The sequence below is a fragment of the Amborella trichopoda genome, chromosome 11 (genome assembly GCF_054954075.1).
Source record: "Amborella trichopoda isolate Santa Cruz 75 chromosome 11, AtrichopodaSantaCruz75HAP2 v2.0, whole genome shotgun sequence".
NCBI lineage: Eukaryota > Viridiplantae > Streptophyta > Magnoliopsida > Amborellales > Amborellaceae > Amborella > Amborella trichopoda.
Window position 1 is genome coordinate 23,899,479 of NC_142346.1, and position 65,047 is coordinate 23,964,525.

A 65,047-nucleotide genomic window follows, 5' to 3' on the forward strand; every position below is an offset into this window, starting at 1 on the left:
TCCTAGGTTCATATCAGAGAAAGTAGGAGATGCAGGGACCTTGGGCTCTTAGTTTGAGGACCCTAAAGTTTCTACCCTATAGTAAAGTCTTTGGACCTATTCGAGGGTAGTTCTAATACCTTCCAGAATAATATTATTATGTTCTTTTTCATAATCAGTTTGGGCAACTGAGGAATATGAATCCCTAGCTGGTATCTTAGGGGGCACATCTACTAGATTAATCCTTGTCCGTCTTAAGGGGTTAAAATGTATTTCTTTCTCCATTAGAATATTCAATTATTTGGTCTACCTCATTATTTTCAAGAGGCTGAGGAACTTCCTCCTAGAGGTTCCACAATTCAGGTAGTCTAATCTCATTCCAAGAGATAGTTCTGAGAACTATCAGATTGGATTTCTCAATATTTGTCTAGAAAAAGACTGTATGTCCCTTTTCATCTATCTTTTTTTTATTAGGACAGACAGTTATCATAGCTTTATAACAAATCCTATATACAATAACTAGATTATGTGAACCAGTTTCCATATTAAATCCTTGGGTTTTAAGACTTAAGGTCAAAACCTTCAGGATATTTTTATCAATTAGTGAGACTGAAAAATTAGGGAAGCAGTTAAAATATATTGGCCTGTCACTTAAGATGGACTCAATGATTCCTAATAAGGAATCTACAAATCTTTTGTGCCTGCAATCTTTTAGATATAAGAAGGTTGAATTGTTCAGTCTCGTTATTATTAATGGTTTGATACCCACTGGTATTAAATGAATATAGTTATGTTTTTTCTTTATATGTTCGTTTAGCATATGTTTTGATAATAACTCAAACCTATTATTAGACTCATTAACGGGTATTGTTTTTTTCCATAGTTTTTATGACATAATGGGTCTTAAAACTAAAAGTACCTTTAAGATATACCTTGGAAAATAATTTCACAGCAAATTATTTGTTCGTGCTTATTGTGTATATACCTTTAAGATATATATATATATATATATATATATATATATATATATATATATAGAGAGAGAGAGAGAGAGAGAGAGAGAGAGGAAAAGTCTTCCCAATGCCTATAGATGAAAATGAATAGTGATTTCACCTACTATCATCGCCGTCCAAATTTCATCACGCGGTCATGATTGTCTTGTAGCTTTTTTATTTTTTATTTTTTATTCTATAAATCAGAATAATCTGAAATTTATAGAGTATATACATCTTACTGATGCGCATCTAATAAAAATATAAAAAAATTTATTCGTGAAAAATAAATTGACCAAAATACCCTTAAAATATTTTAGGGGTATTTTGGTCAATTTTTTTCATGTAAAATATTTTTTTTATATTTTTCAAAGATTCCCTTATTTTGTATGAATACACACTCCAAATTTTAGTTCATTTTGATTTGTAAAAAAAATAAAAAACGAAACACCACCAGACAATCGTGACAGTACAATGAAGTTTGGACGGTAATGGGGGTAGACGAAATCCCTGTTCATTTTCGCCTATATATATATATATATATATATATATATATATATATATATATATATATATATATATATATATATATATATATATATATATATATATATATATATATATATATATATATATATATATATATATATATATATATATATATATATATATATATATATATATATATATAATGAGACCATTTACCTGTCAGACATGGAGGTCACAATTACTTATAACCAATGGTTTAAAAAACGGATCGATGCCTCGGATCGGGCACCTCAAAAACCCATCCAGATCGGTGAATAGGCGATCTGGATTGAGAATCAGCTGAATCGATCCGATTACGCTTTAAAACAAATCCAAAAAAAATACGAAAATTCATTATAAATGTTATTTTTTAAGAATCCAATAAGAAATACGGGTATTACACTATTAAATTTCATTTTTAATCAATTTGTGAATAATTAAAATGCTTTTTCCCTGTATGAACCTATGTTAACCATTAAATTTGCATCACATAAAGCAAAAAACATAGAATTACCATGGATAAAGTATGTAATCATAGATAGACTACAATAATAATGGATTAAATCGATAAAAAAAGGCCACTAAAATTTCGAATTGACGAAAAACCCTGATCCACTAAAAAAAAAAAAAAACAAATTATTACAACCTAACTAACTATAATCCAAAATTATTACAACCTATCTAACTATAATATTATATATTGCAACGAAAATTGTTGGTTTATATTTTATTAAATAAATAATAACAAACTTAAAATATTTTATAATATCATTTAATTTAAAATGTATTATTGACAACTGTAAGAAAAATAATACATTGAAAGATTTATAATGCAAATAAATAAATAAAGAAATATATAAATTATTTCAAATGCGCATCAATTTTCGAAATAACACTTCAAATTTTCAAAAAAATAATTTTTTAGAATTCTAGAATAAATTTAATGGAAGAGATTGTTAGAGACTGAGAAATATTTCAAATATGTATGAATCATATCTTAAAATTAGTATTCCGAAATTTATGTTAAAGCTTACCATATTATAAAAATAAAAATTATAATTAGATTAGTTATTCCTAGTTTGTATTAAAAAATATTTGTTGTATTAAGAAATATCTTTTATTTTTTTGACAAAAATACTTGTTGTATTTGTTTTTTACGAGAAAATATGATATTTATTGTATTACTTTTTTATTTTTTTTGACAAGAAAAAAAAAAAGATGTTATATTACCTTTTTTTTTTTTTTTTTTACTTGTTTTATTAATTATTTTTTTTTTACTTGTTTTATTATTATTATTATTTTTTTCATGATATTTTTTTCTTCATTTTAGTTTTTTTTTTAAGACAAAAGTAAAAACCTACCTTCTTTTTATTTGTTTTTTTCATGACTATCTTCTTTTTATTTGTTTTTTTATGATATTATTATTTTATTTTATTTTTTATGAAGACAAAAAGTAAATTTTACACAATAGTGTCCCAAATCTGATTCGAACTTGGGACGTCATGCATAAGAAACGCCGCAGCCCTTCGCACGCTTCTGAAGAGTTCTCTACAATAATTACCTATATTGAATGAATTTGCAACATAATATCGCTTAGTGCAAGTCCCACATCAAAGGATTGGAGAAATTTTACATGGAATAAATACCTTTACAAAAGCCTCAACGCCATCACGAAAAAGAGAAGGGTACGCTTGCGGTTACATTTTTTAACAAAATTACTAAAATATCCTCAGGACTCCCCCCTATGACATCACTAAGCGGCTACAATCGCATGATGCTTTATGATGTAATCAGCATCTAGAATCACGTTATGATGTATGACATCACACGTTATGATGTATGACATCACTAAGTGGCTACAATCGTGATTTATGATGTAGTCAGCATCTGGAATCGCATTATGATGTGATCAGCATCTGGAATCACGGTTTGATGTAATCAACATCTGGAATTGCAGCTTATGACGTAATCGAAGCGATTCACGATTCAAAATTGTCGATTTTTTTCTAGGATCGGGTGATTCCTGGTTTTGCAGAAAAATCGACTCACCCGATTTTGCAGAAGAATCAAAATCAGCATCTAGAATCGTGGTTTATGACGTAATCAGAGCGATTCACTATTCAAAATTGTCAATTCTTTTTTAGGATTAGGCGATTCCCGGTTTTGCAGAAGAATCGACTCGCTTGATTTTACAGAAGAATCGACACGGGTGGACGATTTCCACGTCGACTCGGGCCAAGTCCGTTACGCCTTGTCGATTTTTCAAACCCTGCTTACAACCATTCCATGATGTGTCACAAAACCCCTTAATCGACCCTACCAGAGCCATTCCCAACCCTATTGCCATCGTAAAATTTTCTAACGAGTACCAGAGCGCTTGAAAAGTCAGTTTTGCCTCCTTGTGCTGTACCTCATCCATTTTCATCGTACCATTCCCGTCATTGTCTACCGACGCCCTTTAAACCAAAAAAGACAAATCGCGTACACAAAGTCAAAGGCCATCTAAACACAAAAAGTGAGAAACCCCGCAACATTGAATGTGCTCTCCCTTTTTTAAAACCGAAAATCAATCACGTGCAAACGCTACTGGAGAACAGAGACCAAAAAAATTGAAGACTATTTTTCTTTCTTTAAAATATGGGGATTGTCGTAGCAGCTAAGGTAGTAATGCTTAGCCAGTAGAGAGGAGAGAGAAATTAAAAGAATAATTTCTATATTATCGACAATGATTTCTATAATTTCCCTGGTAGTTTCAATAAGGTTCATCCATAGCAAAATTAATGGCCTCTAGAATCGCACGATTCTCATTAATTTTTATAGCTAATCATTATTTCCAGTAATAGGGATGGGCCTGATGTTTTTTTTTAAGTAATTTCGTGGAGAAGATGGGCCCTATCTTTTTTTTTCAAATAGTTTAGGAGTTAGCTTTCTTTGCAGTGCTCATGTTTATTTTTATGAAGAGTCTCAGGTTTTTTTTAATAGACTTGGTGTCCATTAATTGATATGAACATACCTGTTTTTTTATAGATAAATTATATATGATACTAATAGAATTAAATCATAGATACCTAAATGATACACAGACTTACCATAAAATACAGGAAACAATATCCTACCTTTCTCATATTTATTGATTACAATATACACCTTCTATATTCACCGGATATACAATATATATTTTTCTTTCACAATTTTAAGTCTTTTTTTTTTTAAGTGTTAATAAACAAAGCAACCGTCATTTTTTTTGAAGTGTCGAAATGCCAAAAGCGTGAAGGAGCCGCCCAAAGACGGCTAGAATATCCACCACGACAGTCAATAGTTGATGTAAAGGGGAGGCTAATTATATACCATAACTACTCTATCATTTTTTCTTTTTCTTTTTTTTTAATACGAATGAACTCGGGAGAGTAACTCAGACTCACTCAAAAAAATTCGCCTCAGCCAAGGTCCCAGTACTTTAGCGGAGTTTTGCTTCAGAACATTGGGAGGGTGAAAGCTGCAAATGTAGATTTACTCATCTCATTAAATTCTATATTAAATCTTTTACTTATACAATTGTATATAGTGAGACCATTTACCTTTTATACCAGGAGATCACAATTACTTGTAACCACTCGATGTGAAATCTGATAGCTTGGATGTGTCACAAAATTCGAGAAAATTTCTTTTGAACTTTGTGCGTGGTGAATGCAATAAATGTAGCGACTCAATTTCATATCTAATGGTCAAGATTAATTGTGACCACCTTATACCAAAGATAATTAGTTTCATTGTATACTTTTTCTTTACTTATTTAGTATATTAAATATCTGGATAGTTATCTACCAGTGTACTAAACACCAACGAATGAGTGGGGTGCCCATTGTGCTCTATGGATCCCAATTTTAGTCCCATCAACTCCTTCTAGTCTAGCATTTATTTGGAGGGTTCCATAAAGAATAATAGTCGGGAGCCAAGTCGGAATTTTTTTTTTTAACATTGTTATCTAATCAAGCCCTGATTAAAATAAAAAAGGTGTAAACCAAAATTTAAAACCTTGTTATCTGATCAATCCCTTATCAAAATTAAAATAACGGTGATATCCTAATATAATTATGTGAAAGTATAGAATGTGACCATTTACCTTTTGTAGAAGATGGTCACATTAATCTTGACCATTAGATGTGAAATTGGATGGTTATAATTATTCCATTGACCAAGCTCAAACTTCAAAAGATATTTTCTTGAACTTTGCAATACATCCAAGCTATCAAATTTCACATCGGATGGTCGTGAGTAATTGTGACCACCTTGTATCAAGATAAATGGTCTCATTGTATACAATCCCTATAATTATATAACACTACATGGATAATATCCCATTAACAACAATTGTCACTTGGGCACTATCATAAGTCTTCATATTTTCACATAGTCAGTCGGGCCCTCAGGATACTTCTAGCCCAAGCCTTAGTTTTTTAGGGCCAGGCCAGGCTTACTAGAAAAACTACCTAGCCAGTGTTGTGGCCAAGCTATCTATGCTTCCCCTACAACATAAAACTTATATACTTATGCTTATCCAACCGTCCATTCTGAATGGAGGGCTAAGATTGCCTGAATCACAATGTCACGTTTTTATATTATTTTATTTTTAATTTGTTTCTATAGACTATTTTGACACCAAATTTTGGATATCCAATCCTCTATTAAACTTGCACTAGCAAAAAATATTAAAAAAATATTTCCAATAAAATAAAATAACCAAAATATCACTGAAAGTTTTAAAGGGTATTTTGGTTATTATTTTTATTGAAAAATTATTTTAAATATTTTTATAGGTGCACCCCAATGAGAAGATGGCATATGCCAAATTGCATATTCATACAATTTGTATAAAAAAAACTAAAAATAAAATACTTTAAAGCATTGAATCTAAGATCAAATGGTGAGTAACTCTCTAGATCAATTTGGACGGTTGGATGATATGGGAAGCATAGATCTTCTATGCAGTAGGGAAAGTATAGAAACCTTTCCCCAGTGCTGTTCCCATATATTTGCGTTTCCACTATTATATTGGAAGTCCGATTCTTACGAGTATCTCAAAAGTCGGCATACTTTATATTACTTTTACATTGCAACACACATGAGAATACTTCAAAAAGGAAGCCATACTTTTCCTTCTTAGGTTACGTATTCCTCTCTCAAACTCATTGACCCAAAAAAGTGGATAGAATTTTCCTTTTTCTAATGGGCTGAATATCTTACCCTTTCCTCTTCTTGTATGGTATATGCCAAACAAACAAACAGGATGGTGATTATGCACCAAAGTTAGTTATTTTGGGGCCCATGAAAAAGTCCACAGGAGAAAGAGCATACCACTATGTTTATGTATATAAGTACGGTACGACATTAGTTTGTTAGTCTACTTTGGCCCCATAAAAACCACCAAACACGGAATAAGACCAAAAGAGATGGAAAAATTAAAAAGAAAACCACCAAACACGGAGGGATTGTATATGAATCCAAGCTAACCTACACCAAAAAGAAAAAGAGGAGATTATATATAATGCCAAAATATATTCTATTCTTTAGGGAGTAGAATGCTCGTTTACTCCCTCGAGTAAAATCCCGACTAGAATTAATTTTAGGACTCCAAAATTTGGGGATGTAACCTCTTCAACCTATGGATTAACCCCAGTGAAAGAAATTATCTAATTGTACGCTCTATGCACTTGAAAGAAATAGTGTCTTGAGATTGAATAGAGACCATCGAATATTTAGATGGTACGATCTAAGTGTTAGAAAACTCAAGTTTGAAATTTTATTTGTGAGAATAACCATCCATTAATTCTTAAGTAGAGACTATCGAATTTTTAGATGGTGCAATCTAAAGGTTAGAGAACTCAAGTATAAGTGGTTTGCAAAAATTAAAGTTGAAAAATCCCCCAACTAAGTCTTCTTACCGTGAGAGTAGAAGTAAACTATACTCCCGAAAGAGGGAGAATAGCTTAGGTGCTCACAGGTCATTATACCACCCTGTCAAACCCTACATTTTAGAAGGTTATTAATGATAGCGAGCCACCAGGAAGGTCACTTGTGACTTTGTCAATATTGTTACTAATTTTCATCTCCATGTTATCGAGCTTTACTCTTACTATTCTAACGTTTCATGGTTAATTATAGCATTCTAAACTCATAATTCCATTACCGTGCACACGTCCCTAACGTTATTGTGTGGTCTTCACCACTCTAAACTTGTGGCTTTCTAAACTTCCACTTTTCTCTTATATTTCAAGCTAAATACTAGTTTTTGGATGGTTTGGCATTGAAATTCAAACTTTGAAAGTGGTATTTTAAAAAGTAAAGGTTGAGAAAATGACTAATATGAGGAATGAGCATTTTCGGTAATTACAAATACAAATATATATATTTTTTAAAAAAAATAAGGTGATCACACCTCACATCCACCGTTCATATTCTTCTAAAGACCATTAGTGACAACTTTTTCTCCAAAGTTTATTTGTTAGGAGTATTAAGGATGGAACTCAAGATGTCATATCATCACATCTACCACCTGATCTTTTATGCCTTGTAACGACTAGTAGAAGCATGAATGATCAAAGCACTCTAAGAGTACACAAAAACCGTACTCTTGCGGAGTACAGTATCTAGGCCACTTAATATATGCACTAAATGGGGTGTCAAATTTGGAGACCCAAAGTTAATATATCTTTGTAACAATTTGCCTTTTAGAATTCATGTCCAAAGTGCTTTCAAATTTGCCAATAATTTAGACCTTAACATTTAACCAATTATAAACTTCAAATTTTGTAATAAAAGTGTGAAAACATTGGTCTAAATTTCATACTCTCAAATCCTCATCTCCAAAGCATTTTTGACGACGAAAATCTTCATAATGAATCTAAACTCAATTTTCAGCACAGACAATAAATTTTGAAAATTAAAAAATGGCACAATTCTTATTGATCTATAAACATATATTTTTAAAGTGAAATAAACGGCGTACATAATTTATTACACTATACACTTATTTTTTTTTTTCTACAAACATGATGTTCAAGTTGAGATGGTAAAAGTATTTCTAATTGTAAGTTTTAAAGGCTTTAGTTATTTTGATAGGCTTCAAACCATTTTCCATATTTTTAATAGCATTGATTACTAGTTTTTGGATCTGATATTCGAGCAGAGGCCTTGATATGAAAAGGACTATTCTGCCCTCACTGTAAACGGTTATAGTTGAGGACGTGGCGGTAATATGGGAAGTAGGAAGTAGCAGTAGTGCTAGGGTGAAAGTGGTAAAAAGACAGGGGCAATTTCTTTAAATAGAAAATGTCATTGGAAATTGCAAGACGTGCAGGTTCTGTCGCGTAGACCACGACCCTTGAACGAAGCAGCAAATATTTCATCGTTCAAACGTCGTGGGCGTTCAACCCACTCTCCTCCCGACTTCACTTTGTCTCTAACCACCCTACCTCACTTTCTCTCTCTAACGAACCTGCCTTGTTTTCTCTCTCCTCTCGATACTCTATCTCTATTGCTTCGATAACTGGTTATGATGAAATGTAGAGAGAGAGAGAGAGAGAGGGGTGAGATGAGATGAGATGAGATGAGTTCTCGCTCTAGGTCTTCAATGGATGGCGACCAAAGAGAGAAGTTACGAAATCGGCTGCGCACTTTCTCTCTCCTCAAAATCTGCATGTTCAGATTCCCCTGCCCACGAGGTCTGCATCCCTGCACTCCTCTTTTCTATTTCAGGCACTATCATATCATTTATCTTTTGCCTCTTTCACGAGCATTGTTCATGTCCTAGAGAGAAACACAGTAGAGAGAGAAAGAGGAGATGGGCTGCAGTGCTTCCAAGGTAGATGATTTGCAGGTGGTGACGCTTTGTAGAGAGAGAAAGGAGTTGGTTAGATCCGCTGTTGATCATAGATACGCCATGGCCGCTGCTCACTTGTCTTATATTGGGTCTCTTACGAGCATGGGGGCGGCTCTCCATCGCTTTGCTGATCAGGAAACGTTTTCTCTCTCTTCCCCTCCCTCTTCTCCCCTTCTCACTCTACCCTCAGAGGGTAAGAGAAAGAGTGATTCTCAACCCAACAACTCCTCGTCCACCTCCATTTCTCACTCTGCGAATTCCCCCCATCCTTCTCACCTTCATCTCTCCTCCTCCCCTTCTGAATCCGAAGTTGAGAAACCGACCCCCAAAACCCACGACTCCCCTCCCTCTCCTTCCAAAACGAGCCAACATGGTTCTCTGGCTTCGAGCCCTGTGTACAACTACAGTAGTTCTCCGGTTTGGAGCCCTGTGTACAACTACATGAGGTCTGGTACTGCTATCCCCTCCATTGTATTTGATGAAAGGGCTCGATCGCCTGATCAGGTTCGATGGGGCGATCCTTCCTCTGGTTATTCGAATGCGAGCTTCTTTGGGGCCCCTGAAATTGAAAGGGTTCCTTCACCGCCATCACCTCCAAGGACTTCAGCTTGGGACTTTTTTAATCCTTTCCAATCATCTTCAGATGACCTGTACCCCTACTATTCTCAAAGAGGTGGCTTTGGGGTCGGTTCAGAGAGCAGCTTGGATTCAAAGGAAGTGAGAGAAAAAGAGGGGATTCCTGATTTGGAAGATGAAGCTGAGCAGTCCTCTTATGAGAGAGAAACACGAGATCCAGACGAGAAGTTTGAGGACGCAGAAGATAGGGAGTTGGGTTGGGATGATTCAGAGGCAGCAACAGCGAAGAGCCAGAGCCATATGGTTGACAAACCTGAACTGGGAGAGGGGGAAAGAGGCAGCAGCAAAAGTCGGCATGGAAGCAAGGAAGTGGAGAATTCGATGGACGAGGTGGTTTCGACTGAGCATGGGGAGGTTTCACAAAAGAATAGTGTGGCCACATTGTCGGTCGGGGCCAAACGAGATATGGAGGAGGTTGTGAAAGAGATCAAAGTTCAGTTTGAGAGTGCATCTGATTCTGGTAAGGAGGTCTCTATGTTGCTCGAGGCTGGCAAGCAGCGTTATCTCCCTAGAAGTACCATACTTAAAGGTATAGTGCTGTTGATTCTTGGAAGATTTCAAATAGTATTATTTTTGTCATTGTGGTATTACTTTAAAAGTTAATTACCTTGGTACTGATTGTTGAATAATTGTTTTAGTACAATTGGACTTCTCCTCTTTTCCCTTTTTTGGTCATTGATCGATTTTAGTGACTCGAGAAATGAGTTCTTGGCTCTGGAATCTGAATAATTGGACAACATTTTGTGAGAATGTTGGTCATTCAGAAGTGATCCTCACTATATTTGCTTATGGTCTTCTATAATTGGTACTCGTCCTTATTGTAGTTGTAGAGTTCACTCTTATAGTTGCTTATGTTTTGCCACTATGTTTTGTTATTAGTGAGACTGTAGTTTATATTATCAAAAGACAATGCAGTTCATTCTGAGTAAACTATGGTTTTTTTTTTTTGGATTCATTGAGGGATATGTGCGGACCACCAAGTATTTTGTGCTCCTTGTTTTTTCCCAATCCATCATTCTTGAAATTCCCAAACTCAAACCTCAAGAATCGCTGAAACCATATTGATATGAACTTCATTCCATTCACTTTTTATATTGGAACTTACATTGCTTGATTCAGTTATTTCTGCCAGGATTTTGAATGCTGCATTTTTTCCCATGTTGCCATCTTCCCGTCCTCCTTCTAAACGTTCAACATTTGTATATTCAAGAGCAAAGAAAATGGATAACATGATCCATGGAGATTTAAGGGAAGAGTTTGGAATGATATCTATTAACTTGTCATTCACATTGGAAAAGCTATATGCATGGGAAAAGAAGCTCTATGAGGAAGTTAAGGTATGTGTCTGGAATTTGGATGATTGACTTGATTCAGATGCTATTTGAGTTGTCAGGATTTTTGCATTGTTAATTTCTCTTCAGGTTTGTTCTTATACTGTGATTGTGGGGAACCAGATGTGCGTCATGGGTTTTTATAATGTTTCTGGAAAATGATTGAATTAAATTTTATTTTCGGACTTTTTGTGGACCCATTGTAACATGAAATATTGGTGTGAAAGAAATTTGTTTATTTGAAGAAACAATAACTGCCAAATATCAAAGAAAACAAAGAAAAAAAGAGAGGCAATTATATTTGCAAAACATCTCTTCTTTTCTCTTATGTAATACATGGACAGTCTCTTTTGGGGCAATTACAGCTGCAGACTTGAACCTCTTCTCCAAGGAACCCTAATATATATATTTTATTCCATCTTCTCCTCCTTGTTTTCATTAGTTCTTCATTGAGCATATCATGTTTACTCTTGCATCTGTTGCTCAGCCTTTTATGTCTCATTTTCTATCAGCTTTATTGGGGCTGTCTAGGTTGGAGATACCATCTACTTGCTAGACCTAGTTTGACATTTCTTCTAACATTAGTCCTTGTATTATATCCTTGCGGAAAGGCAATTGAGGTTATGGAAACTAGGAGTTCAGGAACATATGCTCCTTATGGATACTCTTTTGTAGTATTTTTCTCACTAGAAACTAATGCAATAAGCTTCTGAAGGACATAAATTTTCACCTGGATGTCTATTTGAGAGATTCAAAGCTTAAATTGAAGATTTTTCCAAGATCTACGACCCTTATGTCAATGGTTTATTTTGTGATTCAGTCATTTTGGGCTTCAAATTAAAATTGATAGCCTATTGGAAAAAAAACAATGGCGAATTTTATTTCCTAAGTGCATAAGGTTTCCTTCTTTCCAACACTGAGTCCTAGTAAACTTAAGGAAGCCTTGGCAATCTTCTAGAAAAATTAGTCTTTTATAATATTGTGGACTCCATAGATTAGAAAGTTTTGTAAATTTCAGTAAGTTGTTTCTTTCCTTGTTTTGCAAATTAAGTTAATTTCCTAATTTTGTGGGCTTTTTTTTTCTTCTCTTTTAGAATGTGCTTCCTAGTTTTGTTTTAGAGTTTAAAAAATTGTTTCCATGTTTTATGTCTAGTTTCCTAAAACTAGAAAGAGTCATTTAATTTTGGAAGAATCTAGAAGTTTAGGAAGTCTGGGAAAGTGGAGTTAGATTGAGTCTCTTGTCATGGAAAACTGTAATAGTAAGATTGATTTGACCTCTATAAATACCCATTTAGGCCATCACTGAATCAATTCAAGCAAGACATAATGCTTCAGACGGCCACATTAAAGTGGTGGTGCCCATGGGCTCACTGCATGTGTCCCCTATGTGGGCTAGCATGATGCACTCACATAGGTGGCACATCACCCCCATATGGGGGCCCATCACGCAATGTGATGCACCTGCATATGGTAGAGCTTGCTCATGGGTGGAATAATGCCCACGAGCAAGGGTAATTTGTTAATTTTCCCCTGGGAAAGTGGGGGAAGAATTTCAAGAGTTATGTAACGCATTCAAAGTCCCTTAAAACCAGAAATTATGCTTCTAAGGGGATTAAAATGAAGAAATTAAGAAGCATTTTCTCTTTGTTGATTTTGAAGATTTCAATTTAATTTGTGGATTCTTTGGGCAAAAGTTCAAGTTGATTTTGTTCATGTGGTAAAATAGGAGGAGATGCATATAAATAATGTATGCGAGTTATTTGATTGAGTATAGTTATCTTTTTCATTTTCTATGTCTCGATCTTTTGATATTTGGATGTTATATATTAGTAAAGAACTTTTAAACTTGGCAATTGGCATTTTTGGTTCTAGCTATATGCTATAGTGTACTTAGTTGCTTTATCCTATTTTATATCTTAAGTGCTTGGTTGGTAGTTTGGCATAATACATATTATAATTTTTTGTTAATTTAACAAATGTGGTGAATTACTTTATTTGACATGTTAATTGCATTAGAGAATAGATACATCTGTTACTCTTTATCTAGCTACTAGCAGTTTAGACAATGGATATTTTAAAGACAAATATTAAATTAAAATGCCTAATATTACATAAAACACATATTCGCTATAGTCTTTTTATTTTTGTATTTTTGTGATTTTTTAAAATTACTAACTGTGTTGGAAGTGAATGTGCCTGCATCAAGACTACATCAAGGTGCATAATGCATCTGACTTCCTAAGCGCATCGAATCTGCACCTTGCATTTGATAACCTTGGTTCAATAGTGTGAGTGGTCGCTTTTAAAGGAGACATTCCTCACCTCTTTTTGTAGAGATAGTGATTTTACAATGAAATTCTACGATCGGTGAGTCTTCTCCTAGGTTTTAGAGCCCCCCTTTTTTTTTTTGGGTAAGATACACTCCAAAATCCTAACTTGTGGTTTGTAGATTCTCTCCATGTGAGCTTGGCCCCCTCTTTTTTTTTATGACACTTCCTCATTCAAGATTTCTTCAGCCCAAATTCGTGAGGAGAGGGATATGAGAGACATGTGAGGGAGAAGAGAGTGATGTGAGGTTCTCAACACACCCCTCAGACACTTCTTAAACCACTTACATATTATTAAAAAATATGAAAGGGCAAAACTGCCCATACAAAATATGAAAGGACACTTAGGTCCTAGAACTTAGTTAGAAGGACTTTTAACATCCTATATCAATTTTGGCATTAGATCAACTCACTACTTGGGTGTTTGCTTTGTTTTTTGTCATGTCAACCCAAATGGGTCGTACATATGGATCTCGCTCACCTAGAATCATCATGAGTTTTTTTGGTAGTTCAGCTTTACTTGCAATTACATTATCAAATTAACAACATTGAGTAATTTTCAATGTATTGGTTGGAGAAAGAGCTGCTACAAATCGGCCCATAACCAATCCCAGTTGAAAAGGAAGCCAGAGATGAGCTTCAAAAGAACACATTGTTGACTCTTCTTTTCCCACCAATGGTATGAGCATGGTTACTCAGATCACTCATTCTAGGTGGTGCTGCTCCTGTGTCCCATTCCAGTGCTTTGCGACTCTAATTGATCTCAATTTTTTAAGTTTTGGAACTCGATCCCCACTATTAAGGATTAAGATCCTAACCTTTTTATGATTACAATGTTTAGTTTCTACAAAAACTAAATAGTGTAGTCTTAAAATAGTTGTTTAATTTATAATTGTTGGAAATGCTTGTGATTTCAGTAATTGTTTCAAGAATCGATATCACGTAATCACGGTTGGCCAGATGATTCCATAGTCGGAATCACCTCCGTACAATGCTTATCACATGAAGCGGTTTTCCTACGATTTGGGAATTGTGCTTTGATCCAACAGGAATCAAGATTCCTCCCTTGTTGGAATTATGGTCACATCAACTTGGAATCGAGATTCCAAACTTAAGGGAACCACACACCAAGTTACTTGGAACCTGGCCTAGAATAAAGAAATGAGTTCCAAAAGGCAAAAGATTTAAGGTTTTAGATTATCTTTAAGCAAGGATTCCTTGATATTGGACTCCATATTTTGAGTATGCTTAACCAGTGTTCCTCCACTGTTGGAATCGATGTCTCTGACAGCCCTCTCCTAACATTGGAGTCGATGTATTGAATGCATACACAACTTTCCACAAGTATTGAAAACAAGTTCGAGTACCCTTAACTAAGTACTTTTCTAGAGTTTTTTATTCAAACAAGTTCGAGTACCCTTAAGTAAGTACTTTTCTAGACTTTTTTTTTCAAACAAGTTCGAGTACCCTTAACTAAGTACTTTTCTAGAGTTTTTAGATAGAATAAAAAAAAAAAATTACTTCATCTGTTGTTGTAACTTTAAAAATTTACAAATTTTTGAAACTTAGGAAAGTTGTAGACTAGAGTTTGTTGCCACCCATAGATTTTCTTGATTTCCTTCAGATATTTATTATTTTTAAATTTTAAATAACAAAATTTTTAATGTTTAAAATACTCCAAGCATTCCATAGAATCCCAACAAGCTTTTTATAAAGACCGAATTTTGCCTCAACACCTGCAAATTCCTCAGAGTTGACTTCTTTTTTTGTTTTTTTTTTTTTGCGGGGGGGGGGGTGGGGGGAATGATTCAACAAGCTTACGATGTATCTTTTCACTTGTGTACCTGTTTGCGGTGATTCAAAGCATAAACTGAAGATTCCTTCAAGATCTACCACACTTATCTCTATGGGATTTTTGCAATTCTGATGTTTTGGACCTCAAAATGTGGTTGAAAGCCTGCTGGAAAAATTAATGATGAAATTTATTTTCCTTAAGAGTGTTAGGTTTTGTTCTTTCCATTATTGTATCCTAGAAACCCTAAGCAACCAATGTTATCTTCTATAGAGATAAACTCTTTGGAAGATTGTGGCTTCACAAATTAGAAACTTGAATCTTTAAAATTTCACTTAGTTGTTTCTTTCCTTCTTTTGCAAGTTAAGTCGCTTTTCTATTTTTATATAAGATTCTAAAAAGATATTTTTCATGTTTTGTAAGAATTCAGTTTCCTAAAACTACAAAGGAAAATAGGAAATAGTTATCTAATTTAACCTACAAGATTAGTACATTAAGGAAAGTAGAATAACTTGAGTCCCAAGCTAAGTCAACTAAAAGAGGGATTCAGACCTCTGTAAATACCCATATAGGATTTAATTTGAATAATAGAACTTGGGTTTCAATTGTGGCAAGGTCCATCCTTTAGAAGAGAGATTTCCCAACGTCTTTTTTCTTTCGTTTTTTTCGGGTAGCGAGAGTGATTCTACTGCTCTAACCTTGGCTTAGGAGAATCTCTCCCTAAAGGTTATATAAGGGCCTTGTCTTCTTTTGGTGGAGAGATTCCCCAAAGCCCTAGCATGTGATTTGGAAGTTCTCTATATGCAAATTTGGGCCCCTTCTTTCTCTCTTTCATGGCATTTTCCCATTCAAGATTATCTCAACTAAATTCAACCCTTATTTCTAGCCCATGAAATTGACCCTTCCTGAGCCGTAATAGCATAGCTCACTGCGTTCTCAAATCCATCACATATATCCCTAAACCCCATATACCTATATTAGCTTTACTCTCATCTCATTCCCTTTAAATACATCAGTTAGTCTTGTTGGACTTCCAATTTTCCAGCAACTTCAACCTCCTTAACCTCTAAACCCAACCTTAATCCTTTTCCTATATATATCTATCCTTGCCTACCACTTCACTTCCAGTCGTACCCTATTTATACCTTAAATTGCCCTCCAATCTAATTAAAACTAGGTGGCCTTACTATCTAAAACCCTGTTATCCCATATTTTCTTAAGCGTATGTCTCATGTAAAACTCGTGTCCCCCTTGTTCTATAGCAGAAACGAATGCGTTGCACTCGGTTCTACGTACATCTTGTTACTCCAACTCATGCTATCACAGATGCTTCTTGCAACTAATATGATATATTTTCCTCATCTCCATTATTCCTTATGAAGGAACATTTCTATTTTATTTTAAGGTAGCCATGTGTTTCCTTGTTCTTCAGAGTCGAGAAGTTTTGGAAGCTGTACCAAAAAAAGTCCTGATCAAGCACACCTGGTTGTGCAAGTGGAAATTGTCTTCAACTGCCATTTGGGTATAGTGACCTCTAGCAGTCCACCCCTTAAATAGCAGTCCAAACGTGGACAGCCCCTTAAATAGTACCCCATACAAGGTCAACATGATGTAATGTTGGAAACTGGACATCCCTTTCAACACTCAGTACCTTGGATGGCTGATTTATATGAAGATGTGTTGTCTTTTTGAAAATATTTCTTTTAAAATATGTAAAACCAAGTATTCACTATTAGAAGCAACAAACATGCATATAACTTGCAATCACAAGAATTTTTTGGAGATGTGCTATAATGGCTATCTAAAGAGCACATATGATTCATAAGTAATGTCAGCAATGCTTATTATGGCTGGTAAAAATTATGTTTTCTATGCTAAGCTTCCCCTAGTATGTCACAAATCATATGGTGTAATTGAACTTTGGAAAATGCTATCATGTGAGTCATTCAAGGTCTCAATTTTTCCCTCAACAATGAGGGTATCATGTGTTTACAATATGCTGATGGCTCCCTTATATTTTGTGCTAATATAGAGCAAGCAGAGAGTTTGGGATTCATTTTGCGATTGTTTGAGGCGATCCCAGGCCAGAAAGTTAACCTTAGTAAGAATTTATTGATGGGGATCATCTATGAAGTTGGGTAGCAAAATAATCACAACCAGGAAAGTGCTTAGATTTTGTCCATCCTTTCGACAGGCCAATGAAAAGTGAAAACGAACTTAGTTGATTAGAAAGAAAAGGGCAAAATGACACTAGTGCTTAATGCGCTTGCATTGGACGCAAAAGCACGCAAAAAAACATAAAAGTCCTGACAAGTGCTTGGACAACTAAGTATGGCATTACTATTTTTCCACTTTAGGAACATCGAATTGCCTCATCCAAAAATTGATTTCTAAAAGTACTGGGTATCAAAAGAAAACATTATTTTATTGAAACTTTTATTCTTTTATATTTTATCACTTTGCCCTCAAACATTCAGTCCCTCAGTTAATAAACAAAAATTAAAAATATATCCAAAAAAGGGATATTCTAGTGAAGTTTATGTTGAAACTTTTTGGTTTTGTTCATCCAAGGTTAGTATGAATAGTAAAACTGTGACAATAGTATGCTTGACTTGCAAAAATAACAGGCACTAATGTGTCATTCCCCCTCCCCCCAGAGCATTAAATGAGAAAGAAATAAAACCAGAGGGCAATTGAAAGAAGATTAGCCCTTTGGAAAGTCTTTTGTTCTCTTGAATGGTTTTTCATATTAAGTCATCCTTACATAACATCCTGGAGGACAATGTTTGAATTTACATCATGGTGTGTTCCTAAAAGAATAAAAAATGATGGAAAGAAACTTTATATTGCAAATGAATGTATGGTTGGTTTAATCTTGTCAGCTGGGAATAAACTTCATATTACGAAACTCTTTGGGCCATGTTGTAACTAGTAATATGGCTGTCACAATTTTCTGTAATATGGTTGTAACTAGTAATATGGCTGTCACAATTTTCTGTGAGGTCCTCTTGCTCTAAAGATGTTTTCAATCTGGAGTCTTTGGTGATTATGGAGACCCTAAGCATTATTAAAATACATATCCATTTATAGCGCTGCATATTTGATCCGCAGTCCCCTCCCTTTCCCTCCAATTTTCCCTCACTTCTCTGGTGTAGGTTTCTGTTCTGCACCTTATGCAATTTTAAGTTTATATTTCATCTTAAAAGATATAGTATTCGAAAAGAGAACATATTATCAAAGGCTGGTGTACCTAGTTTAATTGGTATTGTGAAATCCCACATACGTAAATTGTATTGAATTCTCTAATAGCACTTGGAAATAGTTCAAATCCTAAATATCTGAATAAGTGGTACATAGAGTTCTCAGCCCTATTGGGACCATGGTTTTTAATGCAAGAATCCTAGAATGATTTATAAGGAGCTCTCAGAAACTTGTGTTCTGTAAATTGCCCTATTTATAAATACCCTTTAGTTTGACAGGAACCTTTTGAGGAGTAATAAGATGCCAAATAAATTATGTGATTGTATACAATGAGACCACTTACTTTTGGTATAAAAAGTTCACATCACCATAGGCTGTCAGATTTGAAATCAGACGGTTGGGGAGTCGCATTCCTCCACTCAAAGTCCAAGAAAATATTTCTTTGACTTCAAATCTGAGGAACCATACAAACCAACCATCTGATTTCAAATCTGACTGCTCGGGATGTTGTTACTGTTTTATCTGAAAAGTAAAATAGTCTCATTGAATACTTGTCCATAATTAGTATACTTCAAAGATACTCATGCACAATCTTTCGAATGCATGTTTAAGAATCTTGTTGATTCTTTTCCTAATATCATTTCTTTGTATCCCTGAGCAAACATGATTTAGCTGAACATGTGATGTAGGACCAGGGGGTGGCTACGTGAGTCTAACCCTCGAGGTGGGTGAAAGGGTTGGGAGAAGAATTGGGAGTTTAAATCCAATTACATTGGGGACTGTGAGGTCTAAATGGGGTAGGATAAAGCTCAGGTAATGAGAAGGGTTTGGTATGAGTGGGGCAATAGTTAGTTTTAGGTTTAGAGTGTATTATGGGCGTTGAAGATGTTGGAAAATTGCAAGTCCAGAAAGGATGATTGATGGCTTTGAAGGGAATTATCCAAGATTGACATGGAATTTTGTTTGCCAGGCTTTGCTATTTATGTGATGGGTTTCAGAAGGTGGTGGCCAAAGTTGTCAAGGCTCGGGAAGGATCGGTATGATAGGGGGTGTCTAAGGTGACCAATGTGGTTTTAGGGTATCTTTGAAGGAAAATATGCCACATTAACTTATTGGGGAGATTTAAGCTTTGTAGAATCACCCTCTTTAAAGGAGTTGAGGAATCTCTCCTCAAGGTGAAAGAATTACATAAGAATCACACCTTCAAGGATTGCTTCATGCCACCAAAAGAAAGAACTCCATGTTTATTACTAATCTCAATTTCAGATGAATTGGCTGTGGACCTACATATCTGTTTATGGAGAATTCCAATTTGCCCTGTACTTGGACTAATAAAAACATAGAAAACAAACTCCTCAAGACTCTACGAAACTATCCAACTCAAAGGTTTCTAATGCAACTAGGATTGAAAGTTGTACTTTCTAGACATCCAATAACTTCAGAAAACTAAATCTGGAAACTGCATTACAATAATTACTCAATAATGAAAACGAAACATAAATCTTTAAGGGAAACAAAAGTTTACTGGTTTTTCTAACAAGCAGCATTTTACAATGATATGGAGTACAATGATATAGAGTGTCGAACAAAATTAGGTAAAAATAATAGCAATAGCAGTTGCAGATTTATGAGAGATCTATGATTCGAGCTTTGGACATCTCTAAACTGACATTTGGGTGAAAATTTATGCCTCCACAAAATGGTTTGCATCAACATGACCATGAATACAATATGATCTGTTCGTGCATCACTCATTTTAGTTGGTGTTTCTTGTACTTAGGGCTGCCAACAGGTCCAGCCCGAAGCCTGGTAATGCTCAGGACCGGCCCAGAAATGTCCCAGAAAGGCCGCCACATCCCAACCAATCTATTGTTAGGCCCTGTCCGAAGCCCGGAAAGGACCTTATTGGACTGGGCCTGAGCCTGGCCCTCCCCATTAAGAAGCCTCTCTTTTTTTTTTTTTTGTGGTAAGCAAAAAAAAAAAATGCTAAAATATTTTTTACAGACTTTTCTTGGGTTTTAAAGAGAGAAAGAGATTGGGTTTCTAGAGAGAGATGAAAGAGATTGGATTTCTAGAGAGAGAAAGAGAGATTGGGGAGGGAAAGATGGATTGGGTTTCTAGAGAGAATGAGTTTTTTTAAAAAGAAAGAGAGATTGGGTTTCTAGAGAGAATGGATTCTTAGAGAGAGAGAGATATTTGGTTTCAAGAGAGGTTGGTTTTTAGAGAAAGGAGATATTGGGTTTTTAGAGAATGAGTTTTTAGAGAGAGAGAGATTGGGTTCCTAGAGAGATTGGGTTTCTAGAGAATAGATTTTTAAAGATAGAAAGAAAGATTGGGTTTTATTGGGTTTTTAGAGAGAAAAAGAGATTGGGTTTCTAGAGTGATAACAATGTTCAAAAAGGGATAGGCGATTTGGGCTCTGGGCCGCCTGGGCCTAGGCGGGAGCTCAGACCCAAAGGCCGCCTGTGTTGTCTGTTTTTGAAAGTTGGATCGCCCACACCTCCCCTCATTTTATTGTATATACTATCTAATAATAATTATGAATTAATATTATTTTTTTGGTTTACCAATAAATTAATCATTATTACAAGGAAAAAAACATTTTTGATAAATTAATAATTACGAATTAATACTATTTTTTTGGTTTACCAATAAATTAATCACTATCCCATGCAAAAAGCATTTTTTTATAAACTAATAATTACGAATTAATACTATCTTTTCGTTTACCAATAAATTAATAATTATTGTTGCATGCAAAAAGCAATTTGGATAAATTAATAATTACAAATTAATACTATTTTTTAGTTTATCAATAAATTAATAATTACTGTAACATGCAAAAAGCATTGTCGATAAATTAATAATTTTGATATTATATATAATATAGAATATTTATATTATATTTTAATAGCATATATAATAATATATATTTATGTAATGTATATATATTATATAAATATATATATTACATAAATATATATTATATATAATATATAATATATAACACAAAATAATATATAATATAATGTATTTTCTATTTATTTTACTAATGTATATTTGTATTATATATTATATATAATGTAATATTTATTATAATATTAAATATTACATCATATATTAGAATAAAAATAAATATATAATGTATAACATAGTATAAACAACATAATATAAGATATAATATAATGCATACATTATATTATATCTATTTTATTAATGTATATTTGTTATTATATATAACATATAATATAATATTTATTATATACTACAATAATATTATATATTATATTAGTATTATGGATAATATTGTAATATTATATTATACTGATATTTTTTGGTTTACCAATACATTAATCACTATCATATGCAAAAAGCATTTTCGATAAACTAATAATTACGAATTAATATTGTCTTTTGGTTTACTAATAAATTAATAACTAATGTTGCATGCAAAAAACCATTTTCGATAAATTAATGATTACGAATTAATACTATTTTTTTGGTTTATCAATAAATTAATAATTACTATCACATGCAAAAAGCATTTTCGATAAATTAATAATTACGAATTAATACTAGTTTTGTTAGTTTACCAGTAGATTAATCACTATCACATGCATAAAGTATTTTCGATAAACTAATAATTACGAATTAATACTATTTTTTAGTTTATCAATAAATTAATACTTACTTTTTACATGCAAAAAGTATTTTCAATAAATTAATAATTACAAATGAATGCTATTATTTGGTTTACCAATAAATTAATAATTACTATTACATGCAAAAAGCATTTTTGTTAAACTAATAATTGCGAATTATTATTATTTTTTGGTTTATCAATAAATTGATAATTACTGTCACATACAAAAAGTATCTTCGATAAATTAATAATTACCAATTAACTGATAATTACAAATTAATAATTATAAATTAATAAGTTAACTAATACAAATTAATAATTATGAATTAAAGAACGGGTTTTAGAGAGATAGATTGGGTTTCCCGATAGAGAGAATTGGTTTTTAGAAAGAGAGATTCAGTTTTTAGAGAGAGAGAGATTGGGTTTCTAGAGATAAAAAGAGAGATTGGGTTTTTTGAGAGAGAAAGAGATATTGGGTTTCTAGAGAGAGATTGTTTTTTTAGGGAGGAAAATAAATATTGGGTTTCTTGACAAAGAGAGAGTGGGTTTTAAATTTTCTAATTTTGTTTTTGTATGCCTAAATTTTATTTTGTTGTGGGTTACTACAAATACGAAAAGTTTGAAGAGTGACGATTTAAAAAAAATAAAATAAAAAGACATGCTAAATGGGCCGGGTCTTATTGGGCCAGGCAGGCCTACTGGGCAAAATTTTCAGGCTTTTCCAGGCCGCCCTGCCATGCCCGATAAGCAGTAATGTTCATAGCGGCCTGGCTCGGTCCATTAACAGCCCTACTTGTACTATTTTAGGTAGAAGATGTTTTAACCTCATTTGTTTAGTTTATATTTTTTTTTCCGTTGAGCTAGCAGGGCTTTGTGGAACCCCACACATTATGATAATTTGTGGGAAATTTTAAGAGAGGCAATGTGCTAGCCTTTGGATAGTACAATAACTACATAATTCTGTCTTTGATGTCATGTACATTGGGACCTCACTTCAATTCACTCTTTGTCACTCCGTGTATATGGCAATTTCACTAAATATACTCTTCTCATGCAAGGTCAATTGGGAATTTTATTTTTCATCTTCCATATATGTGTTCTCTTTCATTATGTGTTTGAGGCTATGCTTTTGGGGTACCATTTCGGATCTTCCATGTTATCTAATTTAGTGTTTCTCAAATGATAAACTAGTGGTCTTGCTCTGCCCTCTGGTTTCTTTTATGCCATTTAGCCCAAATTAGAGTGGGAAGGGAAGCACTCAAAAGCTTAGTTAGAAACTTGTTGAGCTTCGTTTTTAACCAATTTGTTAAAATGCATTGAATGTTTGAATCGGGTATGACTTTGTTGTTGAACCTCCATATGATTGCTTGCCAAATCCCACCTACAAAGGCATATGTGATGAAGAGATTATTGTGGTCTTTGGTATCTCTTTCCATAAAAATCATCTATTGCACCTATATATGCCGCCCATTTTTTAACTCTATTAGCTGTTGGTAGTTTTATTAGGAAAGCTGCCCATGTAAACCACTATAGTTTGGGATGTATTGGCTTTTCCATATTGTCTTTAGTGTTTTGTTTTTTATCCCACTCTCTTGAATAAGTTCGTAGTTCTCCATAATAATAAGGTACCCATGTAAATCTGTCTTCCTCACTTCACTGATAGGAGGCTTTTGCTAGAATTGGCCTCCAAGGTTGTGATAGTTTTGCACTTGTGGGAGGGGGGAGTTTCCATGTTTCCCGTCCTAAAATTGGGAGATAGGGATCTCCCACTGCTCAAATCCCTATAATTTCTTCCCCAAGTATTTTATATATGGCCTTTCTTGAGCCACGAATCAAACTGACAGTCAATTTTTGTTCCATCTCCTATGATCCATTGACTGTTTCTGTTCATTGGTGGGATTTTTTCATATATTGCCTTCTAAGGCCCAGATTCACTCCCAACTATTCTAGCATTTCATATGGGACTTCTCTAAAGATTTTTCTTTCTCAATTGGGTTCACAACCCTATATGGATTGACTTCTTAGCAATAATATCCATGTTTGGTTAATAAGGTCATAGTAATGTCCCTAATCCTTTTTTGGCCAAGTCCATCTTAGATTTTTGGTTTGCAAAAGGTGTTCCATTTAAAAAAGTTTTGATTATTGCTCCATGGATGTTTCTTTGGAGTCTGTCTAATGTTTTTAAATATGGTGGTGGTTAGTTTGTAACGAGAACCAATGGTTTTGGATTAAACTAAGGAATGAAGCTAGCAGGCTGAGTCTCCAGGGGTGTACCCTTGAGTTTGGATATGGTTTTCTCGATTATGGGTTAGTAAAGTTTGAGGGTTTGTTTACTTTGAAATGGTGGCACACTTAGATATGTAGAGGGTAATTCCACAACTTAACATTTTTTTTTTTTCCTAAAATTGATGAGTTGAAGAAGTATATCTCTCTCTCTCTCTCTCTCTCTCTCTCTCTCTCTCTCTCTCTCTCTCCCCGACGCAAGATTGGAACTGGTATACACACTGCTTTTGAGAGTGGCATGATTTTATGTTGGTCTTACCAAAGATGAGAAGGTCAATGGCACATGGTAAGTGGGAGGGGGTGGTCCCAAATTTAGGAATCTTAGGCGGTTTTAATGTCCAAATTTCCACTTATTTTATTAGCTTAATAAAAACATTCTATGGCTATAGTCTATAGAAACATTATGCTGAGAGGGGTTCACCTTGTCTAAGCCCATTCACCCTTAAAATAACCAAAAGAGGTGCCTTTGAGGAGGATGGAGTACTTGGGCATTGTCTTATGCATTTTATCCAATTAATCAAAATTTATCCAAATCTGTATCTTCTAAGCTCGTTTAGAAGAAATTTCCTATTGACTTTATTGAATCGCTTGTGGAAATATATGGAGCTTTCTTTTCTTTCTTACCATATTATGAATAAGTTCATGAGCCGTTAAGGCTTGTCCAAAAATGGTCCTATCTTGTAGAAAAGCACCATGGTTAGACTTAATGATACGGTTCAATACTGATTCAAGTCTATTAGATTTTGCTAATGACCTTATAGTTCATTAAAAGGAAACAAATACCATTCAATGTCTCATATTTTTTAGAAGTCTAAATGCCGGCCAAGTGGGTTGGTGGAGCAGTTAACTGTGTTTTCCTTGGTCTCATGATGTGTGTGCTTTTTTGGATAAATCTCATGCTTCTTATTATTCACCTTCATCATACTTATCTGTCTTTCCTGAAATTGTGCTTCTTGAGAAGATTTTTTCTGAATCTTTGAAAACATTTCCCATTAGACTTCAACTCAAAAATCCTCCTGCAGATTTGGACAGGACTGTTGTAAACTCTGGTGGGCCTCTCTCTATAACTTATCTGTTGTGGTTACTAATGAACTCAGGTACTGTATCGGTCTGTCTGTTTTGGATGTGATGCGTCCTTTATCTTTTATTCTGCTCTTGACCTAACTGCCTTTAGTTCATGAGCATTTTATGTACAAGGAATTTGTGAATCATGGACGTCGACGACAAGGAAATTGATGAGTTTGAATGAAATGACATATGGGTCTTGCTCCCCTTTCGCAAGGGAAGACTCTGATTAGGTGTAAATAGATTTACAAGGTTGATGATGAGTTCCCTGTACCCTATTTTGTCAGTGACATCAAAGTTGTAGCCACAATGTGAGGAAGTCATGCAAGAAGAAATTGACGAGTTTGAATGAAATAACACATGGGTCTTGCTCCCCTTGTGCAAGGGAAGCCTCTGATTAGGTGTAAATAGATTTGCAAGGTTGATGATCCGTTGCACGTATGAGTTTTAAAAAACTCTTCAAAAGAAAAATAAAGGTTGATGATGAGTTCCCTGTTCTCTGCAGCCACAATGTGAGGTGAAAGTGATGTGGTTAAGGTTTCAGCATGATTTACTATTATGGAGTCTAACTTGGCCACCCTAACAAACAAACCCATGTTCACCATGGCCTATGCGATACTCCTATCCTGGCTCTCAGTCTTGCAACATTTGTAAGAAAGGGGCCCAATCTTCTCTTCCCATCCCCCTTTACCACCGCCATCTTTGCACTCTCACCTTGTCATCCATTTGCAATGTAAGCAAATAGCCAAATGCATTCTTGAATAACTAGAAGCAAATATATATATATATATATATATATATTCTGGAAACTGGTGTTCTGTCACATGAACTTAAATGTTTCACATGCTTCGATTTTATTGGAAATTGACCCGACTTTCAGATAGATTCTGGAAGTTGGTGTCTGTCACTTGAATTTCATCGTTGTCGTCATCATCATCATCATCATCCAGGCCTTATCCCAATGATTTTGGGATCGGCTATCATGACAAGGTGTGGCAAAGTTTTATGCTGGCTGCCTACCTAACGCAACCCACATCTTTTACCCGAGCTTGGGATGGGTTAAGCCAAAAGGAAAGAGAAAGTTTAAGGTCCTTACCCTTATTAGACCAAAGAGCAAGAACGCATATATGGATTCTATTATTAAAACTGGTGTTTGTCACTTGAATTTAAATGTTTCAAATGCTTTGATTTTATTGGAAATCGGCTCAACTTTCAGCTGAATGCATTAGATTCACAAATGATTGCTTGGAAATAGCCCAAAATATTCCATATATGCTGACAGATTTATTTTTCATCAAATAGAAAAAGAGCAGTACACCCCAAGAAAAACTCACTCAACAAGTCTCAATAAAACTTGAAAATAGGCGCACCTCCAGGAAAATGATGTAACTCACGGCCAAATAGTAGTAACACTCTCGAATCTCTTCTGTCTTAAACAATCTTGTAGATTTTCTTTCTTATCTGTAGGTTGGTCTCGCTTTGAGCTCTCCACTTATTTGGTACCACATCAAGAAGACCAAAAGTAAGGTTTCTATGGAACGCTAGATGAAAAGCTCATCGAGCGCCAACTTTCAAAGTCATTTGTCCCATAGTTTTTAATGTACGACATTATTAGAACTTTGTAAAAATGTTTTCCTTTAGACATGAACTATTATTAGCTTGCTTAATTTATTAGAAGCTTGCAACTGTCACTAGTGGGATCGATAAAGACCTACTTTGGATGGTGATGAGAAAACCATCTCATGATTAAAAAAAATATATAATTCTTTTTAAAACATCTAGTATATGTTTCCTGGACATTTATGCACCCTTAGAAATATTTTATTTAAGACTACTTTGAGATCTTGTACTTTTATTCAATTGTGAGACATTTATGCACCTTTAGAAATATTTTAATTGAGACTACTTTGAGATCTTGTACTTTCATTCAATTGTTTTACTTATTCAGAAGTACAAATACTCGCTAATTATTTCTGTTAAGACCTACTTTGGGTGGCGATGGAAAACCACCCATGATTAAAAATAATTGAAAATCACTTTTAAAACCATTAGTTTATACTTCCTGGAAAACTTTTGCACCGTTAGATATATTTTAATCTAATGAACTTTTGAGTTTCTAAAAAATCCCAGGTGAATTTAGAAATTTTTCTTGAAAAATTTCTCAATATCTAACTTAAGAGTTATCACGGGGCAAAAAAATGAAGAAGAAGAAGAAAAAAAACTCGAGACGTATTCCTAAATTTCAAACATAATTGTTTCAGAATTTTTTTTCCACAATCCTTTGGTTGTTTTCCTCTGTTTTAACCTGCAAGAATAAATATTTCTGGCTTGAGCTATTCACTGTGAGTAATTAGATAACAAATATACCTGTTGAGCCTATGACTCCAATTCACAGGCCTACAGCAGCCAACGAGATTATAGTGATGAATGAAATTATATTGAACGGAATTGCTCAGACTTTACATGCACCAAAAAGAGAATTTCTGATGAAAAGAGATAGATGCACTTTGATCTTGTAACAAATTTCATCATTCACTCTTGTGGGACATTCATTGTAGATGGTTCAGCTCCACTCTCTCATCGATTCCTTGGGCAATCTTTCTGTCTCTTGTTGCCCTGTTTTTTGTATCAATTTAATGGTCCTTTTATGTGTTTCTTGTTCCTATCTTCAAATGATACTTTATATGGTAACTTCTTAATTTGTCTGTTTGCTATATTAACGAAATTTCCTTTGTGTTGTTGTCCCGTCCTTTGGAAACTGATACTTTACATTTGCTAATCTTCATATTAGAATGCTCATTGCTTCAAATGCTCTTCTTAACAATTCTTAATGCAATTAGATCATTTATGATCTCTTCATACGATTACTTATGGTTGGGTTAACTGAGTGAATCCTTCACTAGAGATTGAATTGAGCAACTGGATTTCTGTTTATTATGCTTCTTACACACCTTTAAAATGAATGATAAGTCTGCATCTCCTAGGTGCAAATTTTGACTTCTTTGAGACAAATTGCCAAGGCCATCTAACTTTATATTTGTAATTTATTCTCTCTCTTCTTAGGAAGCCTTTCTCTGCCTAAAGCATTGTCACATCTGTTTTGTACAGTTGCTTGCTCACTCACATACATATATGCATACACACATGCAACATAAACATGACCACGTATACACTATTAGTTACATGTGTTTATTTGTGTTGATTTAGATGTACTTATGTGTATCTATACAAATGAATATATGCTTTTTATGTAAGCGTGTATAGACAGTTACATTTTATATTGCTATTAGGAAAGTGTGTATGGAAAGTTGATTTAGATATGCTATGGGTTACATTCTATGTGCAGTTTGCATGCATATTTGAGCTTGTGCCGTTATTTGTGTCCAAAGGTGTTTGTGTAAGGTTTGAGAGAGAGAGAGAGAGAGAGAGAGAGAGAGAGAGAGAGAGAGTTTCTAGTAGTAGTGTTTTTCATTCTTGGCTTTCCATTCTTTCCCCTTTAGGTTTTCAAAATATCATTGCTTCGTTTTGTAATCGAATAATCATAGAAAAGTAGTAATTATGAATTTCAGGATGAGGAGAAGATGCGGATAATTTATGAAAAGAAGTGCAAGCGTCTGAAGGTTTTGGATGACAAAGGAGCAGAACAAGATAAGGTTGATACCGTTCAAACTTCGATAAAAAAGTTATCCATGAAACTAGACATAGCTATTAAAGCTATTGACACTATATCAAATAAGATACATAAGTTAAGAGATGAGGAGTTGCAGCCCCAACTTACTGAATTAATTCAAGGGTATGGCTTTTGTCCAATTGGAATACATAGTAATTATGGGTATTATTTCTCAAACTATCCTTTTCATTACATTATGAGAAATTTCTTTGATCAATTCATTCAAGGATTCAGGGTTTCTTACTTTATTCCCCACCTGTTCAATCTCATATCAATAACGATAGTCTTATTTTGCTTTCGTTAGTAATCTCGTGTGGCTTGCTTGTAGTTCTGACATTAGCAGTGCATAAATCTTAAACTTGCCATGAATCAACCATTTGTGCCATATATTTTCATCCAGTAAAATATCTGATCTAATATGCACACATGTATGTGTGTGTGCCTATGTGTGTCCGGCATTTGCGTGTGCATGTGTGCGCATATGCCTACACATGCACATGTATGTACATGTATTCCCACGTATTATTATTTTGTTACAAACCAAAAGACTTATTGAAAACATTTGATACACTTCATTATATTGGTAATTTTGGAGTTGCATTGTTTGTGAAAATTTTGATCCAACTGGGCTAGCCACCTGTTTTTGTTGAGACCATGTCTCTTATAATTATCTTAATGAATCTTGGTTGTGTAAGCTTTTGTAGTTATAAGTAAGGTACATATGAGATTTGTAAATGAATCTCAATCTACATTGAATTTCCAAAATCGAAATTTTTTTTTTATGGATAGTTATTTATTTCCTACTCATGGAAGAAAAGACTTGTGGAAGAAGAGATTTCTTTGAATCGAGAACCTCCCTGGTGACTGCTATGTTAGGCCTTGTCAAAAGTGTTTCCTATGGATAAAGTTAAACTCATCATCATTTAAAGATTTCTCATATCTGGAGTTGACCTCCCTCAATGGTTGGTTTTCACTACACCTCTCACTGAAAATAAAAGATTACCATAACTTTTAATAAACTTTGTTTAGTATCCGTATAAGCCATTGTGTGGTAATCTGTGTGGCAATTAGCATTGTATTGGCCTTTGCTACTAGAGTACTTCCCCAAAGAAAAAGTTATTGACTGCTCTTTGTAGTACTAGTTGTTAAGTTTCATCAAAGTTGATAATCAAGAACCCCGTAGAAGGTGGCTGTGACTTCACCGCAAGCTACGACTTGGACTCAGAGCCAGGAATCATGTCCAGCAATGATATTCATGTGTCAATCTTCTAATCATCTTCAATTTCTTTTCTTGAAATCACCCTTGTTGTGTCAACCAGTTCCTTCTTGTGTTATATAGACACGAACATCAGTATCAATGTCTTGTTTATGTCAGGTGTCTAGTACTTTGGCTGGAAACCGAGTAGGGTTCAACATGTTTGTACTAAAAATATCACCCTTATTGTGTCAATCAGTTCCTTGTTGTTTTGTATTGACACCAACATGTGTATCAATGTCTAGTTTATGTCAGGTGTCTAATAATTTGGCTGGCAACCTATTATGGCTCAACATGTTTGTACAAAAAGTGCATCTCTCTCTCTCTCCCTCTCTCTCTCGCTCTATATATATATATATATATATATATATATATGCCAACTATTTGAATCAGCTACACGAATCATTTTCCTCCATTCTGCTTGCTTAAGGGCAATACCCTTAGTCAGACCATAAATCACCATATATCTAATCACTATTTCCATCCATATCCTTTTGGGCCTTCCCCTTGCCTTTTTAGAACCTGCCGCTTGAACCAAACCATCCTTCCTAACAGATGCTGTAATAGGTTATACTATACATGCCCAGCTACCCAAGTCTATATTCCCTCATCTCATCGCCTATTGGAACCACCCCTAATTTCCTTTGTATGTATTTATTCCGAATTCTATACTATCTTGTCTTGTCACTCATCCATCTGTACTCTTCCTATAAATATGTTGTTTCTTGACTGCTCAACCTTCAGCCCCATAAAGCATGGCTGCTATTACAGCCGTCCTATAAAACTTGGCATGCGGAAATCACATAAAACTCCAGATACACATCTCTACTTCGTCCACCGAGCACTAATTCTCTGCACGACAATCATCCTCAATCTCTTATTCTCTTGAATTATTAATGCAAGATATACAATCTCTTTTAGGTATTTCTTGGCCCTCAATCTTAACTACTTCTTCGTTTCTATTCGTCTTATTGGTAAACTTGCATTCTATATATTCTATCTTAGTCTGGCTAATTTTAGAACCTTTAGATTCTAGAACATCCCTTCAAAGTTCTAACTTTGCATTAACTTTGTCTCTAGTATCATCAATCAAAACTATGTCATCTACAAACAACATACACCATTGTAACTCATACTATAGATTCCTAGTTAACTCATCCATAACCAAAACAAAGATATGGGCTTTTTATCGAGCAATGATTCCTCACCAGTAATCACTCTTAAGCTCTCATTGGTTCTCTTCACCTGAAATTGGTAGATATTTTATCTTCTCGTTACATCTAAATGGAATAAATTCTTTAAATTGGTAGATATTTAGCATTTAGCACACACTCCATAAGTATAACCATAATCCATAAGTCGGTTCATACTCCATATCCAAATAAAACTTAAAATTTTCCAGCCAACCAAATTATCAAACCAAGTTATTAAATAGTATCACACCAGTACCACCATGAGGAAGAAAACAAAATTGAATTATGAAACTATGACAGTAATACTCGAAGACTTAAAAGAATCTTCAATAGTTCAATAATCAATACACAATACTTCAATCAAAGTTCAAACTTCAAAGGTTAATAATTAATTAATTATTCAACAATCAACATTCATCAATCATCATTCACTCATCATCAAAAAATCCCCTAATTTTGGCCCCTAAAAACAAAAAAAAAAGGACAAAAATGCCCTCACCGAATGGTTTTTCCGCCCTTGGGCAGGGCGCAGGTCCTAGGCAGCCACCTAGGGCTGGGCACTGGGTGCTCGCCTACGCTGGTTCTGTACCGCCTAGGCGGCTGCCGAGGGATCGACTGCCCAGATTGGCCACCTAGGCCTTGGCGACGCGCCCAGGCCTTCTGGACCACCTAGGTGCCTGCCTAGGCGTTGGGCGGTCCGCTTTTTGAATCACTGAGACTAAGGAAAGCAATTCCTTTTATTCCTTCCTTCTACCAAAAGCACTCACTTTGCTAGGTGCCAGTAAGCAAAACACTCGTTTTAGAGTGTTTTGCATAACATAAAACACAAGTTAGAGAAAAGTTTGAGAGTTTGCAAGTGCAAACTTTTTTACGAGGGCTTTGATAAGACTTAGTAAACCCACACCTACCCTTTTAAACAATAGCTTTGATGTTGCAAAGCCCCTCTCGAACACTTAGACATTTCTACCACATGCTGTTTTTGTTGCCTACACCACATTCACTGCTCAAGAAATGAAAGCAACCACTAGGTACTTCTCTGGTTATTCAAAACCACTGAGTTAGAACGCACATCTAGGTCATCGGATAGCTGCTCACCATTTAATGTATATCTATGTGGTTCGAGAAATGGAATTGCTATTCTCAATTCAGACAAGACATTGATTTTCTTACGAAACGTCTATAGGATCTCCGATTCCCCAAAGTTGGTGATCTGACTTGCTAAGCCTGCTCCTTTAGATGAGTGATTCGACCTACATGAATGCCATTGTTCTAAACTTCGAGATTGTGTTTGTTTTTATGCATATGGCATTTCCCCCAAATTGTTCAAAATATATTCATTGTTTTGGGCGCAGCAGCCTACCAATCCCTAGAGACTTTGAGCGAATTTTCAATCAACTTGTCCAAGTGTTGGGGGGGGGGGTGTGTGTGTGTGTGTGTGTGTGTCTGTTACAAAATATTATAAAAGAGGAGTTTAGAAATGGGTGAGAAGAAAGACTCTCTCAGCCTGACCTATGACTAGGTGATTAAAGTAGCAAGAGAATAGGAATTCTAAGGAAGACTAAATCAGGATGACTCCAACTTGAGTAAATGGGTGCAAGAGAAGCAATGCCTCTTGCAACCTCAATTCACTGTATGAGAAGGTAGTTAGAGCAGCGATCCCAGAATTAAGACTCTAAAATACTATCTCAGAATCTCCCCTGGTAAAGTGTTTCAAGTGATGAGGGGTGCAGTCAGCAACGAAGATGAGATAAGAAGACGATAGAATAAAAGGATTAAAAAGGGTGTAGTTTAAGGAAGAAAGAATAGCAAGTGTGAATGGCTAGGCGCAGGTGTAAAGGAGGTAAAAGGGGTAAGAATATGTAGGTAAAAGTGATATGGAGTGAAGGTGCAGGTGTGAGAGAGGGACATGAACAAGTGATGGTGCAAGAAGTATGTAGGATTAGGTGCGGGTGGAGGTGCACAGAATTGAGCCTGGGCAGAGAGTGCGTTGGGCTAAGCATGGGCAGAAAGTGAGCTACAGAGAGCGCGGGCAGGAGTGCGCTGTAGAGAGCAAGGGTATGAGTGCTTGTGCAAAAAGCACGGGCAAGAGTGCGCTGTGGAGAGCGCGAGTAAGAGTGCGCGTGCAGAATGCGCGGGTGAGAGTGTGTTGTAGAGAGCACGGGTACGAATGCACGTGCAAGGCGCAGATAAGAGTGTGTGTGCAGAGAACACAGGTAGAGTGCGTGCAGAGCACGGGTAGAGATGCGCTTGTAGAGCGTCAGCAGAGATGCACTTGTAGAGCGCGTGCAGAGGTGCGCTTGTAGAGCGCGGGTAGAGGTGCGCTTGTAGAGCGCCGGTAAGGAAAGAATGAAACAAAAGAAATAAAGGAGGAAGTCAAACCCACCCTAGGTGCGGGTCTGCGACTTCAGACAAGAAAAGACGAGAGTAGAAGAAGAGAAGAAAGGAGGACAAAGGGAAACGCACAGACCCGCCCTGAGCTCATGCGGGGAAGAGAGAGAGAGAAGAATGAGAGAGAAGGAAAAGAGAAGAGATAAAGAAAGAGAGGAGAGAAAAGACTTATGGTGTGTGTGCGCCTAGGTGCACCTCCATGAGTCTCCTTGAATGCACATGAGAGAGACAGGGTTAGAATATGGGTGTAAGGTGCGGTGTACAAGATGAGGTGTTGGGTATGGTGGTTTAAGGGGTAGTGTATAGTGTACGAAATGGACAATGGTGCGTGGAGTAGGGAATGGGCTGTGATGTATGGTGGTCTAGGGGCATTTATCTGTCTAACAAATGTTTCTCTCTCCTCTCCATTTGGTCTTGAATTTGCGAGCAAAGCAAAGAGAATAAGCTAAAATTCACTCCAAAATGCTCAAGTATTGAAAATGAAAAGCAAAATTCAAAGAGGTTAAATGGAATACAAGTGACATGGGTTTCCTTATATAGAGCAACCACTAAACAAGGGTGGCATGCTCAAAAGTACCCAAAATTTTTCACAAAATACACATTTACTGAATTAAAATAAGAATCCCGAATTTGGACCTAATGACCAAAATACCCTTAAGCACTTTTCAACAAATAACAAAACCATCCCTCCATGAGGGGCCTCTTGCCATTGCTAGTCTTCGGGAGCTTTTTCGGACACCTATGATGGTAATTCGGGCAATCAATCGTTATAGATTCGATGCTTGTACTTTTTGTGAATGTTTTGATACCCTTTGATCATCTTGAAATGGATTTTTTAGGAAGAACCCAAAATCCGGCCATGCCCATAAACTTTGCAATTCTTCATCCATCAATGTAAATTGATTTGTGATGTTCCAAGCCTTCATTTTTATCACGAATTGAAGAGGACATTGTCGCAATCATTTTGTAGTAAATTTCGTCCATTTTGGTCTTGATTTGAGCGTATTCTAAATTTGGGAGGTCGTCGGAAAGTTTGCCTTTCTTCAACCTTGAAACTTGCGTCATCTAGCTTTCGATAGTGCGCAAAACTTGTACCAAACTGTAGCTCTTCGAAGCACGGTCACAACGAACCCGTATTTACGACAATTCGACACTGGGATCTTGAGCTATGGCCTTACAAAGGATTGGATGTTCTCTTGTATAAATTCTGAAGTTTCATGTGTCTGAGCACATCTTCTGTCATTTCGGGTCACACCAAGATGCGTGCCTAATATCAAAATGATCGAGTCGTCAAGATGTAGCTTGTGTCCAAATTTGAGCTTAATTGGACTTAAAACGAGCGAGATATGATCATTTAAAAATCATCCCGAAATGAGAAAATACAGTTTCCATAAGTAGAAACTGGTTCACCGAGGCTTCACTACAATAGTGTTAAACCTACACTTTTATGGTAAGTTAGGCCCATCATGGTTCTTGAAGATCTGATTGAGCCCAAATTTGGTCCCTGGGGGTTTTTCGACATTCCGGATCTAATGGCAGCGGTTTGGTACTGTTTTGAGACCCATAAATAGGGTTGTAGTTGTAGGGTCCATTTTCAGCATGATAGGAACTGGATTTGATAACCAAGTTTCATCCTGATCATATAAAAAATTGTCAGAACAAAACTTTACGAGTGCCCTTAGGATATCCCAAACTAACCTCTCATGCATTTTGAAGCAATTCTGACACTTTTTTAGATATTGCCCAATTTTAGGCTTATTGCAGCAGTGTTCCCGTGGTCTGGCAGTGTCTTGGTATCGGCGTGACCAGGTTACTACTAACTCTCTCCTTATTCGCCTCGGCGATACAAGTACGTCTAAAATGACATATAACACCTTTCTCTACCGGAATTTGCAGTAGCATTAGGGAGACTTCCAACCAAAATCTGTCCACTAGTTCAAGTTTCTTTTACATGCTGCCCATGGAGTGTTCTTTGTGTCCTTCACTTCTTGGTGCGAAACCCTAGGAAGCTTTTATTTCTTGAATGTCAATCACTTGAATTAAGCAAAATATATATTTTTGGAGACCCGTGTTATTGCTAGGTAGGAGAGTTTTTTTTTTTGTTTGGAGGAGAGAGGGGGGGGGGGCGTGGTGTATGTGTGTGTTTATTTAGGGTGGTGGATTGAAAAAGGCAAAGGGTAGACCCAAAAAGACATGGTTGGAAGTAGTTCGAAAAGATATGGGGGCTTATGGCCTCACTGAGGATATGGTCTTTAATATAGCAGAATGGAGAACTAGGATTCATGTAGCCGACCCCAATTAATTGGGAAAAAGCTCAGATGATGATAATGATTTATTTAGGGTGGTGTGTGTGAGTATGCGTATGTGTTCTCCAAAATATTACAAAAGATTAAGTATAGAAAATCTACATGATAAAAGAAGTCTTTTGTGGAAGAAACGTGTGTCATCCAGACTATTAAATATTACAAAAGATTAAGTATAATATCACCATGTCTCCATGAAGATTAAAGAGTTTTGAAGTCAAGCTCAAGAAGAGTTAATAGTTACTTAATACAATCATCCCAGACAATTTTGAAGTCAAATTTTCAAATATTAATTAGAAAAGTCATCTTGAGAGTCGTCATGTGCATCATCAATATCATCCTCGGCGGCCTCCACATATTCTTCTTCCTTAGTCTCCTCTGAGTCTCCCTCCTCCTCTTCGACCTCTGGAGCTGATGTGCGAGTGCGACAAGTCCCAACTCCTGCTGCTCCTCTATTCCTTTATGCTCTAGTGTTAGGTCGTTCTTCTTCATTGGCCCCTGTTGCTAGCTCGACATCGAGCCATGTAAGATCCTCACCCTCAAACACACGCTCAGTCTTGGATCCATTGTCCACTCACTTGTAGAATCACCATCAGCTTCATACAACTGAATAGGGTTGAGCTTCATGCGCTTTTGATACCTCTCCCTAAGCCGCTCATTGTAACACACATAAACCAAATCATTCAACTTTTTCTGCTCCAACGTATTCCTTTTTTTTGTATGGAGCTGTGGTAGAAAATTGAAATTAGATTTTATATTAGAAAATTGAAAATTGAAATTGAAATTAAAGAAATAAGGATTAAGAAATAAGGAGTTAAGGATTTAAATGCTCAAATGCACTCCAATTGCGTTCACAACCAGATGAGCTACATATGAGATTCAACACTCGAATAGCAAGACGTTGTAGATTTGGTCTCGCTTCCATATAATGCCCACCATGCAGCTGTATAATAATTTATAATTTAGATTATAGATAAAAATTAAAGGTAAACAAAGTCATAGACAAGTAACGTGACTTTTGGCCTTTACCTGGATCTGTAGTGTCCCTATTTCGAATAACAATCTCTCCCAAAGTTTTCTAAGGCTAACTTGAACTTAATCAATTCATGGCTCTGGATCTCATCCTGGATATCTTTGTCAGGCACCAACCTCTCAAGCACATCTAAGAACCCACTATTTATTACACGATCAGACTCAATGGATGGGTGCTTGTAGTGAAGAGATGGGTTTAGAAAGTAACCGGTTGAATGGAGGTGCCTATGAAGTTAGGTATTCCATCTCCTATTAATAATTTAAAGTATAGTCTTGCACATATTTTCCTCATCCTTTAAAACATCCTTTATCTCTGCTCTTGCCTTAGTCATTGTCTCGTGTATATAGCCCATGGCGGGCTTCACATCATCATCAACCAGTCGAAGCACTCTCACTAAAAGGTGAGCCACCTCCAATGCAAGAATTATTTGACTCTAAAAAGATGCATTCAGAATACGTTTTTCAGCCTTTCTCCCATCCTCATGCTTTGACTATTTTTTTTTACTCCATTGCTTTGACGTAAACATGGTCCTCAAGGCACTTTTTTTGCTTGGCTAGGCTTCGAAGAGTGAGAAATGACGTGCCAAATCTAGTGATACCCGTTCTCACTAATTCTCTTTTCTTTGTAAAAGACATCATCATGCTTAGGACTATGGTGTGATTGTAAATAAATCCAACAACAAACATAGCTCTTGAAATCACTCCTCTAAATAAAGATGTAGCCATTTCTTTAAGCATAAGATTAACACAATAAGCTGGGCAAGGAGTCCAAAACATATGCATCCTTTCAAAGTCAAGAAATGCTCAATTGCAACATAATTGGCACCATTGTCAATGACAATTTGTACCACATTTTTCTCTCCATCAAACTCTACAATCTCATCCATTAACCACATAAGTATGTAGCATCATGTGACCTGTCTGATGCAGCAACAAACTTAACAAAAAAAGTACCTGTTGGGCAGTTAACCAAAAAATTAATGAATGCCCTCGACTTCTCATCGGACCAACCATCACTCATAATAGTGGCCCCATATTTCTCCCACCCTTCTCTCTGAGAAATCAAAAATTTATTCACATCAAATATAACATCCTTCAACAAGGGCTCTATAACCTCATGTAGTGAAGGAGGAACAAGTCTTGGGCCATATTGCCCAATTGCCTGAACTATACATGGAAAACTATCCATAGTTATAGTATTAAAAGGAATGTCGACCATGTAAATCCACTTTGCAATCCACTTACATACCGATTTCCTTTGTTCTTTCTTGTATATATTTTCAATTGTGGTTTGTTTTGTTTTTTTCTCTCTCTTGCACCACTATTTCGGGGCTTGGGGTGAAAAAAACATCCATTGGCCCCATATTGGGAGGTGTTCTTTTTTCAACACTACCACCAATATTTATAATCCCCTCTCTTGAGATTGGAGTACGAGCAACCGCCTCATAGCAACTTCAGACATAACATCATCAACATCATCATCAAATAATTGTACATCTTCAAGTAATTCTTTTCTTTTTATTTTTCTTTTTCTCTTTATCTTTTTTCAATCTATCCAAGTAATTCTCTAATCTCCTTTTTTGTATCATCTGTAGCTTGTGGGCATGCTCTTACATTCCCAGAAATTCCGGCTAAGTGCTCTTTTTGTCAAAAAATACCACCCATATAAGTATTTCCACAGAGCAAGCATATCACACAATATCTATCCTCGGATTTTTTAGTTTGGCATATTTTCAAGCCGGATTCTTATTAGTCGTAGATTGGGAAGAAGACATTGCCCCAAAAATAAGTATTACAATATTACTGTACAAGAGGGAATAAAAAGTTACCGGTTCTTGAAGCACTGCTCGATTTCTTCACGGCCTCTGAAACCCTCGATTTCTTGTCACAAATTCACCCTAACTTCCCCAAATTAACAATCAAAAACATCAAATCAACATCCAAGTATTAAACAACCGCCAAATCAAAGATTTGAATGAAAAAAATTTTTTTGCCTAATTTTTTATTTTTGCTCGATTTGATAAAAAAAAGCCACATAAGTTGCTTTAAATCATCATACTTTCACCCTAACTTCCCCAAATTAACAATCAAAAGCATCAAATCAACATCCAAGTATAAAACAACAGTCAAATCGAAGATTTGGATGAAAATAAAATTTCCACCTAATTTTTTTTTTTTGCACGATTTGATCCAAAAAAAGTCAAAAAGTGGCTGTAAATCATCCTTTAGGGGGTTTAATACCCACCCTCCCCCCCCCCCCCCCCCCCCCCAAACTATTTCCCCCATTTTTGGATGGTCAAAAAGACCATTTTGCCCCAATCGAAAAAAAATTTCTGTAGAAAAGATGCGTTGCGTTGCGATGCAGCTACGATGCGTCGCATAGCTCAAAACTGCATATGCGGTTAGTTCAGATGCGGAGCCCACCGCATACCGCATGATGCGGCCGCATTTTAAAACACTGATGAGCAATGAATGCCTTATGCTTGATAGAAAAGCAAAGAAACATTTGTGTACTCTATGATGAGCCCTTCATGAAATCAACATATACTTGTTCTTTTTTTGGGGTAAATCAACATATACTACTTCGTGTCTGATACTTTAATCATTCAACTAATACGATTCACATATTATCTCATGTCGTGTTGAATCAATAGCTGCTTCATATATTTGTAGTCTTGAATTTGAGTCTCTTTACAAGAACCATTGGAGTAGTTGTTTAGAACAATCATGAATGAAATTAGTAATTTGGCATGTTCTACACTTCGAAAGAACTTTGATATGGATAAATATCATGTTATTACCATGCTTCATCCCAATTGATTTCAAAACATTGTGGCTAGATTAAAGACCATGAGTTTATTTGTTTTAGGACTCAAAAAGTTCTTGCTTTTGCTTTAACCCCACTTCTAAGTACGGAAAAACAGTCGTGAACTTGTTGTAGAGAAGCTACCTTTGCTTTATGCCTTGCTGTGATTCATATTTCATTGAACCCCTAATTTCTCATGCAGGTTGAGGAGAATGTGGAAGGTCATGTTTGAATGCCACCAAAAGCAGTGCCAGGCCATAGCACAGGGTAAAGCTGTGAATATTCTCTTTGCAAACAATCAAACGAAACCAACAAAGTCACGAATGAAGCTAACACTTGAACTCGAGTTGGAGATCCTGAATTGGTGTTCCAGCTTTCACAACTGGGTCAATGCTCACAAGGCCTATGTAGAGGTCATGTATGGGTGGCTATTGAGGTGCCTTGTTCATGTGCCTGAAGAGACACCTGATGGACCCATTCCTTTCTCTCCAAGCCGGATGGGAGCTCCACCTGTTTTTGTGATATGCAATGACTGGTTTCAAGTAATGGCTAGCGTATCAGAGGATGAAGTGACAGAAGCCATAAATGCATTTGCTAATAGCATGCATGAATTGTGGGAATTGCATGGGGAGGAGCTGCGCCAAAGGCTCAAGACGGAGTACCTTTCTAAGGATCTCAATAAGAGGCTCAAACATTTGCAAAAGGAGGAAAGCAAGATGGTTGTGTCGTTCTCTTCAGGAGAGGGTGGGGATTCTTTGCATGAGAGGAAGGTGGCATTGCAGTCAATGAAGAAGAGGTTGGAAGAGGAGAATGCCAAGCATGCAGAGATAGTGAAGAGGATACGAACTTCGACATTTGGTAATCTGCAAGTGGGGTTGAAGCGGATATTTGAGGCAATGGTGAACTTCACTTCCTCGACATTGAAGGGTTTTGAGCAGCTTCGAACCCCCAAAATGGGAGAAACATAGACATACATCTTTTATGCTTTTCTCTAGTAATGACTTCTTGTGGTGAAATCACTGCTGTAGAGCTCATTGGGCTGGCTCATGGAGAAGATTATGAATCAGGAAGGGTATGATTAATGTGCTAAGGCTTTTCTAGTGTTATGATGCCCCACTTGGAGCAAGTACTCTCAAATCTTGTGAATTAGTCATGAGTTTGAGTGGGCTGCTTCTCATTGATGGATGTCTCTTCTCCAAGGCGAACCTGTTGGATATCTTATGGCGGACCTGTACATAATACCTTGATTCGTTGATTCTTTGATTGGTTTACAAGGGTGGTCCTTCTATTTGTGTAGTGGAATTTTCTTAGAGTAGTGTTGAGGATGAAAGAGCAATTTTGGAGTGTATGCAGCCCTCGATTTGGCTAAAACAATAGGTTTGGAAGCAAGTGATGAAGAGTGCTAAAAAGGGTACATGTGCTGGAGTGCATGATAGACAAGACAGAGGCAGCTTATAAAATCTTAAAATCGTTTGTTCTTTATTTGTGGTTGCTTAAATATCTGGTGTAGCTCTGAGGCATTTGGAAAAGAAGAGTAGATATAACTTGTACCAAATGATTCCTAACCTTTTTGTTCCATTAAAGAAAGTTTTACAGAGATTAATTTGGTTCCTCTATCGATACCCTTCAGTAACAAATAATGGACCATGTCTGTTTTCAGCCACCACCTCTAACCATTTAATTTAAAGAAAGAACAAGTACTCCACTTGATTGAGAAAAATAAATGTGGTAAGCGGAAACATACCAATCTCAGAGAGAGAGATCGGCATTCTTCATTCCAAGAATGAGAGAGAGCGAGAGATGGGATCTCTTCATTCCAGAGAGAGGTTTTCTTCATTTCTCGCTTTAGCTTCAGTGCATGAAACAACCATTCAAAGTTTGAACGATGCTAGCAAATTGATGGCCCCTGTCAAATTATTCCGTCTCAAATAAACATTTCAATTGCATCTTCAACATGCTTAAAAGCCATGTCAAATAATCTCAAATAATTTACCATATAGAGAGTTGTCGACAATTCCAAAGCTTGTAAAAATATTTTAATTTCATAGAACTCACAAGTTTAGGAATGATCCAAAAACATGGTTCTTAAAGGGCATGCTGATGCTCCCAAACCATGGTCTCTAAGGACCCTGCATGAAAATGTAGCAGGTATGATTATTGAAGTGAAGCACATGCGGCATCATGCTTTTCTCAAGTTATTAGCATTCATTGTTGACAAAATTGGAAGGCAACCAGTGAAATTAAAAAAATTGCCATTAGCTAGAGAAACATCCATATTCCTTTGTTGAAGCCTGAAGTAGACATTCCTTTTCTCAAGTTGATGCCTACTTGAAAAAAAGAAGTTGCTCGAGTTGAAGGATCTGACTATTTCAAAAGCCAATGACAATTTATGATGATTTGCTTGTTCTCTTTTAAGTTCTGGTAATCATAATAAATGTAAATAATTTCTGGCATGACATTCTCTTGCGCCCCAATTTACCTCAAGAGTTATTGCGTCAAGGGATTCTCTTTTTGCTTGCAAGTCATCCCTCATTGACTTTCTCACCCATGAAATTCTTCTGCAAAATAGAATAAGAGCATATCATCTACTTTAGTAGATATTATTTTTCACAAAGTTAAAGCAATTAGAATACATAATCGATATAGTCATTATAGTGTATAATTTGAGTACATAATTTCTGTATGTCATCAGATTGTATAAAATTTCTGTATGTCATCAGCTTATATAATTTTAAAATGGGCCCAGTTTCTATGCGGGCAGCCCTCATATGGCAGAAATGCAGGCTTGGCAATAAATATATTTTTTAAATATAATTTGTTCCTAATTTTTAGAGAATATATAATCTTTAACATGAAGATCATGAATATGAAAAAAAGAAAATGAAAACTAAAAATAATAATTATATTACAAAACATTTGGACCGTTAGTTACACTTGTTTTTTAGATGGACCACCTATTACCTCTGGACCGCATATTGTAGAAATGCGGTCCAACCATCATAAAACAATTTTCCTTTTAAAATTATAGTATAATAAGCAATAATTGGATGATATGAAAGTAAAATTATTAAGGATAAAAAATGAAATTTGGAATTATCATATGGTCTAAAATTTGGCTAATTTTATACCAAGGTCCTCTTTCATATTTTGTTATTCCAATTTTTCCCTAGGTCAATGTCACAAACATCGAACCACTGAAATTTTTTTTATTGATTTTGTAAATTCTAGTATAGTTGATGCTTCAGAGATCGGACTGTCTAATTTCTGGAGGCACTCCGACGTTGGACACATCGAACTGCCCTAACATTTTTTATTAGTCCATTTCAATATTCCAAATATTGGACTACCCCATACTTAAAATGTTTTTAAAGTAGGGAGAAGTTGGATATCTTCAACATCGGAGCAATCCACACTTTTAAAGTAGGGGGAGTTGGATATCTTCAATATCGGAGCACTCCATACCTAGAAGTTTTTTAAAGTATAGGGAGTTAGACTTGAAAGCTCCATTCAAACCCCTAACCCTCATTCCCTCCTAGTCCCACTCTCTCTCTCTTCTCTTTCTAACCCAAGCCCTCGCAATCTCACTCTAACCTCAAACCTCCCAATCTATATATATATATATATATATATATATATATATATATATATCTTCCAACCACCGAGCTTGTACATGCGTTCAAGATCTAAAGGTGCCTTTATATACTTTTTAAATTCAAAGTAATTTGGTTTAAATGGAATTATATGCAAAACAACTATTTATTTTTAGTATAAGGAGATCATAATCACTCTTGTCTCTGTTATTTCAAATTAGGTGGCTGTACCAATATCAATGACTAGACTCAACTTTCAAAAATTTTTTTTCGAACTTCGTAACATATACCCCAATCCTTTCAAATTTGACATCTAATAGTTACGAGTAATTGTGACTTCCTTGTAATATAACCTTCTTCTTACTTTTCAAAGCTATTAGTGAACCGTTGGACTTAATGGTGAATGCAATTTGTGTCTTCATGTGCTTTGTTTGAGTTGTCAATAGATTTAGAGGTTGTTTTATGAGATTTGTGCATTAAAAAAAAAAAAAAAACCAAATCCCTGCAAAATAGATAAAAAACATCCTCTGTAAAGAGGATAAAATCCTTAGAAATTAAAAATTAGGAAAAAAATACTTAAAAATAGAAAAAAGTTTTAAAAAATTCCATAAATAAAAATCTCAAAAACACCATAATTTTTTAAATTTCCGTCGAAAGCAATTTTACGGTATAGACCCTATGACATCCCCCTCTATGCCCCACGGTAATGATTCCTCTGGCATTACAACCTTATCACAACGTTGTTATCTATAGATCAAAGTCATGTTATAGAACTAGAACTCTTTTGATTCATCCTACCAGCTCTGCTCACCCTAAATAGGTCCAAAAACCTACTTAGGATGAGCGTTGTGCCTCACACATGGGCTTGGGCCCGTGGGTCTTCAGGTTGATTTTCAATTGGTCAAAAGTCAACAAAAATCCATAAAATTAACTATTTTGACTCAATCTATACCCTTGGATTGAACCAATCTAATTTCCAATCTAACCTTACTTCAACTTTTAAATACTCGATCCAAAATACACCAAAAAAAAAAAAAAAGCCTTAGAAAATCCTTAGAAATAGATTGAAATCCCTAGAAAATACGAAATTCAAAAAAATCCCAAAAATTCCTAAAACTTGAATGAAGCATTATTGTCGGCTATTATTCATGTTCATCCGATGCCGGCCGGCAATGTACGGCTAAACTTTGTCCATAGTTGAAGGGGACGTCCACAATCCAACTACCTACTTGCCTCTATAAACCTATGGTCTAAGAGCACTGGTCTAAGGGGAGTGCAACAACCCTCCTCTCCGATAATGATAATAACAACGTAAGCACAATGTACTTTTTTTAATGAATTGAAGTTGGTTCTCTTTTTGTTTGTTTTTTTCTGGTCTTTTACATTTTAGGTCACAGATAAACACAAAAATCAAGCATACATCAAAGGGGTACCACATTTGGGTACGGAAGTTATTCAAGATTCTTATGGAATTTTCTTATGTCAAGAAAGCATGCCCCTGATTTATTGAGAATGTTTCAGACGGGTAATTGTAAGCCAATAAAAACTCCCATGAACACAAATAAAAATCCATAATAGATGATGTAGTGGAGAAACCTAATATTAAAGAATATATGTAATGGGTAGTTATTGTAGTGTTAGCGGTTAGTTTTAATGATAAGTAATTAGGGTGTGGTTTCTCAATTAAGGCGCACCTTCAAATTTTATCATAATATGTAATTTTAGTGTAAATTTTTTTTAGAATTATTTGAAAATCTATTTTCATGTATAATTATAAAATTTTAAACTCCAAAAATAATTAAAATTTATGAAAATCTTAAAAATGGACTGTCTAGATAATGTTTTGCAATATGTACTATTTCCGATACTCAAATTTTATTTTTATTTTTATTTTTCATATTCACACATCTCGATATCGAGATGATCAATTAGAGGGTTTTTCAACATTAAAACAATATTTTATGATGGATTTTTGAGGTCCATCTTTAATTCTACATTTTTAAGGTAGCAACCTTAGGTAAACTTTTTCCTTGTATTATGCAATGGGTACTTACTGAAAAATAAAAATAAATAAATAAATAAATAAAGTGGGTACTTATCGAACTATATTTGATATTAGTTAATTTGATGTAGATCAAGGTTGCTACAAAATTTTTATTTTTTATTTATTTTATTTTATTTTTAGAGATGTGGGTAGATTTTTTTGTTACTTTTTAGGAACTATATTTATTTTAGGAGTTAGAGTTACATTCTTTTATTGGAAAAAATTCTTTGGTTATTTTTTATGGTATCTTTTATTTTTATTTTTTAGGGAAGCCTATATTTGGTTTATTAATTAAGATTCTGTTTTAGTGATTTGTTGCAAGATATGAATTTATCTCAATATTTAGTCTTAAATCTCTAATAAGACTTTAAAAAAAAAAAAAAGATATTACATTTTCTATTTTGGAAGCCTTGTCTTTAAAAAAATATGAAGACTAGATGATTACACGTTTTTTTAGGTAGTTGATGTCCTCTTTTTTTGGATATGAATAAGTTGGATAATCATTTATATGAAATGAGTCCAATTTGTGTTCATTAGGGACATGAGATGGCAAGTTTATTAAGAAGAAATGTTTAATAGGAACTAATTAAGGACATGAGGTGGTAAGTTTAATAGGAAAAAATGTTTAATAGGAACTAATTAGGGACATGAGATGGCAAGTCTATTAGGAAGAAATGTTTAATAGGAACTAACGGACAAGATAATAAGAAACTTATCTTTTAAAGATTTAGCAAGGTGCATTGATAAAAGGAGTGGGACGTCTCATATCGTAAGTGGATATATTATGGAATGAAATAAAATTTAGGGAAAATTACAAAAAAAACACCTTAAAATGGACTATCTATGCAACTTACCCCCACTCCAATCTTTTCTCTCACTTTTTTCTCCAAAACAATATTTCCTCACAAACCCCTCAAGGTAAAAAGTTGTTATTCTTTAGATAGAAATGCCCTTCCCGTACAAACTAAATCAATTAGCAGGTCCCAAGTAGCGTACTGTCGGAGTGTGTCTTTGCACTGCCGGAGCGCGTTCTCATAATTCCGGAGCACTGTGGCTCAGACTTGCATTGCCGGAGTGCACATTCAGAATGCCGGAGAGGACATTCAGAATGCCAGAGCGCGGTCCTCCATTACCGGAGCGTTGTGGCTCCAGAGACTTCATTGCCGGAGTGAAATGTAGAAGCGCGTATTTGCACTACGAAGCGAGTTCTCATAATACCGGAGCACTGCGGCTCAAACCTGCATTGCCAAAGCGCACATTCAAATGTCGAAGCACATGTTTGTACTGTCGAAGCGTGTGTGAAACATGAGAGAGAAGGCCGTGTGAAAATAAACAAGGGTAGTTTAGTCTTATTTGATGCTACTTTTAGGTTGGGAGGGGTTATTTGCGAGGAAAGGTTGTTTGGGCGAAAAAAAAGTGAGAGAAAAGATTGGGGTAGGAGTAAGTTGCATAGATAGTCCATTTTAGGGTGTTTTCTTGTAATTTTCCCTAAAATTTATTGTAGGGAGAGAGAGAGAGAGAGAGAGAGAGAGATTTTTCTCTATATTGTCTCTTATTTACTCTGGATAGTGCATGAGGAGGTCTCGAATCCCCACGTTCATACTTCCTCTTGCTAATTTATTCTCAGTTTTTTATTTCTCTCTCTAAAAGCGATGGATTTGCTGATTGTTAGTTGCCGATAATTTTAAATTGCATCAAGTGGTATCAGAGCTTTAGCCGATTTTCGTAGTCCGTGGTATTCATCAACAAGGCATCATGGCTCGTGGATGTGCTCGACAGCTAGGTACCAGGAATGAGCCGATCTATCGAAAGTAATACCTTTGGGATATAAAGATTGAAAATTTGATAAAGCAAGTAGAGGAGTTGACCCAACCCTTGGTGTAAAATCCAGCTCTAACATACTATGATGATGGCAATGAGCCAAACGTTGTTTTTGAGAACCCGTTCTATACGCATACTCTGTATCGGAAGCCCCATGTTTGGAAAAATAGATCATGAGATTTAGTTGATTTACATGATTTGAAGGAGAACAAGATTGATTTTAGTGTCGATCATATCGAAAATTAGTAGGTTGTAGATTGGGATCTGCCACCAGTTTTTGATACATACTTAGATGAGATTAAAATCTTTTAGGAGATCCAACCTATGATGATGATTAAGATTACATGATTCAATAAATATTTGACAAAGAAAAAGACGAAGGTCTCAAAGGAGCATCAATTGGTGAAATTGGTTCGACCAATGGATCTAGTGCTCATCTCAAATATGCATACTTAGTGTGCCCTAAAGTTAAGCTTGAGTAATGTTAGCAAGTTTATGTGGTTGAATAAATTCGATCAACATACAATGACCTTTTCCTTGAGGGCTTCTCATTTTCAATTCACGATTATTGTGTTACGATTAATGTAACAACCGACAAGTCCCATGTTTACAATGTTTGGGCTGAAGAAGGCTGCAGGGCTATTTAAAAATTCCTTAAAGCATTTCAAATCTCGACCTCGAGTTTTCTCTAACTAGGGGAGAATAGTGCAGATCAAGATCTGGTTGCTATAAAATTTTAATTTTAATTTTATTGATTTTATTTTTAGAGAGGTGGGTAGATTTTTTTATTAGGTTTTGGAATTATATTTAATTTAAAAGTTGGGGTTACTTTTATTTTTTTTGTGGGAAAACTTCTTCAGTTATTTTTTTGTGGTAGCTTTTATATATATATATATATATATATATTTAAGGAAGCTTATATTTGGTTTATTTTTTAAAAGTATATTTTAGAGAGTTTGTTGCAAAATAGGAATTTATGTCAATATTTAAGCCTAATCTTTGGTAAGCTTTAAAAAGAAAAATAGTAGGTTACATTTTTATTTTATTTTTGGAAGCTTTATCTTTTAAAAAAATATGACGATTAGATGTTACACTTATCTTTGAGGAAGTGGATGTCCTCTTTTTTTGGATATGAACAAGTTGGATAATCCTTTATATGAAAGGAGTTTATTTTGTTTTCTTTAGGGAGGTGAGGTGTATTGATAAAAAGAAGTGGGACGTCGCATATTATAAGGTGGTTATATTTTTATGGAATGAAGAAAGTTTATTATAGAGAGAGAGACTCTTCTCTTTGTTGTCTCTTATTTACTCTTGATGATGTGTGAGGAGGTTTCAACTCCCCGCATTCGTGATTCCTCTTGCTGGTTCCTTTTTTGTTTTTTTTTATTTGTATCTTTAAAACGTGGTGGATTTGCCGGTTGTTGGCTGCCGGTAAACATATCATAATTTAAGTGGAAGTGAACTATGTCATGTAGTGGGTACTTATAACCGTAAACCGTAAAGGAGGTAAAGACCATTTCTCATATACTTATTTGAACCTATGTATGTTGTAAGCAAAGGGACCAAGCAAGTGTGTGGAAATGTGTTGTGAGATACCCTTAGTTTTTCTTTTATAAAGCTCTACAACTGGGTCAATCAAGTTGACTTGGGAGTTTTTTTTTGTGTAGAAAACGAGTCCTTTTTTTTTTTTTTTCTGATTGTGAGATACCATGAATCATGGGTGAAAGATTACAACATCCTCTTCGAGTGTAGAATTTTATGTAAAAATCATCAATGCAGGTGTTTCGTTCATTTTTGTCATTATCAGGCTGTTGTTTAGGTGGTGAGTATATGAACTTTTTGTTTTGTGGGGAGGAATGCGTGTATGTGAGAGTGTCTTGTGAAATTTCAAGAATTACTCAGGAAGAATGAAACAGAACTATAGTTCTCATGAACTTCATTATCATTCATATTGTGATTTTTTTCCGATAATCAAGTTTTTTTTTTTTTTTTCATTTTTTTTCTCCAATTTTTTCCATGTTGCAAATTGTTTACAATGAGATTTTTTATTGAGGACTTTTATAGAGTCATAATCCTTTTAAATGCTCTACGCATTACTAGTTTCTTTCCCTTAATTATAAGCATGATTAGAGTCTATTTTCTTTTTGTTTCTATGATAAGTTGAGGGTCTCTCTCTACCTATATATTATTGTATGTCTGTTGACGTAGCAATAAGTACCTTCCTTATTAATGGTGAAGACCTATGTGTGCTGAACCTTGTGAAGAAGTGCATCGAGGTGTTCTTTGATATTGTAGATAACAAGTTCCATGAAGCCTTCTCCAAGAACTTGAAGTAGGGTATCCATGAGTATTCACAGAACTAGGCCAAGTTGCGGAAGAGGTGGGGTCGATGGGAAGAGAGTGGGGCCAGATAAGAATGACCGGTCAGTGAAGGACTCGATGACGCTCCACTTTGAGACTGCATTGCTCACATTAGGTTTCAGCTTGGATGACCCCAACACATTTGCAGGGAGAATTCACATGATGCTTAAGTTTGGTCTAAGCATCAATGAAGACGAGGCTGCTAAGAATATCGATATGCTTCCGCTTGAGGAGGATGGCTACGAGAGAGCAAGATCGAAGAAATTGACTATGAAATTGGCACATGAGGACCTCTCCCTCTCTCTCTCTCTCACATCTTGACTGAAAATCGAACATTTTTTTGTTGTTTTTGGAGAGGGACATTAGAAAGTATGAGTTGTTTATATCATTGGGTTTTATGTATAGTGATTTTTTAAAGCTTGCTTTCATGAATGAAATAAAATGAAATTGAATTTCCGTCTTTGGACATGTACCTGGTAATCTATTTAACTTTCTTAAATCTATTTGATTGTCAGTCTTTAGAAAGCGTGTTCTTTAGTCCAGAGAAGGGTTGTTATTTTTTATTCCAGGGTGAATGAATCATTGCAATTTCACCATCAATGGCTTCTCTCATGCTTTATGATGCAAACTTATTTTTAACATTATGCCAAAATCTAATGGACTTTAGCACTAGGACGGGTGCATAGGGAGAGATAGATAGAGAGAGAGACCATTGTAAAATTAATAATTCTCAAAACGATATATCAATACCTAATCCATCTTTCATGTTTTCAGAGGGAGGGACAGAAAGAAGAAACAATTATATATACATGGATCTAATGATTTGAACCGTCCAATTTGTTAGTCTAGATAGGTGATTTTCAAGATATTCTATTCATTGGATAGGTATTAGGGTCTTCTCAACAATATCCATAATAACAATTAATTTGTTAATTGGTAGATTTCCAAATAGATTTCCAAATAGGTTAGCACACGAAAGAAAATAATTCCATAGTGGAATCTAAACATTGTTACCAAACATGAAAAAAAAGAGAGTATGAGAAAACTAAATCATAGAAATCTATTCCTTAAGAAATTAATTTATTAAAAGAAAACTATTTCACGTGAATCAAACATGAGTGCTTGAGTTGCGATTGAACTTAAGTAATGTTAGGCTACTTTTGTAAATTCTAATCCTCCAACATGGGGAACTTTATTATAGATATGAGTAAATATGAGTTTATTTCTAGTAAATGTCTTGCCGTGTAAACATTTTAGATGAAAGTATAGGCACTTGTAAAACTTAATTTATGTTGACCCTCATGTTGTTATCCATATAATAACGATCTCCCCCTCTCACTTGTCGTGGATGTATGGTTTTTGGCCCTCTCCAAATTGGCCAATCAAATCAACAAAAACATATTTATTATGGAAAAAGTTTATATAATCCTCTCCAAGTTTGCCAATCAAATCAACAAAAGCATATTTGTTATGGAAAAAGTTTATATAAGGTCGCAACCTTAAAATGTAGAATTAAAGGAGTATCACAAAAATCCAGTATAAAAGGCTATTTGGATGTTGGAAAATCCTCTAATTGATCATCTCAACATCGAGATATATGAATATAAAAAGAAAAAAATATTTTGAATCCGTAAAATAGTGTCTCTAGCAACGCATTATCATGATGGTCCATTTTCAAGATGGGTTTTGTTAGGCTACAACACTTGGTGATGTATACCTTTAAAGTCCTTAATATTTTTTGATACTTAGATACCTTATCTTACAATGTAATAACTTTTGTCTAGGGGTATTTTAAGTAATTAGTCAAAGGTAAAGTAGAAATTCCTGGTTGAAACAAAATCATTTATTAACAATAGTGGACAATGACATCACCGGCTTGGTGTGTGATATTACCCACAAGATGCATTAATTGTTTTTTAACTACTAATAGAAGGCCACTATTTCTTTCTGGAAATATTCATCATTTTACCTTTCTAAATGACAAAAATGCCCCTACTTGAAAAATTTAATATTACAATTCAAGGGTATTAAGTGTCCAAAAACGTTGAGGACTTTAAGGGTATACACCACCAAGTGGTGTAGCCTAACAAAACCATTTCAAGATTTTCATGTGTTTAGAGATCTACTTGATTTGAATCAATTTAGAGTTTAAAATTTTATAATTAGAGATGAAAATAGATTCTCAAGTCATCTTAAGAATTTTTTATACCAAAATTACATTTATGAGAAAATTTAGAGGCGCATCTTAATTGGATTGTTTGAGGATGCAACCTTATGCAAACCACCCCCATTTATTTTATTAGTATTTTTTGCAAAGGGAGGCGTTTGAGCAGGTACACCCATTGTACTGATGTATAGAAAAAATTAATCAAGATAATAATTACAAAAAATAGAATTATTTAAAAAAATCTTTTGCATTATTAAAAGGAAAAGGTTTATATAGAGCCGAGGCTCTAACCAATCAAATTAGAGCCCACCTCAAAAATTTCATTAGACGATGTTGTTTTGATGCGCAAATATCCTCAAATTGAACATCTCGACATCAAATGCATGGACCTGAGAAAAAAAATGGATTTTAAGTTTTGGAAATAACGCATCTTGTAATGCATTTTGAACTGTCAATTTTCAAGATTTTCAAATTTTCATAGATTTGTTCGATCTACACTATTTTTGAAGCTTTAAATTTTATAATTAAAGATGAAAAGATATTTCAAGGCTATCACGAAGATTTCCAGTATTCAAACCACATCTCTCGGCACTATTTGAAGGTGTTGTAGACACCCCCCTCAAAATTCTCGCTAAGGGAACTCCTAAAACCCCTGATTCTGAGCTTAAAAGACCACACAAATCCTAGCAGATCATAGGCAACCTAGACCCAATATAATTGCTCCAAAACTGCCCAAAACCTATGCCAACTTGAAGTAGAGCTCGAGAGATTTCCAACGGTCCAAGAATTGCCTAAATCGGACCTACGGATAAAGTAACCAAACAAATGACAATTTAGTCCCCGTGTGACCCAAGTATCGGGCCGCGGGCCAGGCCATGACTTGGCCCGGCAGGGCTAGACGAGGTCTGATGATACAGTAAAGCGTTTTGTTTATTTAGATAAGGCTAAAACTTCAAGAGAAATCCAAATTTTTGAAAAAAATAAAGAAAAATCACCAATTGAATCCTTTAAATACGCCCCCCCTACATGACCCAAAAGAAATTAGAGGAAAAAGTTCAAAAATCCCTTAGAAATTCTCAAAATTAGAAATATCGCAAAAACAAATCCAAAAATAGGAAAAAACTTTAGAAAATTCTTGAAAATTTAGAAAAATATCCTAAAAAATCACAGAAAATCACAGAATTCATATTCGACCTTTGGATATCCCAAAACCTTTAAAAAACAAAAAAATATATTCTTCAATCCAAAGAAATCCCGAGAAAAACCTAGGTAGATCCTACCTAAAATTCACAACTTTTCCCCATGCCTTAGGAACTAGATCTAAGTCAAAGAACTTTAGATCTACCAATTTCAACAAGCAAAGATATCCAAAAAACAAGAGATGGTGATGCAAACAGAAGAGCGACCTGATCCAAGCCCGAAACTTTAAGTTTCGAGTCCCTAGAGGTAAGTATATATTTCTTTGCTTAATTTAATTTGTTTTTCTTTATTTAATTCTCTGTTTTATTTTATTTTTTTTAGAAACTAAGATTATATTTAATTACATTTAAAAGCCTTTTTAAGTCAAAATATGGATTTGGAGCTAGCGTTGCCAATTGACTTAGAAAAAGACCAGATCTGTATATATCTTGGATTTTTCTAAGCTCATAATTCAAGTGACCCCACTTTCTCTACCTTTTTAAAAAATAACTCAGTTTTTTTGCTAAGATTTAAGCATATCTCATTCCAGAGGTTGGCACAGATCGGAGCTTAAATAGTTTGGCGCCCACTGTGGAGTACTTGAGCTTCAGATCTGTATTTTAGAGTTCAAAAAAAAAAAAAACTTCTTTTTTCTCATACTTAATTTACAACAAAAAAAATATGAAGAAAGAATAAAAAGAAGAAAATTAATATAGATTTGAAAAGATTTTTTTTAGATTCTATCTTTATCATCTTTTTTAGATCATCTTCTTTAAAACCCATCTTGATCATCTTTATCTTTAGATCTTCTTTTAGATCCATATTTTAGATTCTCCTGCATGGTCTAGACCCTTTTGGATGACTAGACCTACAAGACCTTATGGCTCAATTCCTTTGGTCTATCCTGTCTCAAGTCAGTCGATATCGAGTTTTAGTGGGTCCATAATCCCACACTCAGGGCTAGGCCTAGCTGGTCCAGCCAAGCTGTATGGTTCGAGTTACTCAAAACAGTCAAAGCATTCGACCCAAGACTAAATAATTAGGGTTGAACCCATCGTCACCATCTAAGTCTAGGTCTAGAGGATATGTTACCCAATCTGGGGAGCATTTCCCACAAATGTCCAAGTCTAAGGGTGACACTGCCCAACTAAGGGCACACCACTCATCTATGTCAAAACCTAGAGTTGATGCTGCCCAATTAGGGGCACACTACCCACCTCCTCAAAAGACCCATTCTAGGGCCCACCAATTTAGTAAGGTCGATAGCAACTCAGATGATGAGTTCATAAGGTAGGCTAACCTACTAGACTTAGAGTATTGTCGAAGATTAAGTCAGGATCTGTCACATCCCAAGTTTTATAACACTAAAATTCCTGATATGTGACAATTTATTATTAAAGAACAAAACAAATTTAAAAATTTTACTATATATATTGCTCTAAACAAATTTTTCATTCACAAGCTTTCAGATTTGTACAAAGTGTATTTCACAGCTTATAATAACATGAGGATTTATATATATATATACAACTTTGATAGCACAAAAGCTACAAAGGCGAATTTATCCATGAATACAAACTTCTTTCAAACTACTCCTATTGCACATACGAACAATACGGTTGCGATTACTCTGAAAAGTTTCATAATAGCTTGATGAGTTTGGTTACTTAGTAAGTGATCATCATTATCCTTACAAATCATGGTTAGAAGGTGTAAATATTTTCTAAAAGAATACATATTAAGCAGAATTTCGACATATTGATTTTATGCATTCAAATAAATGCTATTAAAAAAATTCATTTCTAATCTTACACATATCATGTATTCCTTATTAGACAAAGAAGATAAGCAGGATACATAAACCATATGCACATAATTCCTATCAAGTTCAACATTAAGTGTCAGATATAATCAAACAAGCATTCACAACCACAGAAATCCTGCAGTAGAAGCACTAACCTTGAGTCCGAGGTTAGAACTTCTACTATCCCGCAAGGAGAAATACCACCAACGAGTAAATCTGTTGCGTAGTACTTCACACATGCACACAACCCCATCGTGCTTTTAGGCTTTTGATAGGCACTGGCCTTGCAAGACACGATCCTCTCATGTGCCCTTATGACGAGAGAGCGTTACACTACCAAATAGGTTCCAATGAGTAGTGCCTCACACAGATTTTGGGGGTGCGACCTGCCAAACACAATCCACTCCTAATTCTCATCCTATCATATATAATAAGGATAAATCACAGCTGTCCGCACAAATATCTCATGAGATCATAATAGAGCCATGTTTCTATGGGCTCATATCTTATCAGAAGTATGTTGTCATGCACATATATCTTATCAGAAGCATGTTGCCAAATACACATATCTTATCAGAAGCTTGTTGCCAAACATACATATCTTATCAGAAGCATGTTGTCATGCACAAATATCTTATCATAAGCATGTTGCCATGTACACATATATTATTAGAAACATGTCTCATATGTAATCACAAGAAACATTAACATTTTTATGCTATTCATATAGTCACAAGGGACATCACTATGCCATACTATCATGCACATAAAATCAAAAGACTTTATTATGTCAATTGCAAATTATATAGCAATGTAGTAGATATTAGGTAACAATAATATCTTATTTTAAAAATATTCTTGAATTCATTAATATGAATTCACATTAAGTAATTCATAGTAATTACTTGCACATAACACTTGCACATAACATTCGCACATAATACTTACACACAACACTTGCACATAATACTTGCACATAACAGTTGCACATAATACTGGCACATAACACGTGCACACACACTTGCACATAACACTTACACAAGACATTTGCGCATAACACATACAACACTTGCATATAACATTTACAGTATCTAAACTTTTGTTGCAATTATTATAGTTAAATACATAAATACGTAAAACTTACAGTTTCATAATATTACAATTAAATGTATAAATATCTCTGGGAATATTATAGAATAATCAGGTTTCTTCAAATAATGATTTTACAGGAAAAATGAAGCTACTTACACATAAAACTTACAATATCTACATTTGATAACAATAAACAGAAATATTACAATTTTATTGAAAGAGGAAACACCATAATTTACAGTATCTAAAATTCATAATAGAAACGGAATATCACAATTTTTTATTAAAAGTGGAAATACCAATTTTTAAATATCTATTTTATAGGAAAAAGAGATTACTTACTTTCATGATGCCGATATACCCATGAGATGATCATCCATGAACTGATACATTGCACTAAGAAGAGGAGAAACCATGGGATTGGTTGGGCCATCGATTACAGGCCTCAGTTCCATCTCTCCATTAATCTTCATCGCCATCTAAATGGTTTCTATCAAACTTCTTAGCGCTCACCATCGAAGGAGCTGCAAGCCTCACAATCTACTGTATTATAGGGCGTTAGAGAGAGAGAGAGACAGAGACAGAGAGAGAGAATTCAAGGCTTAGAGAAAGAGAGAGAGAGAGAGAGAATTCAAGGCTTAGAGAAAGAGAGAGAAAGAGAGAGAGAGAGAGAGAGAGAGAGAGAGAGAGAGAAACATTTTCTTTTTAAAAAGATAAGAGAAAGTGACTATTGTAACACCTCATTTAAGAGGTGTCAAAATACAAAATCAAATGAGAAGCTAAGATGTCACGTAAGAGGTAAAAACCAACCTCCTCATGAAAAGTTACAATAAAAAGATGGTGGACCTAAAGTTTACCGAAATAAAATTGGACCATCCAAAAATTTAATAATATTGTGGCTTTTGAAACATTTTAAGAAAAGCTAAAAGAATGGTCCCTATAGTGTATTATTGCCACAATAAACTTATTATTTTATTTTATATATGTATGTATGTATTTTTTTATTTTATTTTTTAGCTTAAAATTTTTTAGGGTCATCACATTCTCCCTCTCCCCCCTCCCCCCCCCTTAAAGAAATTTAATCCTCTAAATTTTGTAAACTTGATTGTTGAAAAAGATGGGGGTAAAGAAAGACAACTCCTCAGCAAAAACCTCGGAGTATTCTTTTACTACTGGGATCTCTTCCAGCTTGGGCTGCACATCTCGATTTTCTACCACATAGTCTAAATACCCGACATATCTTTTAGTCAGAAGATGGTGAGCCTGAAGATCAGAAATAAATTGTATAAGGGAAGCTTCCCTACTATCGAGAAGTGTAGCTCAGGCTTAGTAGGAGGGTCTAAAAGTCACACTCTTATTATAATAGTCAACAGTCGTATGGTGCACAAACAACCAGTACATACCCAAAAGAACATCAAAGTCCTGGATATCTAAGAGTATTAAGTCTATAGGCAGGGCACAACCCTCAAACAATACCCCACATTGTTTGAACATCGTATCAGTTACCAAAGAGTTCCCCGTAAGTGTGCACACTTATAAAGTATATTTAAGAGGTAAAGGTTCAACATTTAAATGACATGTAAAATGAGGTACAACAAAATATTGAGAAGAACCAAGGTCTATCAAAATTCTAGCATCTTACATCTATCAGCTTTTTTTACTCCTCCATGCCCCGAAAATGCTGGTGGTGAAAATCTCTTGAATCTTTCAATTAACCCACCATCTACATGATCTGGGGCAAGGACAGTCGGGCCCGGCATACGGTCTGTCATGGCCCAAAGCGTCCTAAAGAATTCCTCGAAAACCTCAGTGTTCCCATCATTCTTGTTCGAATTGCTATCACGAGTCCTTGACTTCTTGACCTAAAACAAGAACATTCAAACTCTCGTTACTAGTCTATCCTTATACCACCTAAGGTTCCTTTCAAGACTCTAGACCAAGAATCCTAACTTGGAGCTTTGATACCATAATTGTCACATCTCAATTATTACAGTATTAAAATTTCTGAGACGTGATAGTTTATTCTGAAGGAACAAAACAAATTCTAAATTTTTGCTATATAAATTGCTCCAAAATAAATTTTCCATTCACAAGCTTTTAGACTTGTACAAAGTTTATTTCACAACTTACAATAACATGAGGATATATATATATATATATACACAACTTTGATAGAACAAAAGCTACAAAAGTGAATTTATCCATGACTACAAACTTCTTCCAAACTGCTCCTATTGCACATAGGAACAATACGGCTTCAATTACTCTAAAAAATTTCACAATAACTTGATGAGTTTGGCTACTCAATAAGTGACCATCATTATCCTTACAAATCATGGTTAGAAAGTGTAAATATTTTCTAAAAGAATGTATATTAAGCAGAATTTCGACATATTGATTTTATACATTCTAATACATGCTATTAAAAAGATTCATTTCTAATCTTACACATATCATATATTATTTATTAGACATGATACATAAACCATATGCACATGATTCATATCAAGTTCAACATTAAGTATCAGATATATTCTAACAAGCATTCACAACCGCATAAATCATGTAGTAGAAGCACTAACCTCGAGTCCGAAGTTAAAACTTCTACCTGCAAGGAGGAACACCACCAACAAGTAAATTTGTTGCGTAGTACTTCACACACGCACACAACCACATCATGCTTTGAGGCGTTTGATAGGCACTGGCCTTATAAGATACGACCCTCTCATGTGCCCTTATGACGAGAGAGCGTTACACTACCAAATGGGTTCCAATAAGTAGTGTCTTATACAGATTTTGGGGGTGCGACCTGCTAAACACAATCCACTCCTAATTCTTATTCTATTATAGATAGTAAGGACAAATCACAGCTGCCAGCACAAATATCTCATAAGATCATAATAGAGGCATATTTCTATGGGCTCATATCTTATCAGAAGTATGTTGCAATGCACATATATCTTATCAGAAGCATGTTACCAAACACACATATCTTATCAGAAGCTTATTTCCAAACACACATATCTTATCAGAAGCATGTTTCCATGCACACCTATCTTATTAGAAGCATGTTGCCATGCACAAAAATCTTATCGATAGCATGTTGCCATGCACACATATTTTATCAGAAACATGTCTCATATGTAATCACAAGAAACATTCAACATTTCTATGTTATTCATATAGTACAAGGGACATCACCATGTCATACCATCATGCATATAAATTTTAAAAAATTTATTACGTCAATTGCAGGCCACATAACAATGTAGTAGATATCAAGTAACAATAATATCGTATTTTCAAAATTTTCTTGAATTCATTAATATGAATTCACATGAAGCAATTCATAGTAATTACTTACACATAATACTTGCACATAACATTTGCACGTAATACTTACACATAACACTTTCACATAATACTTGCACATAACAGTTGTACATAAAACTTGCACATAACACTTGCACATAACACTTGCACATGACATTTACATATAACTCTTACATATAATATTTACAGTATTTAAGATTTATGCTGCAATTATTATAGTTAAATACAAAAATACGTAAACTTACTGTTTCGAAATATTACAATTACATACAGAAATATCTCTGGGATTATTATTATAGAATTATCAATTTTCTTCAAATAATGATTTTACAAGAAAAATGAAGCCACTTACACATAAAACTTACGATATCTGAAATTTATAAATATTACAATTTTATTGAAAGATGAAATTCCATAATTTACAGTATTTAAAATTCATAACAGCAAATGAAATATCACAATTTTATTAAAAGTAGAAATACTAATTTTTAAATAACTGTTTTACAAGAAAACAAGATCACTTACTTTCATGATGCTGATATACCCATGAGATGATCATCTGTGAACTGATACATATCACTAAGAAGAGGAGAAACCATGGGATTGGTTGGGCCATCGATTACAGGCCTCTGTTCCATGTCTCCATTAATCTCCATCGTCACCTAAATTGTTTCTATCAAACTTCTGAGCACTCACTATCTAATGAGTTGCAAGGCTCACAATCTGTTGTATTATAAGGCGTAAGAGAGAGAGAGAGAATTCATGGCCTAGAGAGAGAGAAACAATTTACTTTTTAAAAAGATAAGAGAGAGTGGCTATTGTAACACCTCATTTAAGAGGTGTCAAAATACAAAATCAAATGAGGTGTTAAGATGCCACATAAGAAGTAAAAACATCATAATGAAAAGATACAAGAAAAAGATAGTAGACCTAAGGTCTACCCAAATAAAATTGGACGATCCAAATATTTAGTAATATTGTAGCTTTTGAAACATCTTAAGAAAAGCTAAAAGAATGGTCCCTATAGTGTATTATTGCCCCAATGAACTATCATTCAAAATTATTTCTTTATATAGTATTATTTTCATTATATATATATATATATATATATATATATATATATATATATATATATATATATATATATATATATATATATATATATATATAATTTTAGGGTCATCACAGTGCCCAAACAAGGCTGGCCACCTAGGAGAACTAGAGAATAAGACATCTTCACCTAAGTCTAAGAGTTCATCAAGTCATGTCTCTATTACTCAAGGTTCACCCTCATCCAATTCTATGGACTATGAGTCCCTTCTAATCGAGTGCCTTAAGAACTTATCTGAGGTCAAGGTTTTCTTGAGGCGTGCTACCCTTGTTAAGTCGCACGTCCTGCTTAGGGTGTCGAGTCATCAGTCAGGTCAGAGTCAAAGGACTTCTCTAGCCCCTGATCAACAAGGTCATGTGAGTTCCACTCCATTGGTGAGCCGGCACCGCCAATCTTCTCGTCCTCCAATTTTCATAGAACCAGCTCGCCTACGGGATCGTCCATCCCAAAGTCAGTCCAGACCTGACCCTCCTCAAGTCATGTACAGTCACCCACCAATACAGCCTCTTCAGGCAGCTTCGGTCCCACATCATCAGTCGCAGGTGGCCTATCATTAGTCGCAAGTAGCCTATTTAGATCATGTTCCAACTCAGTATTCACTGAGTCAGCCATTCCTGTAGGCTCCATACCCTTCGACCGCACCTCTGGCCTCCAGTTATCCTTACTCGAGATATCTTGTCAACTCGACCTCTATGTTTGCACCACCTATCTAACCGGATCCAGTAATCTCGCAAGTCTAGCCTACCTCTAGTCCAATGCAACACATATCAGTTGCATCTCATGCACCACAAATTTTGTTATTAGTTTTGGGCAACCAGCATATTTCTAAGCTTAAAACCCCTGAGTCAGTTGAACTCGCCGAATTGATGGACCAATTATCCACATTTAAAGAGACCCTAGCTAAGAGCGAAGTTCCAAATATACTCCCTCCACGATCTTATGCCAAGGATGTTCTTGGGGATGTCGAATCCATTCGTTTGGGTTTTGAATTCCCTCAGTTCGAAAATAGGTTCAACGGGACAGATGATCATGAAAATTACATCACTACTTCTATATTGGTTATTCCTACACTTGAAGAGAAACCGTATTGTCTGAAGGCCATATTTCAATATACCCTATCTGGACAACCCTTGACATGGTTTTGAGAGGTGATGTCAAAATACTTGAATCAAACTCCTGATGAATTGTTTCAACGTTTTGTTGAGCAATATTGTGGGACTAGAGAGAGACCAATTATCCTTGGTGAATTGGTCTCCACCAGACAAAATCATGACGGCTTGTTCACACTTTGCTCAAAAATTTAGAGAAGCTACAACAAAAGTCATTGATTGCATACTTTATAAAACTTCTAAGATCAGTATGCCATAGAGAACGCATCCCCAGAGTATAAATTCTACTTCAGTAAAAATATTCGTCATTTCTCTTTGAATCAATGCTCAAAATGGATCACGTTATGAGAGAGCAAAGGAAAGTGCACGAGACCGGTCAACAGTCACACTAGGGCAAGATCCCAATGAAGCCATACTGAGGCAAGAACGAGATGAAGTCATGATGTAACAAGAGCCTGACTACAATGAAGATTCATCTGAATGTGATCGGGAAGAGATGATAGTTGATGAATGTGAAGCAGATCCCATGTCAAAACCATCACTAAAATTGCTTAGGGATATAGATGAGGCTTAGTCAAAGTAAACCTAGGTAATATCAGATGGTATGGCTGATGAAGATAAATAAGTCCTACTGAGACGTCAATCTGATGAAGATCGACAAGTCGAAATCCCTGCTCAAGCCTGAAAATCATCGAATATGGCCTTGAGGCGCAAGAAGAAACTGCCTTGAAAATGAAGACCGAAATGGTAAAGTGACGTATTCGATTATGGAATTTCAGAAACCAAATGATGAGAATTGCCATAGCTTTGGGTCTATTCCATGGGGAGCTCCTATAGAATTAGAGAAGTCCAACAACAAAAGGAGGAAACAACTCCAACAATCCCAGTAAAATTTGAAAATATGAAGACACAAATGGACAAAATTATCCATCTTATGAAAAAAATACCAGATGAGCATGAGCTCACTCAAAACCCTGTGGCTACAGAATTTTATAAAGAAAATGCAAGGATTGCGTTAGCCCAAGGACCATAATCTAAGAGAGAATGGAAGAACAAATTGTCATACAAGCAGTTTCAATTGAAGTGGAAGGAACAAACTTGTAGAAGACTCAAGACACCCTTCTCCTATATAGTGGGGCAGAGGCAGATGACCCAAATCCCGAGACTATGGATTCTCAAATTCCAACTGAAGAGAGTAACCGTATCTAGAGTTCGGAAACTCAAAAAAATGAGAGCTATTCAAGCAAAATCTCTATTCCGGTTGCAGATACGGGCTTAGAGAAAGTTCAAGACATCCTTGTGATACATGTCACTAAAAAACAAAATGACTTAATTAATCTCATCTTTCAAATAAGTGCAATGGATGTTTTACAAGAGGCTGAAGTCATAAATGAGCTTAATCAAGACCTTGAAGCTAGGGATTATTAATATTGTATTAGTGAGGAATGCCTTAATCTCAAAAATACAATTCAAGAAGAAACAAAATGGGTCAAGCCTAGAGGATTCAGTTGAACTATCCCCTAATGTGAACCCAAAATAAGATCCATCCCCTCAAGAATGGATGTAAAAACTTGAACCTCTAGAGATCCTAAGAGGCCTACTTGGGTCACCTTCACTTGACTTCTTGGCAGACGCACATATTTGGGATGAAGAGCTGAATCTAGAGAATTCAATTACACCAGTCTCTAAGATTGATTTGGCAATCAACACCGAAGAAAAGAGGGATCCAAATTTTATCAATTTTGAAGATCTAACACCTTTGCAAGATTTAAAAGAAATCGAACCCTTAGAAGTCCTAAGGGACCATCTGTGCCACTTTCATATGATTTTTAAATAACTTGTCTAAATGGGACGAAGAACTAGACATTGAAGATCAAATCATGTTATTCCCTCAAAGAAAAGGTAGTCTTGCTAAACCACTTGATAAAGGTACCCTCACTTGATGATGAAAATAAAGCAGGGGCAATCAGTGGGGCCCATGCCATATCTTGTAACTCCCAACATTCCTCGAGGCGATATACTCCTCAAAAGCAACATGAAATTGTAATTGAAAAAGATTACAAAAAAGGAGTGGGGTGATCACTTACTCCTCCCTTTCAAATAAGCCAAGTGGAACATCTATGCTCTGCTTAGGCATTCTACTTCGTAGTATTGACAACCTAAAGAGTTGAAAAAAAAAAATGGAAGAAAATGAGCTTAGCCAACCCAGCAAGAGATTGAAGGACTAGAAAGCTGATAGTGACTTTGAATATGAAGATCAAGGCTCGAATGAAGCAATTAAAAGAAGAAAGACTCTATAAGAATTTGACAACCACTATGAAGGAAGTATCAGATATCAATTAGGGACACAGAAATTTTAAGAATAATCATGACTAGGACCTCCCTACCACCTGGAAGAAGAAAAGATGATCGAGTTCTTATCTATTTTGTAAGGCAAAGTGCCAAAAAGAAAAAAGAAAAAAAAAAAAATGCCACTGACTCTTCTTATTATTCTCCTCTTTCTTCATCTTCTTAAAAAAGACAAACAAAAGAAAAAATAATCCACCCTGATAAAAAAAAAAAAAAGGGAATCTTGAGCGTTGAAAAAAAAACCACCAGGCTGAACACTCGAAAGGGACGTTGGCTGCGATAAAAAAAAGTAAAAAAACATAAAATAAAAATCCGTCGAGTTGAAAAGAGTATTAGATCTATCAATTCGAGCAAGCAAAGGCATCAAAAAAATGATATAGTGGCACAAATCAGAAGAACGACCTGATCCAGACTCAAAATTATGGGTTTCGGATCCCTAGAGGTAAGTATATATTTCTTTGCTCAATTTAGTTTGTTTTTTTCATTTAATTCTCTGTTTTATTTTATTTTTTGAAATTAATTTATTATTAAATTTAATTAAATTTAGAACATTTTTAGGTTAAAATATGGATTTGGAGCAGGTGCTGCCAGTGGACTAAGAGAAAGACTAGATTTGTATATATCTTTTTTCTGAGCCCATAATTCAAGCGACACCACTTTCTCTTCTTTTTTATAAAATAACTCAATTTTTTTGTTAAGATTTAAACAGATCTCATCCAAGAGGTTGGCGTAGTTTAGAGCGTAAACAAGCATGCTGTACTTTGATTGTTTAGAGCATCGGTTC

The 65,047-nt window shown here is 35.1% G+C and overlaps 1 protein-coding gene and 1 long non-coding RNA gene across 12 annotated transcripts; one reads left to right on the top strand and one right to left on the bottom strand.

Annotated features, from left to right (window-relative positions):
• Nucleotides 1-8,845: 8,845 nt before the first annotated feature.
• Nucleotides 8,846-41,919, top strand: LOC18446532 (protein ALTERED PHOSPHATE STARVATION RESPONSE 1). Of its 11 annotated transcripts, none has more exons than XR_016044588.1 (5): nt 8,846-10,543; nt 11,134-11,351; nt 25,614-25,688; nt 29,226-29,488; nt 40,506-41,919. XR_016044588.1 is itself a non-coding variant. In XM_088852110.1 (4 exons), exons 1-4 carry the CDS (start codon nt 9,340-9,342, stop codon nt 41,269-41,271), a joined length of 2,451 nt encoding a protein of 816 aa, XP_088708236.1. In that variant the 5' UTR covers nt 8,846-9,339; the 3' UTR covers nt 41,272-41,919. The 11 variants fall into 11 exon arrangements, 5 of the variants coding, with proteins under 5 accessions (XP_088708236.1, XP_006856710.1, XP_088708237.1 ...); XR_016044587.1 differs by having other exon boundaries at nt 29,226-29,449; XR_016044589.1 differs by having other exon boundaries at nt 29,226-29,309; nt 40,506-41,858.
• A 210-nt stretch (nt 41,920-42,129) lies between these two features.
• On the bottom strand, nt 42,130-42,861 carry LOC148779807 (uncharacterized). The gene is made up of 3 exons (XR_016044593.1): nt 42,783-42,861; nt 42,359-42,432; nt 42,130-42,209 (listed from the first exon to the last, which is right to left on the bottom strand). It is a non-coding gene; the product is annotated as an uncharacterized LOC148779807 (long non-coding RNA).
• Between the last annotated feature and the right edge of the window lie 22,186 nt (nt 42,862-65,047).

What these genes read in the sequence shown, in the direction of transcription:
- LOC18446532 (XM_088852110.1), top strand. Translation starts at nt 9,340, where the DNA reads ATGGGCTGCAGTGCTTCCAAGGTAGATGATTTGCAGGTGGTGACGCTT. An exon ending in AGCTCTATGAGGAAGTTAAG is followed by an intron (nt 11,352 to 29,225) that starts GTATGTGTCTGG and finishes TATGAATTTCAG; the next exon opens with GATGAGGAGAAGATGCGGAT. An exon ending in GGAATACATAGTAATTATGG is followed by an intron (nt 29,489 to 40,505) that starts GTATTATTTCTC and finishes TTTCTCATGCAG; the next exon opens with GTTGAGGAGAATGTGGAAGG.